This window comes from Gadus chalcogrammus, chromosome 21 (genome assembly GCF_026213295.1).
Source record: "Gadus chalcogrammus isolate NIFS_2021 chromosome 21, NIFS_Gcha_1.0, whole genome shotgun sequence".
Lineage (NCBI taxonomy): Eukaryota > Metazoa > Chordata > Actinopteri > Gadiformes > Gadidae > Gadus > Gadus chalcogrammus.
In genome coordinates this window covers 17,038,312-17,108,489 of record NC_079432.1, presented here as the reverse complement: position 1 = coordinate 17,108,489, position 70,178 = coordinate 17,038,312, and the positions used below count along the sequence as shown (strand labels likewise).

Below are 70,178 nucleotides of genomic sequence, written 5' to 3'. Positions count from 1 at the left end.
GAGATTGGCCGGAGAATCGGAGAAGCGGGGGAGGTATTGAGATCGCTTTACCGCACCGTTGTAACGAAAAGAGAGCTGAGCCGCAAGGCAAAGCTCTCGATCTACCGGTCGATCTTCGTTCCTATCCTCACCTATGGTCATGAGGGCTGGGTGATGACCGAAAGGACGAGATCGCGGGTACAAGCGGCCGAGATGAGTTTTCTCAGAAGGGTGGCTGGCGTCTCCCTTAGGGATAGGGTGAGAAGCTCAGCCATCCGTGAGGAACTCGGATTAGAGCCGCTGCTCCTTTACTTAGAAAGGAGTCAGCTGAGGTGGTTCAGGCATCTGGTAAGGATGCCCACTGGGCGCCTTCCTTGGGAGGTGTTTCAGGCACGTCCAGTGGGGAGGAGACCTCGGGGAAGACCCAGGACTAGGTAGAGAGATTATATCTCAACACTGGCCTGGGAACGCCTCGGGATCCCCCGGTCAGAGCTGGTCAATGTGGCCCGGGAAAGGGAAGTCTGGGGCCCCCTGCTTGAGCTGCTCCCCCCGCGACCCGACCCCGGATAAGCGGATGACGATGAGGATGAGGAACAATTTGGGCAGCAATCATACATTTATGTATCTGCTCAAGTGCGTCACTTGTGTACGGAATTAAAGGGAAATGGATTCAGAGATCGAGACGGTATGCTGTCGCTATTCCCCGCAGGAGGGTTGTCATAGGGCCTAAAAAACAAAAACAAAAACAAAAAAAATATTTTATGAGCTTTAAAAAAATAATAATAATAATAATGCAAACTATAATTACGTTTTTGTACAGCATCTCTTCATTCTGTACAAGGATGAGCGAATTTTCTCGTTTTTAAATGAAAACAATCTACCTATCATTCGCTGCCGCTGGAAAAAATCAAATAAAAAAATTAAATAAATTCACTACCTACCCATGACCTCAACTGACAACCAACAGGAACCAAACTTTTTTTTTTTTATAGGCCTAGGCAGATGCTGTGTCTGGAAGATTAGGGACACATTTAAGTTTACGTGTAAATGCCTGCAAATAAACATTGTAAATAAAGATAATTGTATATTCACAGAAGATGTTTGCACTACCTTTCTTTCATTTGTTCAATAATACACACTTAGGTTAGAAAAATATTTATTTTGGATATTAAAAGAAATGCAAGTGACAGTTCTTCGGCTATTGTGTAACATCATCTTGAGGGTTCTCCGGATTTCCTCGTGACGTTGGGGGGAGCTGTAGGGGGAGCTCATTGCGAGCGCAAACCAAGAAAACAGCGAAGAAGTTGTTACCGACGAATATGTGCTAACTAGCAGCTCTCGTGCAGGGTACTGCATTATATGGCCAGCCGGACATGTCACATGATATAGGCTACACACTCTTAGAAAAATCGGAGGCATTCGAATATCGGTCTAGTGATCTAAATAAACAAGAACCTGGATTCGGTGTTTTAGCCTGTATCTGCGGGACGAGACAGACGAACAGCAAAACAACCATGAAAACAAACTGTTTGGTAGCGAGTAGCCAACACCCCAGCAAGCAAGCAAGCTAGAAACATACAGGGCTCACAACAAAACGGTCAAGCAAACACATTTTTACAGAGACTATCAACATCAAGAAACCACAATACAAAGAGGACAAGGTTCACCCAAGGGTACTTACAATTTCAAGAGCAACACAGCCATGGCAAGTCGGCATAGGATTTGCCGTCTTCTTTTTCTTTCAGTTCACGCTATTCCTGAGAAACTCGCCCAACGTTTACTCGTGTCTGGCCTCACTGTCAGTCTCCCTTTTTTCTCTCCGACATTGGGCTTCACTGTCTCTTTTTAGTCGGCTGATCCATGATGAATGTAACAATCCTTTCGCTACTTGTGTTTGTGGGTCTGTAGTGCCGTAAAGCAATTCGAGACCCGAGACTCCCGCGAGAGTGGGCGGCGGGTCCCCGGCAGAAACTTGCATATTCCCTTTTTTCCGCCAAGATGCGCTAGGGGGAGTCGAAACAAACAGCGACCAATCGACCCATAAAGTGTTATAGAACCATCACAATGACTCTTAACCTGTTATGTTAAGGTAAATTCAGCCAAAAAAGTTGCATAGTTCCCCTTTAAAAGAAAAGGGATTAAAGGGCCCTTCTGGTAACGATAGACCATAGGGGGTCCTAGTAAAGATAATCCATAACTAGGAGCAGTGGGCCAAGTACTGGGTACATCCAAGCACACAAATAATCCAAAAATTATGTCATTCATATATTAATGACAACCAACACGAGGATTTGTGACTAACCATGAATTGTCTTCAAGTTGGATGGATGGATTGATTCTTTCTGTGATCGCCCAAATTCTCCGGTAGTTCTTCTCGTCAATTAATTAACAGGGGAACGTCAGGGGCCAATCAGATTTCAGCAGGGGCCAGGGCCCCTGTAGCCCCGCACCTAGAACCGCCAGTGGCTAGGAGGGCCCTCCTGGTAAGAATAGACAGTAGCTAGAACAGCCCCTTCAGGTAAGGATGAAACGTAGCTAGGACGGCCTTCTACTAAAGATAGACCAGACGGTAGGGCACTCATGGTAGAATTAAACCATAGATAATAGGGCCCTCCTGGTTAAGATAGACAGCAGCTAGGAGCGCCTTCCTGGTTAAGATAGACAGTAGTTAGAAGAGACCTCCGGGTTAAGTATACAGTAGCTAGGAAGGCCCTCATAGTAAGGATAGACAGTAGCTAGGAGGGACATCCTGGTTAAGATAGACGTAGCTATAGGGGTCTCCTGCTCAACACCTTGCCCTGGTAAACACTTGGCCCAGAAAACATACTCAATGTGATGAATTCAGACATGTGATGAAGACAGGTGTGTAGACTGGTGAGCAAGAGAACTGAACAGATGGTCCACAGTCCCTCCGATACATAATGTAGAAAGAATGATATCTACTGTCTGCAAACAAGCCCTTAAGCAATTTTTTCCTAAATCACCATAGTTTCAAATTTTCATTAACATTCATAATTTTGTGAATATTTTCTTTATTTCAAGTAATTCCTAAATAATACAACTGGAATAATTGTCAAGGTCTGGTGTTTGTTAGAAAGCCCCACACAAACTGAACCATAAGTCAAGTGACTACAAACATCACAATCAGTGGGAAGCAGAAAAATGCAGGGGTTTGATAGTCCACCCACTTATAGGGAATTTGAGCTGGGATTAGACCATCTAACTTTTAAGAATTGAAAGTGTTGTCCTCAGTCAGAAATGGTAAAACAAAATGCAAAAAATATATTAGGGCAAGAGAAATGGTGAAATCATTGTCCACAACGCAGTGAGGAACACGCATGTGTTAACCTTTTATTGAATATGATTACCTTTATTTCATGAACTGGTTGGGTAGGTTGTGATGGTATGGAGAACCGACTAGTAAACTGCTTCCACCCTCAACCACTAGAAAGTGTTCCTGTGACACTTGGGTCATTTTGACTGATGGTTCAGGTTGATGTGTGGAACACAGTTAGCTGAATTTGGCAAATTTCTTGCAGTATCTGCTTCTCCAGGATCAGGAAGATTCCACAATGGATGTACATAGAGCAAAAGGTAGATGGCACCACCTAGTGAAAGCATGCGTCATACAAGATGAATTTGGATAGTAAAATCCTTTAGGATATATAATCATTCAAGATCCACTGAGGTAAGAAGTTTAACGTTTTGTTTTTAGTGCCCGTATACTGTACTAATACTGCATAGTAAAATCCAATTAAACTATTTCGTTGTAAAGAACAGGAGTACCATGTATTCCAAGTGCATTTCAGTAGAATAACCTGCCCAAATCTTATTCTGGATCTCTTGCACATTTGACAATGGGGACATTGAAATTCCAAGTGATGAAGACTCACGGCGAGTACATACAATTTGCCTCTGCATCTTCAACCACATTGCTAGTCATCATGCATGAGATGATCATAATCCAGGAGGGCAATGGAGAGGTAGCAGTCTTCAAAGTAAAGACGCCCTGCACCGCTACTTCGAGCATTAAGGTGTACATTTATTATCTCAAGCTTAATAACCCACATAAGCTCAGCCAGCCTGAGAGATGAAAATCCATTCAGGGACAAGGTTGGTGAGGAAATAGTGTAGTTAGGCTGAAGTGCCCAGAAACGTCACAAATGTGACAACAATCACTCAGTACAGGGTTTACAGTTATTTTATTGAAAGTATTGCATTGTTTACAAATACCTCCACTATGACAAGCTCCATGAAGGTAAAAAAAAAAACAGAAATATAATGAAGACGCTTTTATTTTAGGAAGTTGATCCGCACCGGTCCAGAGGAGATTTGCCATTTGTGTGAAGTAGTACTTCTTTGCACTGCAACCAAAGGGAGGGAGTAAGAGGTATTTAAAATCATATAAAAAAGGGCTGCAATAAAGGATGCACGTTTACATCAAGGAGGTTGTTCATACCCCTTTGTCCTTTTGCAGCGACTGGTTGTCTGACACCCGTTGAACCGCGGCACTGGCTGCAGACTCCGTTGCCAGCATTCAAGTCACAGATTACAGCATCACAGTGGACATAAATCTGTTGACAATACTGGTGTTACACAAGTTACCTTTAGAGAGAATATGGTGTGATCTGCTAGCTCACATATAGCCTACCTCATCTTGCAAGACTTCCTTATCCTTCACAAAGGAGAAAACCTTGACGGAAAAGCGTTTGAAGAGCGACGGAACCACAACCCTCTGGTCACTCACAACCGGGTGGAAGACGGTGATGTAGCGGTCTTCCAGGTTCTCGCAGCTAAACAGGAAGCGTACACAACAGAGTCACCTTCGGGCTTACAGTGACACGTGCTGCTCTCACACTACAAATTAAACATTACCCGTCTACTATAATGTCCCAACGAGGCAGAGAGGTCCTCTCCTCCTGTAGTGTGGCCCAGCAGTTGTCCAAGATGAGCTCCAACTGGGGATTAGCCGAATGCAGCAGTGCCACCTCAAAATAAGCCGGTTGCCTCAAGTACTTCTGCACAGGATAATCTTGTGCTTGATAGAACAGCTCATATGATTCGTCTGGGTGAAGATAAAAAAGGGGTTAGCCAAAAGTTAACAGTAGTTACAATAGCTCTTAAATGTTGCTGCAATACGACTTACCCAGGGCTAGTCTCATCTCAACCATCAGCTGTCCTGTACCAATTTCTGCTGATGGAATATTGACTAATGGTTTATTATCAAACTCCAGTGTTGCCATGTCATTGACCAAGTAGTAACAAGATACAGTGTGCCTGCAGAAGAGCAAGGAAGCAATTATAAAGGTTAGGCATGCTTCCTATAACCTTGTGGTTAGGGAACTTTATGGCTTGTCGTAAACGACCCACCTGAAGTCTGGCTCAACTGGTGACGTGTAGGCCTTCGCTGAATAATCCAGGGAGATATCATTCTCATACAGCAAGTAGTTTCCAAAGAACTAGATCGAAAAAGCTTGTTACTCAATAGCATTACAACATTTAACATCAATGCTGTCAAGAGTTCAATCTACTTACCACCCTACTAGTCCCACAGGCATTTACATTAAAAGAGAAGTGTGCAAACCGGTCATCACTGAAATATGGTTTGCACGACTTGTCTCTGAGGGTGAGCTGATGTGGAACAAGATTGGGGACAGATTCCAACTTCACACTGAGGGCAGTCATGGTCCCATTTGAGTAACATTCTGAGAATACAAATAAAACCAAATATCACCTGGGTGTCAACCTGACAAACACTAAACAATGACACAATGTGGCAGACATATTACTTGTTGTGGTCAAAGGAAAGTTGCAGGCCAGGGATAATTCACTGAGGCTCCAGTTGTTGATAGGCTCCCACAGTAGCACGTCAAGCCTCGCTTTGACCGAAGCCGTATCGAACAACTGGAAGACAAATGAAAGCTTGATGCAGATGTATTTAGTGTATTGATAGTGAGCAATCTTGCTTCACAGCACTTGAACTTACCTCAAAAGCTACATCCAGGGAAGTGTACGGCAAGGAAAGGCTGAGGTGTGTTCCATTTTCAGTTTGACCATAGAATCTACCGAGCTCAGGAGTAAGCATCTGTGTACCTAGCATCGTCTCAAAGTTGCGTCCCTGACTCCCATATTTCACAGTTATGAAGAAGGTAGCGTCGTCGCATGTGCCAAATACACTGGGAAGAACTAGAGAGAAATCATTGTCACCCAAACAGCATTGCAATAACAAGGAGTGCTTCAAATTGAGAGCACAGGTCTAGTTTTTTATTTTATCAGCTTACCAACATCGTTCAGTGATGCATCCACCGCAAGAGTGTAGGAAAACGGTGTCTCTTCCGGCATGACCATAAACCCGTAGGTCAGTGGCAGGAAGTAGGCAGTAAGCAAGGGCTCTGGATTCTGAAGAAATAAGAGATTAGTTAAGACAGCAGCCTGGATGAATTTAGAATCTTTCAAAGTCTTCAAGCCACCTTACATGTTTTAAAACAACGTCGTCAGAGAAGGGCACTTGCAGCAAATAAACCTTTGAGCCATTGGAGTACTTTTGTTCTTGAAGGAACCCTTTGGCATTGCACTCCGCAGCAGACAGAACCCCAGTTGAGAAGGTGATGTTCACCAAGTTCACATCATGCAGCAGAGTGCCAAACTTAACCTTAAACACCCCTTCCTCTGGGATAGTTTCTAGATAGAAGGGATCAGGCGTGTGTAAGACATACAATTATGGTTCTAGTATTTAATTTTTAATCTTTTGTAGACTTACCATCAGCAATATCTGGATACCAGGGCATCAAAGGGGTTGTGATTGGGAAGAGAACCTTATATCTTGTATCAGACTGAGTATCCTTTGCAATCCACAGCAACTCAAGCATGGGTTCCACAGTGTAGGAGAGATGGTACTGGTAATCTGGGGCATGGCTCTGAAATAATTCATGCCGTTTTAATTAAAGCACCACTGACCCGCTATGATTCATTTCTTATTAGAGTCGAGTCAAACCTTGAAGTAACCATCAGGAGAGCCAATCGGAAGCTCAATGACTAGGTGATATTCTGTTGTAGACAGCGTGTAGCCCCTGGAAGCCATCTGAGCTTTATCCAACCTTTTTCCATTAATGCCCATGTGCATTTCCAGTATTTTCACTCTGCCAGTCAACAGGGGTATAATGTAGCGTGGAATGTTCCATGAGATAGTGCCATCATTAACCGTCACACCACCTGTTAGACAGAACAACGTGAACTCATTAGTGGGGCCTTTTAGTGCTTTCCACAATCCAGATGAGGGTAGTAACATGTTCCACCACTGACGGGAGACTCACCAGTAGGGCAAGCAACCATTAAATCCACAATTCTCAGACCCTGTGGCGTGGTGAAGTAAGTGCCCACTTTGACAACCTCCATCGGGACACCAGCCACCTGAAAGTTACAAGAGGAGGATTTAAGAAAAAAAGAATCTGGCTTCAGCAAAATCTTGTGACGAGTATCCAATCAAGGCCTACATCTTCTGAGTAGGTCTGTGCTGTGTTGTATGGGCTTCGCACAACCAGTCGATTAGGGCTAGTCATAGCGCCATAGCCAGCCTCGTGAACCTCGTCCAGCATCATCACAGTTGGCTCAGGGGTGTAAAAGGTCATCTTCCAGATACCATATGCCGTGTCATTGACCTGAGGACAAGACATTATTAGGTAGATCCTATGAAAGCATTGTCAAACTAAAATAATAATATTGAACTTTAACATACATTTAGCATTGCGTTGTTGGTCAAGTCATCCTTTATGTTCCCAGCATGTCCTTTGGTGTGAGGGCTTGAGTCTCTCTGCCCCAGGTCTTTTGAGATCTAATCAAGTCGATTAATATAAGGTTGCCAATTCAAAAACAGAAACAGTTGTTCACATAACAAGGGACCTACTTCCATGTAGTTTCTGTCACAAACGATCTCCTGGGAGGCCCAGGCAGAGTAGCTGCATGTTTTGGTCACGTCACGAGTAACCACATCCGATGTCCCGTCACTATACATTTTGAGTCTTAATCCAATATTAAAAAATTGATCATCCTAGGGATAAATAAAACACTTTTAGAGTTTGTCATTGTAACCCACAGTGTGGCATTTCAACTCAAGTTTATGCGGACATACTGTGTTGTCAACATAGCAGCCCATCAAGGATGTATAGATTCTGGTGTTGCCCCATGGGTCAGATTCCATGCTATATCCACATTTAGCAGCCAAGCCTGGCGTCAGTAAAATATGTTCAGAGCCATCTAGCAGAATAAGAATTCAGTAGAAATTAGTTCATTTAAATGAGACAACCAATAATAAATCAATAATTCTCTAGACATCTTACTCGTAGCTTCAATTTCAAGTTGGTTCCCCACAGCCAAAACTTCGTCCAAAGTCAGCGTCATGTGGCTGCCCGCACAGTCTGACTTTATATCAGCATCTAGTGAACCCAAGAGTAGTCTACATTAGCTCCAATCCATAGACTAACATGCCAAGAAAATATATGGAGCAAGAAATTGTTATACTTGGCTGATTGTTCGTTTTCCGATGTGGGTTTGCTTGACCTGCGACGACTACTGCCATCAAAATCCATAAAACGCTGAGGACACATCAAGTACTCAAAATGTATCCCAACATTAATACATTAACCACAAATAATAGTCTAAATAAATACTTACAAACTCAAGTGTATCGTCATAATGGCAAACAAAATGCAAGCCTACACAACCCCAAGTAGTTCAAGGCTGTTGACGCAAACACAGGTGATGAGAATCCGTCTCAGACAGCTGTTTTAACATGCAGTCATCAGCACGTGGCTACGCGCTGCGCATGCTTAACAACTGATCAATTAAGTCCAATCCGGCAGCAAGCTGGCACTAGTTTGTATAAAAACACCCTTCATTATTATCCCGCACAATAGCCAATCAAAATCCATAGCCGTAAAGGGCGGGCAAGCAATGCAAGCCTATTGTAATAGGCGTATGGCCAATTGTATTGCAAAGATAGGCTGTTTCCCAATGTCAAGGAAGCATGCTCAACGGCCGCCCTTTTATGGACGCTACGTCATAGAACGCCGACAAGCACTGTTCCAATGTTGAGGATAAAGCCCAGTTCAGACCAAAGATTAAGGCCGTTGGGGTATTTACTTTCAAAATAAAAGCCAACCAAAATCTCCAATATGAGACATATTACATATGATTTTGGATTCAATTTAAAAGAAAATGCCCTGTTATTTCAGGCTCATTTCACTTCAGAGCTATAGTTCACAACCCCATGGGGTCACACAAGAAGTTTCAGAACATTCTAATGTGGAGTTTCAAAATAAAAGCCAACCAAAGTTTCCAATATGAGACATATTACATATGATTTTGGATTCAATTTAAAAGAAAATGCCCTGTTATTTCAGGCTCATTTCACATCAGGGTTATAGTTCAAGACCCCATGGGGTCACACAAGAAGTCTCAAAACATTCTGATGTGGAGTTTCAAAATAAAAGCCAACCAAAGTTTCCAATATGAGACATATTACATATGATTTTGGATTCAATTTAAAAGAAAATGCCCTGTTATTTCAGGCTCATTTCACATCAGGGTTATAGTTCAAGACCCCATGGGGTCACACAAGAAGTCTCAAAACATTCTGATGTGGAGTTTCAAAATAAAAGCCAACCAAAGTTTCCAATATGAGACATATTACATATGATTTTGGATTCAATTTAAAAGCAAAAGGTTTTCAGAACATTCTTATGTATGTAATCATATGTAATATGTCTCATATTGGAAACTTTGGTTGGCTTTTATTTTGAAACTCCACATCACAGAATGTTCTGAAACTTCTTGTGTGACCCCATGGGGTCTTGAACTATAACCTTGAAGTGAAATGAGCCTGAAATAACAGGCCATTTTCTTTTAAATTGAATCCAAAATCATACGTAATATATCTCATATTGGAGATTTTGGTTGGCTTTTACTTTGAAACTCCACATCAGAATGTTCTATGTAATATGTCTCATCTTTGGTGGGCTTTTATTTTGAAACTACGCATCAGAATGTCCTGAAATTCTTGGGTGACCCTGTGGTGTCTTGAACTATCGCCCTGCAGTGAAATGAGCCTGGAATAACAGGGCATTTTCTTTTAAATTGAATCCAAAATCATATGTAATATGGCTCATATTGGAATGTTTGGTGGGCTTTTATTTTGAAAGTAAATACCACAACGGCCTTACACTTCCTTTGATAGTATTTGCTTTTATTGACTGTCTTTTTGTATGTACCCGACGAATGCTTTTATTTGAAACTAGTTCTGATACGCTATTACCGTAATGCAGGGGCGGATCTAGACAAATATTCATGGGGTGGCAAGAGGGGGACAGGAGATTTTGAGGGGTGGCACCCTCTGGCAGAAGGATATACAGTATTCCGATTTAATTAAAGCCATATCAATCAATATTTACTTGGAAAGCCCCCACATTTAGATATTTTGACTCAATAACATTATATTTAATTTATTGTGGGATGAGTAAAGCCTTACATTTAAACATAAAAGGTTTCAGACAAAATTTAATAAATTATTACAGAATAATTACAAAATCAACCTGCCCTACAACAAACACCTGCACTATAAAAATATATGCAAAGAGAGCTGCAATATGTACTTTAGTTAACAATAAGTTGGCATTGGTCCATGAGATATTCCTATCAGATGTCAATCATAAGTCCAACTTGAGTGCAAACATCACTTTATTCACCGATTCCAATAATTTACATACAATGCCACCCTCAAAGTGCGGTGACATAGAATAACTCCCAAAGTAGAGTGTATTACCTGCATGCTTGGAAGAGCCAAATGGGGATTCAGGGGAAGTGCTATCAAAGATTTCCCTCTCTTTCTTCTTTTATATCTTTAATTTCTAAGTATTTAAGACCTCTTGGGTTTACCTTATTATTTTTTTTGCTCTTGATGTGAAGCTTGTTTTATTATTGATTATTGATGACTTATATTGGTTTATAAAAGTTCAGACAGGTGTGCAACCAAGTAGATTAGAGATGGCCATTTGTAAATAATTTACAGAAGATGACTTGCATTTTGTTGTCCAAGTAATGGTTACTTGGTTCAATGACAATAAAGTTTAATATAATCAAATCGAATGACTGTTGATACAAAAGGAGGCACATGAAGTTAACAGTCAGGAAAACCAGCTGAGTGTAGAAGGGTTTGTGTTTGTTAGCGCGTCTTTAGCGCGGATTGCAATTCTTATTGCAGCCTGCAGGGTTATGCGAGAAACATACGGAGGGACGCGGTAGTTGAGCTCCGCCGCCCCACATTGCATGACACGTTAAACTCAACTAGAATTGCCACCATCAATTTGATATCAACAGAAGAAAAATAGTCGGAAAGCCTACAGAAACTGTAGATAGTTAATGTGACAATCACATTATTAAAAATAAACTTGGAGCAATGATTTACTGAGGAACTATTTTTTTGGGAGAATGCTTTTGCAGGGAGTTCTCCGCCCCACCTGCCCATACGGCACGCGCCTGCTATGCAGCTATAAGGCATTCCAATCTTAACTTAAGTCTTTAACTATGATGTTTCTGTAACACACAGCCCTGCTCAAGAATGTAGTCTCTCTGCCGCGCCGCTTGCTTCGTTCGTTTGGAGGACTCTCGCGCCTTCCTTGTATTAAAAATCAGTGCCGGCGGGAGTCTCGGGGAGGGGGGGGGGGGGGCAATATTTCCTGGTTGCATTCACTTGCATTCAGACTTTGAAACTCGCTTTTGTAAATGTCTTGTAAAAGCAAAAAAAAAAAGAATTTTGCGCTGCCAACTGGGGTGGCAGCTGGGGTGGCAAGGCTTTTTTTAGGGTGGCAGTTGCCACCCCATGCCACCCCAGTAGATCTGCCCCTGCCGTAATGGCTAGTATATACAGGTACGGCAAAAAACTGAGTCGGCTGGCTTGACCGCCGATCTTGATGAGTCGGCTGGCTTGACCGCAGTGTTCAACTATGGAAAGCCAAGAAGGCCACAATCCGGCCCTAGAATGGCGCGGCAAAAGTGCAAAACCGCATGGAATCCGTACGGAATCCGTACGGTTTCCTTACGGAATCCGTACGGAACCCGTACGGTATTCTTGCCAAACCGTACGGAATCCGTACGGAATCAGTACGGAATCCGTACGGAATCCGTACGGAATCTGTACGGTTTCCGTACGGAATCAGTACGGAATCCGTACGGAATCCGTACGGAATCTGTACGGTTTCCGTACGGATTCCGTACGGTTTGGCAAGAATACCGTACGGGTTCCGTACGGATTCCGTAAGGAAACCGTACGGATTCCGTACGGAATTCTTGCCAAACCGTACGGAATCCGTACGGAATCCGTATGGAATCCGTACGGAATCCGTACGGAATCCGTATGGAATCCGTACGGTTTCCGTACGGATTCCGTACGGATTCCATGCGGTTTTGCACTTTTGCCGCGCCATTCTACGGAATCTGTACGGTTTCCGTACGGTTTCCGTACGGATTCCGTACGGTTTTGAATGACTAATAGCCGCGGCTATTAGTCATTCACTCCGGCTATTAGTCATTCACTCCGGCTATTAGTCATTCACTCCGGCTATTAGTCATTCACTCCGGCTATTAGTTATTCACTCCGGCTATTAGGTATGCAGAACGAGCCCCTCCCTCTTCTTTGCTTGACCACTACGTTTGAAGGCTGTCTAACCAATCAGAGCTGCAGTGCCTCCATGTTTCGCTGTTACATAAAGCTGTGTTGTCTTTACTAGTTTCACTACAATGTAATGACCACTGTTACGTATTTTAAGAATCTAAGCTACCCACACATAGACCAAAATTAAGCAGGACCAAACATATAAGCCGTAAATACTATACATAGCCACAAGGGGAGCAAGACCTTATTAGAGGCTGCTCCAGACACAGATGGCAGCGCCTTTTAAATATATGAAGAAGCCGAAGCCATTACGGCACCCCGGCCACGCCCACTAGGCCACGCCCACTTGGCGGTCTCTACCTGAGGACACGACGTGGGGATCGCCAGAGATTTTCAGCGACACCCGCGAAGGGTCACGGGCCTCTGCCCGTGGCCCATAGTAGCCAGAGTTATTATCTCTCACACGTGTTCTACACGATTCCTAGAATTCCCTCCGTATAGCTTCACTTACCATGCCGAAACATGCCGACGACTTTATAATAAATCAAGTGAGTTCAAAGCAACCCGGGATTGGACAACTTTCTTCGAGAATATGCAATAGATGGTGACCCCGACGTTTGGAAGAAAGTCCCGAGAAATCCCGGCGGGCGCGACGCTAAAACAACTTCAACAGGCCACACACGTCTGAGTTAAGTAGAACTCATTGTCTTAAAGATTTAATCTGAAATAGGATTGGTTATAAGAACAATAAGGTGTAAGTTTGTTTTAGCCACCGTCCGATCGTACTGCTCCAGAGGCCTAGCATAACAACACGTGTAGATCAACGGTTGCAAGGAACACTGAAGGCCCAACATCCCCCTTTCTTCACACTTGAGTTGTTTTTAGTACTCGTCGTTAACGATCATTCTTGGTACTGGTTGAGAGGTGAAGCCCTCCACTATCGGTCTCTGTATAGATCGGGCCAAAATAGTATATTAACGAGAGTTATCTTTCACTTCTCCGCTGAGGCCGGCACGATCTGTGTTCCTAAGCAGTAGCACCATAGCGGACGTTCGGAGTGCATACTATCTTATCTGCCGATCCGCTAAATGCCACCCTAGACTGCATGCTTCATTTTACATTCAAGTCTGTTGGTATTTTGTTATTAAAGACGATGAATTATTAAGGTAAAAGACCCTCCAGTCCCCCTACACACGTGTACCCCTCCCCCCTCTCCCCCCTCTCCCCATCCCTTTGTTTACCTGGGCGCTCCTGGCTGTTTGATAAGGCAATGGTAGCCTGCACAAAGGGACCCCCGGTGTGTTATGTCTGTCTGTCTGTCTCTGTCTGTCTCTGTCTCTGTGTCTGTCTGTACCACGTGGTAGGTGGTTTTTGTGTTATATGATGAATGTCTCGAAGTTAAGCCGAGACCATCATAAGGTAATTGGTGAATGTCTCGAAGTTAAGCCGAGACCATCTTAAGGTAAATGTTGATAAGCTTCGAGTTCAGCCGGGCCAACATAGGGTAAGTGGTGATAAGCTCCGAAGTTCAGCCGGGCCACCATAAGGTATATTTATTACCGACCATAAACTTCCAAACTCTTTACGGTGGGGGGAGGAAAGGTCAGGTTTTTAACGTTAATCTAGCTTAGTTGCATATTAAAACGGAGGCTTGGCCAAGGAGTTCTCCCGGTTCAGTTAAGTCTAATGTGCAATTTTGATTAGTATAGAACGCAGCCATAGAGTGTAACCACGTGGTGTTAAAGAGACGGCGCGTCTTCGTGACGTGGGTTTCCTTTGTCCAGAAGTCCGCCATCTTGGGTCTTGCAGAGACCAAGAGCAGCGGGGAGCCCAACTACAGTGTTACATTCTCTCTCCCTCTTCCTCTCTCCCTCTTCCTCTCTCTCGCTCGTGAAACCCCCCCCACTCCCTTTGTCCCAGTCTTCACAGGTCCAGTAGTCAGACCCCCCCCCCCCCCCCCCATCCCCCTGTCCACAGGTCATGTCGTCAGATCCCCCCCTCCCCACCCTTTGTCCCTGCAAACATTCTCTTCCCCTACCCTTCCTTATTCATATTGCTTAAAGAAGATCGGGAACGGTGGGACGGGGGCTTCGATTTAACTAACAATAGAGAGGCAAGTGGCCTCGCTGTTGTTGGTTGGGTTGAGGTTCTTGTCTTATTGTTCTTTCTTCCCCTTGCCCCCTCCCACCCTCACACCTAGCCATGTGTTGGAGGCAGGATGTAAATTTAGTTAAGTGTTTGTATATTTGAGGGTCTGTGTGTCTGGATGCTGAAGTACAGAGAGCCACTCCCTAGTTGATATTCACCAACATTAATAGTTTAAACGATCTGTAAAAGTTCACATGTGCACTAAATTTGTTCTTCCTCTTCAGGCCTTTGCAACCCAAGCAGTGATGGATGCCCGGCATTCATGGTTTTAACCGGCGCCCAAGGCGGGAGTTAGCTCAACTGCTGTCGTTCAATTACAATAACATTAGTTTCATCCGATAACTTCTGAATTTTTCTTTTAGGTTCAGTTTTTGTTTTGTTTATAGAATATCACCATATATTTGATACCCAGATGTGCATAATTGTTGTAGGTTTGGATGACTCTTTGTTCTGCCTAGTTTAGAAGGTTTTGATTGACCTAGCTCAAGATTCACCGGGTGTCAGGATTGTGGCACTTCCTGGGAGCCTCCAAGCCACACGTTAATCGACTAATCGTTCCTGCAGTGTTCTGAGGTGGTAACGATGGGGCTCATGGGGAGGCCCCGGGAGAGTTGTCATTCGCGGGCTCACACGGGGAGAAATCGGGTAGGTCGAAACAAAAGTTCCAGAACCAGATGCAGACACACCCGGAGCCTACAAACTACCACTGCCGAGCAAGGACTAACAGTCACATGAGGAGATCAAATAACAGCAGGATTTGAATCGCTCCGGATGGGTTGGTGGCCAGGGCGCTGGTATGATTACAATCCCTCAGGTTAGAATTGGCAGAGAACTCCGGCATTAATGACCCTTTCACAGGATGGATGGAGAATATGTTTGGGAGGTGGAAAGGCAGAATCCAGTAAGTGCCCGTCGCGGGAATAAATGCAGAGACCGTGTTAATTGTCACCGGCTGCCGTTGTATTCCCTGTGCACGAGGGCTACTGCATCTGCTGATCACCACAGCAGTGGGCGCTACAGAAGTGCCAAGTGCCATTCAGGCTTACATTACCTGAGGGGCCCGACCCTATCCAGCTGTAATATCTAGAATAGTCACACCTATACTATTCTAGTAGAATCGACTGTATTTAAGATAATCAATATCCCGGATTTACTTGAATAACACATTTTAAAACAACCATACCATACTATGTTTGTTATTGTGTAGTGTTGCTTGGTTGCTAGTGCAACCCGTTATTTCTGAATCACTGCATTGATAATGATACTGTTGATCTTTGAGACGGTTGTTTACAGGCCACCTGTTGCTGACACGACAACGACGGAGAACCTGTTCGGAGATTCCCATGATGTAGGAGTAACCTCTCTGAGTTGAGCCCTTGACAAGGAGGGACGAGTCTTGGATTTATGAATTACAGGCCCGACGGCGACAGAAGAAACAATGGCTACGATAATAACATCGCCCAAAACCACCCACATGAACCTGCGCACCAATACACGAAGATCACCTAAACCCCCCAAATCCATGCTAGCCTATCAATCATTTTGAAATTTTAAAATTGTATTATGACTACCAATTTTTACTTTACTTTTGCACATGATGAAAATTGTATGACCTTGTAGCACATGACCAAAAGTATTAGCTCAGGATTTCTATGAATAGTTTTGTTTGTGTGCTGTTTGGCCATGTGATTGTATGATAACAAGATTTATGTTCATTGTTGTATTGTTAAATAATGACCTGTATTCCCAATGAGACCCACAAGGTGAATGCCGTCTCAGTATTATGAGCGCGTTGTGGTTTTTTCCTCTATTCAAGAGTTTTCCACACGGTTGATGGTGTTGATGATTGATCCTAATTTGACTATGTTTTCGGTGTGGTAAATGGTGTTTATGATTTAAAATATTATTGTATGGTCATCTAAGATGACCAAGGAGGGATTGTTACGTATTTTAAGAATCTAAGCTACCCACACATAGACCCAATGAGACAGGACCAAACATATAAGCCGTAAATACTATACATAGCCACAAGGGGAGCAAGACCTTATTGGAGGCTGCTCCAGCCACAGTTAGCAGCGCTTTTATATATACGAAGAAGCCGAAGCCAGTACGGCACCCCGGCCACGCCCACTAGGCCACGCCCACTTGACGGTCTACCTGAGGACACGAGGTGGGGATCGCCAGAGAAGAGAGAGAGAACAGAACAGAACAGAACAGAACAGAACAGAAGAGGAGAGATTTTCAGCGACACCCGCGAAGGGTCACGGGCCTCTGCCCGTGGCCCATAGTAGCCAGAGTTATTATCTCTCACACGTGTTCTACACGATTCCTACAATTCCCTCCGTATAGCTTCACTTACCATGCCGAAACATGCCGACGACTTTATAATAAATGAAGTGAGTTCAAAGCAACCCGGGATTGGACAACTTTCTTCGAGAATATGCAACACCACCATTAGCTAGTGGAAAATACATTTGTGTCTAGTAGGCTACAGTGATATATTTGTATATGTTAGGCCAGGGGTGCCCAACCTTTTTTGACCCAAGATCTACTTTTCAAGTAGCCAACCTCCCGAGATCTACCAGCAAACCTACCTTCAAGCGGGGGGGGGGGGGGGGGGGGGTAGAGAACAATTGTTGACGGGGGGGGGGGGGGGGGGGGGTAGAGAACAATTGTTGACGGGGGGGGGGGGGGGGGGGGGGTGGGGGATTGTATCGTGAACCAACGGACTTCAGTGGGGGTTTCATTCCGTCTGCGCACGGAACCTTCTCAACGATAATCAATAATCTTCCTCCCACTCAGGGTGAAAATGGTAGGTCTTAGCTTGTTTCCCCTCAGCCATACCAACGTATAGGAGTGTGTAACTACTGTTGACGGCTTTCAACTGCTGTTAACAGCACATGCGCTACCGCGCGTATATGTCCCGCGCAAATTTAATTTCATTAAAAAATTTTTTTTAAAAAAAACATTTTTTTTTTTTTTTTTCTTCACCCCTCGCGATCGACTTGGGATCTGTCGGCGATCTACTGGTAGACCGCGATCGACTGGTTGGGCACCCCTGTGTTAGGCTATATATTGAGATGGCATTGTGCAAAATACCCGACAATATTCGGGGATGTCCTCATCCCCAGATTGTTCTCGATATGCAGTAGCCAGCTAGGCCATAACATTACATAACATGAACATGAACTGAATAAATGCCAGGTATATAGCATATCGGAGACGGGCACACAATCAGTGCATTTGCAAAGGAGAGCCTGCAGTATGACCGATCTTGTGACATGTGGTCGGAGAGAGTCGTGTGTGTGTGTGTGTGTGTGTGTGTGTGTGTGTGTGTGTGTGTGTGTGTGTGTGTGTGTGTGTGTGTGTGTGTGTGTGTGTGTGTGTGTGTGTGTGTGTGTGTGTGTGTGTGTGTGTGTGTGTGTGTGTGTGTGTGTGTGTGTGTGTGGGTAGAGCAAGTTGTTGAAGGAAGTGTTTCTACTTGTCGTACAATATTTCATGGATGCAAGCAAGCCAAGACAATCAATCTATATCTGGTAAAGCAATCAAACACACTGGTAAAGCAATAGGAGCCTGCATTGGCTAAAGTTGTTGCGATGCACGTTATTTTATAACAGGGCGGGGCAAAGTTGTGCATTACAATGCAAACACGACAATAATTGGAACCGTTCTTGCGCACTCAGAAGAACATGAACTGAATAAATGCCAGGTAGCCGATATATGCATATATCGGAGACGGGCACACAATCAGTGCATTTGCAAATGAGAGCCTGCAGTATGACCGATCTTGTGACATTATTTAACCATCCATCTACAGCTAATACGATCAGACAGATACATCATTGATCACATATGAGCCCATTACAAGCCCAACATCACCACTGCAGGTGCGCTCTCTCTCGCACATTCACACAATCACTCCAACTTCTCCAACTCCAAGGCAAGACTGTTTCACTAAGACCACAAACAACTAAACAGCCTACATATCCACAACAATGCACAACAATCAGTTCATTGCGTCTATCTTCTGTTTGCCGCACATGGCTAAGTTGCATACTTGCACATGACTGTCGGCTCCGCTTGTCAAAAAAATAGAACGTATTTGTGAATAAATGCTTTAAATTCTGAATACTGGACTTGTTGAACTTAAATAGGATACATTTAAGTGACCTTTAGTGAGATGGCCTAAAACGGAATACAAACTAATTATTCTAGGACATAGGCTTTCAGGATCAATGTAATGCACAACTTTGCCCCTCCCTGTTATAAAATAAATCGCATCGCACCAACTTTAGCCAATGCAGGCTCCTATTGCTTTACCAGTGTGTTTAAAGTGTGTGTGTGTGTGTGTGTGTGTGTGTGTGTGTGTGTGTGTGTGTGTGTGTGTGTGTGTGTGTGTGTGTGTGTGTGTGTGTGTGTTGTCATGTAGGCTATAGATATAGATTGATTGTCTTGGCTTGCTTGCATCCATGAAATATTGTAACGTCAAGAAACACTTCCTTCAACAACTTGATCTACACACTACACACACACACACACACACACACACACACACACACACACACACACACACACACACACACACACACACACACACACACACACACACACACACACACACACACACACACACACACACACACACACACACACACACACACACACGACTCTCTCCGACCACATGTCACAAGATCGGTCATACTGCAGGCTCTCATTTGCAAATGCACTGATTGTGTGCCCGTCTCCGATATGCTATATACCTGGCATTTATCCAGTTCATGTTCATGTTATGTAATGTTATGGCCTAGCTGGCTACTGCATATCGAGAACAATCTGGGGATGAGGACATCCCCGAATATTGTCGGGTATTTCGCACAATGCCATCTCAATATATAGCCTAACATATAATAATAATAATAATAATACATTTAATTTAGAGGCGCCTTTCAAAACACCCAAGGTCACCTTACAGAGCATATAGTCATCATACATTTTTTAAAAAAAACAAGACATTGTGGAAAAAATAAATAAATAAATAAATAAATAAACATATACAAATATATCACTGTAGCCTACTAGACACAAATGTATTTTCCACTAGCTAATGGTGGTCATTACATTGTAGTGAAACTAGTAAAGACAACACAGCTTTATGTTACAGCGAAACATCGAGGCACTGCAGCTCTGATTGGTTAGACAGCCTTCAAACGTATTGGTCAAGCAAAGAAGAGGGAGGGGCTCGTTCTGCATACCTAATAGCCGGAGTGAATAACTAATAGCCGGAGTGAATGACTAATAGCCGCGACTATTAGTCATTCAAAACCGTACGGAATCCGTATGGTTTCCGTACGGATTCCGTGCGGTTTTGCACTTTTACCGCGCCATTCTAGGGCCAGATTGTGGCCTTCTTGGCTTTCCATATTCAACTGCCTGCAACGCGCTGCAACGGTCTGCGACGGTAGGTGGTTTCCCTAGCAACTGTGAACGCAAGTTCACAAGTTGATCTGGCTGCCTTTCGTGTTTTCACAAAGAATTTATATTTTTTTTGCGGAAGATTTCTATGTGGGTCTACGGTACATCAGAATGAAATCCGACCGTATTAATATCCCCCCCCACGATAGTATGAGTTCGAATCCCGTAATGTATCATATTTTAAGCATTTGTTTTTCATTTATTTCGGCTTTAAACGGTTATACGTGACAAGTTTCTTCCAATTACACTCCAAATACAAATGAGATGGGAATGTTTTTGACATTTTATCTAAAGACAAATCAAAGAGGCATTCGCAAGGACAGCTACGTGTCTGGCCCGATTTCCAACAGCTGGCGTAGCCACGACAACAAACGACGCATTCGGCTAATGGTCACCAGTTAACACAGTCACGAGTTGAACTTAATAATAATAATAATAATACGTTGTAAAGGACAGGTTGCTCCTCCAGCAAGCAAATTAAATTCTCCTCCCTCTCCTCGGACCAGAAGTCTGCCATCTTCGGATATTTGTATGCTGGAGTGGACAGTACGGTACCGGGACGGAGTAAGGCCGTGACGTACAAGTTGTTCTGTGCTGTGATTGGCTGAAGAGATATAGTTAAATCGCCGCGTTCTAAAACTGGACCTTGCGATTTGACATGTTCAATCTCTGGCGACTCCTTGCAACGCCTTGCAACTCCTTGCAACGGCTTGCAACGACCCGTTCACACCGCCCCTGCGACGTTCTAAAACCGCCTCGTTGCAAGCCGTTGCAAGGTGAATCTTTGGTCTGAACTGGGCTAAGATGTCTATGTTGAGGACACTCGAAAGCCGCGCGATTTTTGCGTCCTTTGTTTTTGAGAATTCCGAGATTTTCAAGGATGCATCGCTGCATCCTACTCCAAGTGCCCCTGACTGCAGCCCGCAGATCGAGGAGGAGCTAAATGTGGGCGGGTCTAAACGTTTAAGCCAGCCCACATTTAAGGAAAATTCCGCGCAGCATCATGGACTCAGACGGAAATACGTTCTCCCGCTTTCTGCAGAAAGCGGGAGAACGTATTTCCGTCTGAGTCCTGAGTCCATGATGCTGCGCGGAATTTTCCTTAAATGTGGGCGGGCTTAAACGTTTAAGCCCGCCCACATTTAGCTCCTCCTCGATCTGCGAGCTGCATTCAGGGTTACCAGAGCCCGTCTACATTCTCTGGGGTTACTCTCCTAGACGAGCCAAAACTACCCACAACCCTCTGCGTTCACTCGGCGGGTTCTTCAAAATGGCAGAGCAGTAGGCCTACACGTTCAAATGAAGTGAAGTTATATTAGTTTTCAGAAATATTTTGTGCCGTATTGCTTTTTATAGATTCATCATGTTAATGCAAATAATCAAGCCTAAAGACCTGTGCCACTTTTCAAACGTTTTTGCAACTTAATGACACGTTGCTATATTTTGCATGGACGTAGCTGGGCCCCGTTTCCCGAAAGCATCTTTAGCCTAAGGGGATCGCAGAGTGGGTCGTACGAGCATCGTACAGTTTTCACACCGTTTCCCGAAAGCATCTTTGGTAACGAACCTCTTAAAAACGCTCACGAGTCACGAGTAGCTAACGAGTGCTCCAGGGTACTCGTAGGACGCTAAGAGCCTCGTTAGCCTACTATAGCCTCAGTGGCGTAGCCAGCGGACGTATTGAATGCGTTTTATTATAACACATTGGTAATGGTGTATCACGTGCGTCTGAGCCTGATCTGGGCCATTATGTTCTTAGTTTGAGAGAGACAGTCAAGGAAATGTTTGAGCAGGCAGGGCACTTAAAATGTGTGAGAGAAAGTGGGGGGGGATTTGTGCAGACTGACATAGGCTACTCATACAACGTAGCATAAAATAATGTAAAAAAAATAAAAATATTAATTATAAAAATATTTTAAAAAAAAAATGCAAAGGAGCAGGCAAAAGGCTCGGATATGGTGGGGATTGGTCACGTTGACGGGAATGTTTAGTGACATGTGGGAGGGTGGAGGGGGTTAATAAAAAGTCTCAATCACTCTTCGACGTGCATGAAAACCAGCCGCGTAGTAATGAGGGAGGCCGTCCTCACACCGATCTTCCTCGTCGTCATCGTCCTCAATGTCCTCCGGTTCAACCCAAGCTACCCCAGCCTTAGCTGCAATTTTGTGCAACATAGCTGTCACACATATCACAGCGCATGACTTGGCCGGCGAAAACTGGAGCCCTCCGCTGGACTTGTGAAGGCATCTAAAGCGCAACGTCCACCTCCTGATCGTGCGCTCAGGATTAGGACTGATATATATGTCGGCCTAGGCTTAATCAATTGTGTTTTAATATCTTTAGCATTCATATTATTGCAATCTATTCTTTTCGTAGGCTACTCTGCGGTTGGCCTTGATGGGGAGATATTTTAACCCTTTTTAACCCCATTTTCCTCCGACATTCCTGCGTCTCCCCCTGCGTCATAGCCCGTTTCAGCACCATGTCAGTGGACAGGTACAATCCTACGTTCCTCTTGAGTGCAGCGAATGCGCGTTCACGTTAAAGGCCCACTATGCAACTTCGGGCATTTCTTCGCTGTTCTCTTGGTTTTGGCACGCACATTTCTCTACACAGCGCTCCCTACAGCTTCGTAGTAGATATTTCACAACACTGTCGTAACAACTCGTTGACGTCCCTTCCCCTTGCACTTCTACGCGAGCCATGTGCATTTGTTTTCAAAGAAGCCGGCGAATGCGTGGAGCCATGTCCGAAGTAGATGTTCATAAAGTGTAGGCAAGGTTATACATTTTTAAAATGGTGTATTTGCATTGCAATAAACATAAATCCATCCTTTTTTATAGTTGACGGGGAGAATTTATACCCTAGGTTATAATTGTTTTATCTTAGGTTGAACAGAACAATCAGTGTAAGAGGTTTGGCCAACATAATAATCGAAATAAACAAGAACCTGGATTCGGGGATTCAGTCTGTATCTGGGGGACGAGACAGACGAACAGCAAAACACCCATGGAAACAAAGGTGTTTATATGGTTGCAAGCAAGCTACATACAGGGCTCACAACAAAACGGTCGAGAAAACAATTTGTACAGGGCTCACAACAAAATGGTTGAGCAAACACATTTGTACAGAGACTATCAGAATCAAGAATACCACGAAGACAAAGTTCACCCAAGGGTACTTTCAATTTCAAAAGCAACACGGCCGAGTCGGCGTCTGATTTGCAGTCTTCTTTTTCTTTCAGTTCACGCTATTCCTGAAAAGCTTGCCCAACGTTTACTCGTGTCTGGCCTCTCTGTCGGTCAGTCTCCCTTTTCTCTTCTTCTGTTCCTCCGAAATTGGGTTTCTCTGTCTCTTTTTAGTCGGCTGATCTATGATGAATATAACAATCCCTTAGTTACTTGTGTTTATATCGAGCCGGTTCCGTGTTTGGGGGTCTGTGCCGTAAAGCAATTCGTTACTGTAGTGACCCTTGAACAGAAGCATACGGCCGACATCTTTCTTTATTCTGGGTGGAAATAGTAACATAGTTACGCCATTAAATGCGTTTATGGAAACATTTTTAGCGAGAAATGTGCATTTTACTTTCATAATGTTCGCTCGGTGAATGTGAAGGATGTTTGGTTTGATAGTTATGACGAAGAGTGAACGCTCCGTTCACTTGAATGGAAAGAGTCTCTGGTTGCTAAGCAACCTCAACGTCTTGGCGGACTATTTCTCTGCTGATCAACACTACGAATGCTGGAAACACACCAGGGCCCCGTTTCCCGATAACGATGGATCTTCGCTCGTACGATCATTCTCCCGATGGATCTTGGATCCATCGATAATTTCTTTGGAGCGTTTCCCGAAACTCCTCTTAACGTGAACGCGCATTCGCTGCACTCACGACGTCGTAGGATTGTAACTGTCTACTGACACGGTGCTGAAATGGGCTCCGTAGGAGTGGGAGACGCAGGAATGTCGCAGGAAAATTGTGTTAAAAAGGGTTAAAATATATCCCCATCAAGGACAACAGCAGAGTAGCCTACGAAAAAAATAGACTGCAATTATATGAATGCTAAAGACATTAAAACACAATTGATTAGGCTTAAACCGACATATATCAGTCCTAATCCTGAATGCACTGTGAGTCTGTGCGTTTCACGGCATTTTCCCCGCTGAAATAATTCCTCTTCACACCTGTGAATAACCCGGGAGACGTCCATGATGAGCCCACCGTCTGGCCCGGTGCATCGTTGAGCGCACGATCGGGAGGTGGAAGTTGCGCTTTAGATGCCTTCATAAGTCAGGCGGAGGGCTCCAGTTTTCGCCGGCCAAGTCATGCGCCGTGATATGTGTGACGGCTATGTTGCACAACATTGCAGCTAAGGCTGGGGTGGCATTGCTTGCACCGGAGGACGCTGAGGACGATGACGACGAGGAAGATCGGTGTGAGGACGGCCTCCCTCATAACTACGCGGCTGGTTTTCATGCTGCGCGTCGAAGAGTGATTGAGACTTTTTTTTAACCCCCTCCACCCTCCCACATGTCACTAAACATTCCCGTCAACGTGACCAATCCCCACCATATCCCAGCCTTTTGCCTGCTCCTTTGCTTGTTTTTTATAATTTATTTTATTTCTTTATTTTTTATTTTTGTTAATTGTTTTAATTTATTTATTTTTTTACATTATTTTATGCTACGTTTTATGAGTAGCCTATGTCAGTCTGCACAAATCCCCCCACTTTCTCTCACACATTTTGAGTGCCCTGCCTGCGCAAACATTTTCTGGACTGTCCCGTTTTATTTTGGCCATTTTAACATCTTTATTAATAAATTAATTAATAATCTTTATTAATTACCAAACTAAGAACATAAAGGCGCAATGCGTTTTAATAAAACGCATCCAATAGACGGAATGTCCGATGGTGTCGCCACTGAGGCTATAGCTGACGATGCTCTTAGCGTCCTACGAGTACCTACGAGCACCCCTGGAGTACTCGTTAGCTACGAGCGTTTTCAAGACGTTCGTTCCCCACGATGCTTTCGGGAAACGCGGTGAAAACTCTACGATGCCCTTTCGACGCACTTCACGATCCACTTAGGCTAACGACGCTTTCGGGAAACGGGGCCCAGACACACCATGTGAAGTTATTTAACCTGATTATCGTTATTTATGAGTCCTTTGCCCAAGTGAAGGAGTTCAAGTACCTCGGGGTCTTGTTCGCGAGTGAGGGTACTGTAACGACCTCGCCGGTGACATAATCATGTCGAGTCATTAGTTGAAGGTAGTTTTAATGGACCAAAAACCAGGTCACTGAAACCCGTAACATTGTAACAACATTGTAACCAACAGCTGAAAACCGGACCCAAACAAACCCCGGTTACCCCGGCAACACGGTCTCACTCGCGTGCAGGCCCCCACCCTCCTGTTCAGTGGCGATAGGTCCAGTTACGCCTCGTGCCCACTGCACCGTCAGTCAACGGACGTGGGAAGGCGTGGCTGACGGATGGGGGAGTAGTCTTTGCAGAGGCAACCGTCAGCCAATCAAATCGCTTCGCCGGGTTCTTCCCGCTTCTTCCTGCTTGTTGCGAGGCAAGAAGACCCGCTTTCCCGCTTTCCAGTATCGTCAGAGCCCGAGTCGCGTCACAGTGCTTAAATTTGCATACGCGATCTGATTGGATGACGGAACCGTCGCTGCCGAAAAAGTTAAACATTTTTCAACTTTTTGACGGTGGCGAACGCTCCAAGTCAACGGACGGATCCACAATGCATTGCGCGACCGTCCCCATTCAAAGTCAATGGGCAACGGACAACTGACGGAGGTAGTGGGCACGGGGCGTTACGCCCCGGGCAAGATTGTTGACGGAGGGGGGGGGGGGATTTGTATCGTGAACCTACGGACTTCAGTGGGGGTTTCATTCCGTCTATACACGGCACCTTCTCAACGAGCAGGTGTGCGCCTGCAGCAGGGGGCGCCAAAATACCTATTCCCCACACAATGTCGTACTTCATTGATAACCGCTACGCAGCGCATTTTTTTTTTATACTGCTCGTGGCGCCACCCATGTGATTTGCCGCCCCCCACAAATATGCCGCCCCGGGCGGCTGCCCGGTTCGCCCGTGCCTAAAACCGCCACTGCTCCTGTTCTTCCAAGGCCCTCCCCCAGCTGACTAATGATTCGCCCCCCACGCTGATTGACAAGAATAACATTACAATACATGCACATAGAACAACTGGCATAACGGACAACGAAATATAATGTAACACATAGCACACAAACTATTTAACTGTCCCAGGGTCGCTACAGTACTATGGAGCGTGAGATTGGCCGGAGAATCGGAGCAGCGGGGGCGGTATTGCGTTCGCATTATACCGCACCGTTGTTACGAAAAGAGTTGAGCCGCAAGGCAAAGCTCTCGATCTACCGGTCGATCTTCGTTCCTATCCTCACATATGGTCATGAGGGTTGGGTGATGACCGAAAGGACGAGATCGCGGGTAAAAGCGGCCGAGATTAGTTTTCTCAGAAGGGTGGCTGGCGTCTCGGGATAGGGTAAGAAGCTCAGTCATCCGTGAGGAACTCGGATTAGAGCCGCTGCTCCTTTACTTAGAAAGGAGTCAGCTGAGGTGGTTCGGGCATCTGGCAAGGATGCCCACTGGGCGCCTCCCTTAGGAGGTGTTTCAGGCACGTCCATTGGGGAGGAGACCTCGGGGAAAACCCAGGACTAGGTGGAGAGATTATATCTCAACACTGGCCTGGGAACGCCTCGGGATCCCCCCGTCAGAGCTGGTCAATGTGGCCCGGGAAAGGGAAGTCTGGAGCCCCCTGCTTGAGCTGCTCCCCCCGCGACCCGACCCCGGATAGACGGATGACGATGAGATGAGATGAGATCGTTATTTATATCCGAGATTATTTAATCTAACCCGATCTAAACTCTATCATGCACCCAAACACGGCGGCGTTTGGGTTACCTCGGACTCTAGCGCAGCCACAGGCGCGTTGAACCATTTTGTGACGCACAATGATCAAGCGTCAGGTTAGGCGCGTTACTCGCGTTATCCAATGCGAGTAACGTGGTTGGTGTGGCCGTACCATTAGTCGATTGATCCATGATGAATGCAACAATTGCCTCGCAACTGGCTGTTTATATCTAGACGGTGCCATGTTTGGGTGTGTGTCTGTGCCGTAAAGCATTTTCGAAACTACAATCTGACTACATTTTCGAGGATACTTCAGTTGCATATGCGCTTTTTCACTGGAGAGGCGACATGGGTAAATGACACACCCACCAATCGACCCGGAAATGGATGCAGAACCATCAGCATAACTCTCAACCTGCATACTTAATGTAATTTTGGCTAAAAAAGTTGCATAGTTGGCCTTTAAGAGGAGTTTCGGGAAACGCTCCAAAGAAATTATCGATGGTTCGATGGGTCCACCTTTCGCACCATCTTACGAGCGAAGATCCATCGATATCGGGAAACGGGGCCCTGGTGTTAAACACCACTGTCACCAATGTCAATTTACTCGCTCACAAGATTACATTGTTTAGGCTACCTATTTATGTTTGTGTTGAATCGTTTTTTTTAGGGTCAGCCCAGCAAACGGAGGCTTTTGTGCGCCGGGTGGCGCGCAAACATTTGTTTACCGGTGGAAGGGATAGTGCCACTATCCAATGTTGTAAAATTAATGCACAACCGATCATTTACAATGTTTGTAATTTTTAAGAATGTATATAATTGTATTTTATATTATATACTTATGTGTTCAAACCACTGGTAGATTGTAGGCTGAGGCCTATATGAATGAATGAATCAGATCAGTTAAATATATCCAAATAAATACATGTTTATCATCTCTTTCTTTGTCTTTTCCCCCCTGCATAATAGTAATCAACCGTACTGTAAATGTGATGCATGAATTAATTTCTCAGACAATTTCACTTAGTTTTAGAAAAATTTAATGGATTTTCCTTTTAATAAAGACGATTCTATCAACCGCAACAAAGCTTTTGTGACTTCCCCAAAGAGGCTCCATGCGAAGGAGACATGACCGCATTCATAACAGCCAAAAGTCAAATGAATATCGATCAGCTTGATTGCTGCCATGTTTTATTCATAAGCGCACATGTGTTTACAAGCGGACATGCAGTATTAAAAAGCGGAAGCGGAAGCGCTTCCACACTACCAAGTCGTTCCAAAGTCTGAACGTTACAAACGCTAGGAAGCACTCGAGCTAGCACTCTAGTCTCATCTCCATTGGACGCGACTAGCAAGGACGCGTCCTAACAAGGCTGCAGCCTTCACTTTGGGAAACAGCCATTGCCCCCCAACCCAAACGCCATCTTTGTATGTTGAGCAGAATTAACAATTTTGGGTCGATATGTTTTTGCCTATATATATTTTTTTTGCTTATAGATGCACTGAGCTATCGGTTCTACACCAAGTTAGGCCTTCATTTGGATAAATCAAATATCTACATTATACTCAAGCAAAAAAGAACATTAAAATAACATTTTTATTAACTTGACAATAATTTAATACAAATCAAATAATACATCGAAAAGAGAAAGCAAATCACAATCCCAAACAAGCCACTGGGTCTTTTTTGTGCCGCTGGTCCATCATGGTCAGTATCCCCGGGTCATTCTGTACTGCTGATCCATCATGGTCAGTGCTGCTGGTTCTGAAGCGTCTGGAGGAGACTGACTTTGGCCTCTTCAAAGTCTGGATTGATCTTCAGGACTTGTTGAAAGTCTCTCTTGGCTTCTTCGAAATAACCTGTAGAATAAGATGTACATTTCAGAGATGCTCAATGATGACCATGAATGAATAAATGGCGTACCGGTATTAATGTTAGCAGCAGTGTCCCATAAAGTTTCAGCAAATCATGTATAAAATTCATATGCATGATTTACATATGCGTGCAGCAACAGCCGCAGTCTTTAATTATTCTGCTGCTCATGTATGATTTCATTCTAAAGTACATGTCATGTCAATGTCTTTTCGTTGGCTCCAACTACTGTTGGACATGGAGTATTACAACCCCATCAGCAAAAACAACGATATGGTCCAACTTTTGAACTAACGATGTAATACATCTATAGTGGATCAGTCCTATAGGGAAGGCAAGAGTACATTAGCTCAAGTAAACAGAGCAACTTGCGAAGTCCATAGAGCAACAACCAAGTAAATTGCTTTACTTGGCTGTTTTCCCGATGTACCTGCGACGAATACTGCCACCATAAAATTCAATAATACGGTGTGAATATCTGATCCATGTTTGCAGGGAATGTGCGGCAGGTGACCTAGCCGCCGCATACAACAGCCGTGGACAGATCAGATACCGGAGGGTGGACTTCACTGAGGCAATAGAGGACTACACTGAGGCCATAGGGGTCGACCCTCGTTTCGAAATACCCTTCTACCCCACAGTGACTTTGGCTGTGGGGATCCAACTTCAAATTAAAGCTACGCGTTAGTATGTATATAGAGTTATTGGTGTAAGATTAATAGTCGTCACTTTATTTCAATGAAACAAATTTCTCCTGAAGTCATACATTGAACAAATATTTTAACAATGATTGCTTAAAATAGACACCCATGTTATTATCACAGGAAATTAACTCTCTCTTGGCCAGATACAAGCTTCTAACTACAGGACAGCCGAGTAGGCTTAAAACGATCACTAATAATACCTCTTAAGCAAACACGATGAAATGAACTTTGTATAAAGTTCCTCTGCCAATTCAAAATTACGTTTTCCAAACTCCGAATGAGCATTGGCAAGTATTTGCGGGTTATTTGACATAATAATATAAATGAATTATTAAATAAAATGAAGACGCTTTTATTTTAGGAAGTTGATCTGCACCGGTCCAGAGGAGATTTGCCATCTGTGTAAAGTAGTACTTCTTTGCACTGCAACCAAAGGGAGGGAGTAAGAGGTATTTAAAATCATATATAAAAAGGGCTGCAATAAAGGATGCACGTTTACATCAAGGAGGTTGTTCATACCCCTTTGTCCTTTTGCAGCGACTGGTTGTCTGACACCCGTTGAACCGCGGCACTGGCTGCAGACTCCGTTGCCAGCATTCAAGTCACAGATTACAGCATCACAGTGGACATAAATCTGTTGACAATACTGGCGTTACACAAGTTACCTTTATAGAGAATATGGTGTGATCTGCTAGCTCACATATAGTCCTACCTCATCTTGCAAGACTTCCTTATCCTTCACAAAGGAGAAAACCTTGACGGAAAAGCGTTTGAAGAGCGACGGAACCACAACCCTCTGGTCACTCACAACCGGGTGGAAGACGGTGATGTAGCGGTCTTCCAGGTTCTCGCAGCTAAACAGGAAGCGTACACAACAGAGTCACCTTCGGGCTTACAGTGACACGTGCTGCTCTCACACTACAAATGAAACAGTACCCGTCTACTATAATGTCCCAACGAGGCAGAGAGGTCCTCTCCTCCTGTAGTGTGGCCCAGCAGTTGTCCAAGATGAGCTCCAACTGGGGATTAGCCGAATGCAGCAGTGCCACCTCAAAATAAGCCGGTTGCCTCAAGTACTTCTGCACAGGATAATCTTGTGCTTGATAGAACAGCTCGTATGATTCGTCTGGGTGAAGATAAAAAAGGGGTTAGCCAAAAGTTAACAGTAGTTACAATAGCTCTTAAATGTTGCTGCAATACGACTTACCCAGGGCTAGTCTCATCTCAACCATCAGCCGTCCTGTACCAATTTCAGCTGATGGAATATTGACTAATGGTTTATTATCAAACTCCAGTGTTGCCATGTCATTGACCAAGTAGTAACAAGATACAGTGTGCCTGCAGAAGAGCAAGGAAGCAATTATAAAGGTTAGGCATGCTTCCTATAACCTTGTGGTTAGGGAACTTTATGGCTTGTCGTAAACGACCCACCTGAAGTCTGGCTCAACTGGTGACGTGTAGGCCTTCGCTGAATAATCCAGGGAGATATCATTCTCGTACAGCAAGTAGTTTCCAACGAACTAGATCGAAAAAGCTTGTTACTCAATAGCATTACAACATTTAACATCAATGCTGTCAAGAGTTCAATCTACTTACCACCCTACTAGTCCCACAGGCATTTACATTAAAAGAGAAGTGTGCAAACCGGTCATCACTGAAATATGGTTTGCACGACTTGTCTCTGAGGGTGAGCTGATGTGGAACAAGATTGGGGACAGATTCCAACTTCACACTGAGGGCAGTCATGGTCCCATTTGAGTAACATTCTGAGAATACAAATAAACCAAATATCACCTGGGTGTCAACCTGACAAACACTAAACAATGACACAATGTAGCAGACATATTACTTGTTGTGGTCAAAGGAAAGTTGCAGGCCAGGGATAATTCACTGAGGCTCCAGTTGTTGATAGGCTCCCACAGTAGCACGTCAAGCCTCGCTTTGACCGAAGACGTATCGAACAACTGGAAGACAAATTAAAGCTTGACGCAGATGTATTTAGTGTATTGATAGTGAGCGATCTTGCTTCACAGCACTTGAACTTACCTCAAAAGCTACATCCAGGGAAGTGTATGGCAAGGAAAGGCTGAGGTGTGTTCCATTTTCAGTTTGACCATAGACTCTACCGAGCTCAGGGGTAAGCATCTGTGTACCTAGCATCGTCTCAAAGTTGTGTCCCTGACTCCCATATTTCACAGTTAGGAAGAATGTAGCGTCGTCGCATGTGCCAAATACACTGGGAAGAACTAAAGAGAAATCATTGTCACCCTAACAGCATTGCAATAACAAGGAGTGCTTCAAATTGAGAGCACAGGTCTAGTTTTTTTATTTTATCAGCTTACCAACATCGTTCAGTGATGCATCCACCGCAAGAGTGTAGGAAAACGGTGTCTCTTCCGGCATGACCATAAACCCGTAGGTCAGTGGCAGGAAGTAGGCAGTAAGCAAGGGCTCTGGATTCTGAAGAAATAAGAGATTAGTTAAGACAGCAGCCTGGATGAATTTAGAATCTTTCAAAGTCTTCAAGCCACCTTACATGTTTTAAAACAACGTCGTCAGAGAAGGGCACTTGCAGCAAATAAACCTTTGAGCCATTGGAGTACTTTTGTTGTTGAAGGAACCCTTTGGCATTGCACTCCGCAGCAGACAGAACCCCAGTTGAGAAGGTGATGTTCACCAAGTTCACATCATGCAGCAGAGTGCCAAACTTAACCTTAAACACCCCTTCCTCTGGGATAGTTTCTAGATAGAAGGGATCAGAAGGGATCAAGACATACAATTATGGTTCTAGTATTTAATTTTTATGTTTTTGTAGACTTACCATCAGCAATATCTGGATACCAGGGCATCAAAGGGGTCGTGATTGGGAAGAGAACCTTATATCTTGTATCAGACTGAGTATCCTTTGCAATCCACAGCAACTCAAGCATGGGTTCCACAGTGTAGGAGAGATGGTACTGGTAATCTGGGGCATGGCTCTGAAATAATTTGTGCAGTTTTAATTAAAGCACCACTGACCCGCTATGATTCATTTCTTATTAGAGTCTAGTCAAACCTTGAAGTAACCATCAGGAGAGCCAATCGGAAGCTCAATGACTAGGTGATATTCTGTTGTAGACAGCGTGTAGCCCCTGGAAGCCATCTGAGCTTTATCCAACCTTTTTCCATTAATGCCCATGTGCATTTCCAGTATTTTCACTCTGCCAGTCAACAGGGGTGTAATGTAGCGTGGAATGTTCCATGAGATCGTGCCATCATTAACTGTCACACCACCTGTTATAGACAGAACATGGTGAACTCATTAGTGGGGCCTTTTAGTGCTTTCCACAATCAAGATGAGGGTCGTAACATGTTCCACCACTGACAGGAGACTCACCAGTAGGACAAGCAGCCATTAAATCCACAATTCTCAGACCCTGTGGCGTGGTGAAGTAAGTGCCCACTTTGACAACCTCCATCGGGACACCAGCCACCTGAAAGTTACAAGACGAGGATTTAAGAAAAAAAAAGAATCTGGCTTCAGCAAAATCTTGTGACGAATATCCAATCAACGCCTACATCTTCTGAGTAGGTCTGTGCTGTGTTGTATGGGCTTCGCACAACCAGTCGATTAGGGCTAGTCATAGCGCCATAGCCAGCCTCGTGAACCTCGTCCAGCATCATCACAGTTGGCTCAGGGGTGTAAAAGGTCATCTTCCAGATACCATATACCGTGTCATTGACCTGAGGACAAGACATTATTAGGTAGATCCTATGAAAGCATGGTCAAACTAAAATAATAATATTGAACTTTAACATACATTTAGCATTGCGTTGTTGGTCAAGTCATCCTTTATGTTCCCAGCATGTCCTTTAGTGTGAGGGCTTGCGTCTCTCTGCCCCAGGTCTTTTGAGATCTAATCAAGTCGATTAATATAAGGTTGCCAATTCAAAAACAGAAACAGTTGTTCACATAACAAGGGACCTACTTCCATGTAGTTTCTGTCACAAACGATCTCCTGGGAGGCCCAGGCAGAGTAGCTGCATGTTTTGGTCACGTCACGAGTAACCACATCCGATGTCCCGTCACTATACATTTTGAGTCTTAATCCAATATTAAAAAATGTATCATCCTAGGGATAAATAAAACACTTTTAGAGTTTGTCATTGTAACCCACAGTGTGGCATTTCAACACAAGTTTATGTGGACATACTGTGTTGTCAACATAGCAGCCCATCAAGGATGTATAGATTCTGGTGTTGCCCCATGGGTCAGATTCCATGCTATATCCACATTTAGCAGCCAAGCCTGGCGTCAGTAAAATATGTTCGGAGCCATCTAGCAGAATAAGAATTCAGTAGAAATTAGTTCATTTAAATGAGACAACCAATAATAAATCAATAATTCTCTAGACATCTTACTCGTAGCTTCAATTTCAAGTTGGTTCCCCACAGCCAAAACTTCGTCCAAAGTCAGCGTCATGTGGCTGCCCGCACAGTCTGACTTTATATCAGCATCTAGTGAACCCAAGAGTAGGCTACATTAGCTCCAATCCATAGACTAACATGCCAAGAAAATATATGGAGCAAGAAATTGTTATACTTGGCTGATTGTTCGTTTTCCGATGTGGGTTTGCTTGACCTGCGACGACTACTGCCATCAAAATCCATACAACGCTGAGGACACATCAAGTACTCAAAATGTATCCCAACATTAATACATTAACCACAAATAATAGTCTAAATAAATACTTACAAACTCAAGTGTATCGTCATAATGGCAAATAAAATGCAAGCCTACACAACCCCAAGTAGTTCAAGGCTGTTGACGAAAACACAGGTGATGAGAATGCGTCTCAAACAGCTGTTTTAACCTGCAGTCATCAGCACGTGGCTACGCGCTGCGCATGCTTAACAACTGATCAATTAAATCCAATCCGGCAGCAAGGTGGCACTAGTTTGTATAAAAACACCCTTCATTATTATCCCGCACAATAGCCAATCAAAACCCATAGCCGTAAAGGGCGGGCAAGCAATGCAAGCCTATTGTAATAGGCCCCCCTACCCAAACGCCATCTTCGTAGGTTATTGAGCAGAATTAACAATTTTGCGTAGATATGTTTTGGCCTATATATATATTTTTGCTTATAGATGCACTGAGCTATCGGTTCTACACCAAGTTAGGCCTTCATTTGGATAAATCAAATATCTACATTATACTCAAGCAAAAAAGAACATTAAAATAATAACACATTTTTATTAACTTGACAATTTAATACAAATCAAAAAATACATCGAAAAGAGAAAGCAAATCACAATGCCAAACAAGCCACTGGGTCTTTCTGTGCCGCTGGTCCATCATGGTCAGTATCCCCGGGTCATTCTGTGCTGCTGGTCCTGAAGCGTCTGGAGGAGACTGACTTTGGCCTCTTCAAAGTCTGGATTGATCTTCAGGACTTGTTGAAAGTCTCTCTTGGCTTCTTCGAAAAAACCTGTAGAATAAGATGTACATTTCAGCGATGCTCAATGATGACCATGAATGAATAAATGGCGTACCGGTATTAATGTTGGCAGCAGTGTCCCATAAAGTTTCAGCAAATCATGTATAAAATTAATATGCATGATTTGCATATGCGTGCAGCAACAGCCGCAGTCTTTAATTATTCTGCTGCTCATGTATGATTTCATTCTAAAGTACATGTCATGTCATTGTCTTTTCGTTGGCTCCATCTACTGTTGGACATGGAGTATTACAACCCCATCAGCAAAAACAACGATATGGTCCAACTTTTGAACTAACGATGTAATACCTAATCTATAGTGGATCAGCCCTCTGTTGTAGAAGGGTATTTCGAAACGAGGGTCGACCCCTATGGCCTCAGTGTAGTCCTCCATTGCCTCAGTGAAGTCCACCCTCAGGTATCTGATCTGTCCACGGCTGTTATATGCGGCGGCTAGGTCACCTGCCGCACATTCCCTGCAAACATGGATCAGATATTCACACCGTATTATTGAATTTTATGGTGGCAGTAGGCTATTCGTCGCAGGTACATCTGAAAACAGCCAAGTAAAGCAATTTAATTGGTTGTTGCTCTATGGACTTCGCAAGTTGCTCTATTTACTGGAGCTAATGTACTCTTGCCTTCCCTAGATGCTGGTTTAAAGTAAGACTGTGCGGCCCCACAGTGACTTTGGCTGTGGGGATCCAACTTCAAATTAAAGCTACGAGTTAGTATGTATATAGAGTTATTGGTGTAAGATTATTAATAGTTGTCACTTTATTTCAATGAAACAAATTTCTCCTGAAGTCATACATTGAACAAATATTTTAACAATGATTGCTTAAAATAGACACCAATGTTATTATCACAGGAAATTAACTGTTTCTCTTGGCCAGATACAAGCTTCTAACTACAGGACAGCCGAGTAGGCTTAAAACGATCACTAAGACTACCTCTTATGCAAACACGATGAAATGAACTTTGTATAAAGTTCCTCTGCCAATTCAAAATTACGTTTCCCAAACTCCGAATGAGCATTGGCAAGTATTTGCGGGTTATTTTCGACATAAACACCTTCGCTCTCCATGTCGCGTTGGTCGTGTTGTCACGTCGTTGCGGATGTGACGTAAGAGAGGTCGGCGTCATTATACATTTCTGAGAATCAAACGTCGCTATCATGGGCCTAAATACTAAATAAACCATGCATAAAGGTTATTGATTAGGTTCAATAATTGATGGACCAAACAATAAAATAAACAATCTGAACTATGATGATGGCTTGCCCTGTTACTATGTAGTTTCTAAAAACAACCAGATGGTGGCAGAATCTCTCTCTCTCTCTCTCTCTCTCTCTCTCTCTCTCTCTCTCTCTCTCTCTCTCTCTCTCTCTCTCTCTCTCTCTCTCTCTCTCTCTCTCTCTCTCTCTCTCTCTCTCTCTCTCTCTCTCTCTCTCTCTCTCTCTCTCTCTCTCTCTCTCTCTCTCTCTCTCTCTCTCTCTCGCTTTTCCAATCTTTGAGTGATGGCTCACTTATCACCATTGATATTTGTCTTTTTTTATTTTTACATAAAACTAGAATTAATCCCCAAAGCAAGCAAAACACACGTCTAAAGCCATAGCCTAGCTTGACATTTCCTTTGAAAAAAAACATTGAGCTTTACATTGGAAGGGAATCTTAACAGTGATGTGTTGGAAAACTGGGGCCCCAAAGCTTCCCTTTCAAGGAAATATTTCACATTTAACATGTAGATTCCTTCTGTCTATCTGTAAAATATTTGGCTGTTTGTCGCATTGTTCAGACCTACAGTGCACCTATTAGGTAATGGAAAGAATTCCAAGGCGCCAAATCCACCAGAAATCCACCCCCAAAATCTCAATGATACACAGCAGATAATAAAAAAGAAGGAAACCTTTCCATAAGCTTACAAGCAATTCTTGTCTGTTCTCAGGTATCTAATTTTTCCTGGTGGAAAATGCCCCCTGAGAGGAGCAATAGGTTAGATCTACTTCCTCCCGCCACATATCTTATCAGTTTGTGCGTGTGTACTGCCCTCTGGATCAAAGGAAGACCAGCCGACCCACGCAGCAGGCTGTTTACTGAGAGGGACAAACGGGAGAATAACATTGGAACCTTTATACTCACTGAGCCGCAGAGGGAATGTGGCTTGCATTCTCTGTAGTAGACGTTACATTGCTGAAATTATGTCTGAACGAAATTAAGGCTTTCCACCTGCATAAGGATGCAGGTTCTTGAAGACAAGTATTCCTTAATAGCAAATATAATAGGCCAGAATTGGAGATTCTAACATTTAGGTGTATGTTGTTGATGCTGCATCCCGAAGCATAACATATTCAGACAGATAAAAAGCTGCTGATAGAGATTTCTCCTTACATGCTCCATCAAACAGATCTATAGGTAACCGTATCTCTTGTAAAAAGCAAAAATAACCTTTATAATTTGGCAAATATGACTTGTTCGTCTGAATCTTGTTCTCATAGTCTTTGGCATCTCTTCTGTAAGTTCAAACATTGCGGATGGCTGAGAGACTTAACAAAGGGGATAGGTCCTCTGGTGTGACCAAACATTCATTATCACGTCCTGTACCCCCAGCATCTCATCTTATGGACCTAAAGCTGCATAGCAGCACCCTAGTAGCACTACTTGTGCACTCTACGCAATACCTTCCCAAAATGCGGTCTCCTTGCCACAATAAGTACTAATCTCCCGTTTCTAGTGTTCCATCTGTGTTTGACCAAACACTAAAGACACAGATTTAAAAAAAGATACATGGTTATTGTATCGAATGTTACGATATTTCCAATTATATCTCCATGAGGCCGATATATGGGAGTATATCAGTTGGATATGAACCGCTCACCTCTTTAAAAAAGCTTAATTATGGTAATTCAGTATCTGTATGGCTGAAAGATGTTCTCTCAAAGCTTAATACCTGCATCTGGAGAAAACACTTTAATTACAACTGGAAGCATGTTTTACATGTACCTTTGCATGAAAAGACCAACAAGACATTCTTTTACACTAGGGTTTGTGTAACCGTAAACCATGCAATGTCAACATTTTACTAGGCGTACTCACAATAAAACAGGGGACAATGCCAGTCAATAAAGTAAATGAGTTCACTTGTCACCATAGTGAAGGCGCGTCACTTCCATTGCTCTTCGATCCATTGGTTTGAGGTAACCTTTGTGTGTGGTAGTCAATAAAGCCACCAGCACACAAACAGAAAACCGCTGTCCGGATGGTAAGCGCGGTGGGGGGGGGCAGTTCAGTTATAGTTCTGTTGTCTGTGGTGTTTAAACGCACATATGAACATGCACATTCCTCTTTTGCATATTTTAGGAATATAAGAGTTAAGATTTCTCCGATCAGTGCGGCAGGGGCTCAGTGTCGGAAACTTAACAGGATTTGACTCTCATGTGTAAAGGCTCTTGACTCAGGAGCGGTTGTGTTATCATGGTATCGGAAGCAGACCCATGTGACACCTAGGTCCGAAGAGAAGGCCAGACTCTGGTCGTCCGCCAGCAACATTGATCTGTCTCCCTGACCCCTGGCCCTCTGAGAGGGTTTCACTGGAGGTCCAGGTCCGTTTTAACACGTTGTCAGAACAGACTTCTGCACTGGAGCTGGATATTTACTTTAAATATTGACATTCAGGCTATAGGAAGACATGGCAGGGACATAGGTATTCAGCTTTGTATGGGATAGAAACTCTCGGAAATTGAAGAGCATAACAGTTGCGGCTTTTTAAAGCATATAGTAATACTAGTTAAAAATAGGAGCTGCAGCTGTTTCATTATATCCATCACATAGGATCCCATGAACAACAGATACATCAATGTCTGGTAGACTACTGTATAATTGTTTTGTTCACTTGAATAGTACACAACAAACTCTTCTGCTGTTTAAGTTGAAGAACGAAACATGTTTAATGTCATAACATTTCAGAATATCAATAAAAAAGGAAAGACAGAAAACCAATCAGTGTTATGTCTTTAGAAGAGCTGATTAACAACATATTAAATTGCTTATTTTAAAACAAGATAACAGGGAACAGGAAAGAGAATAATATCTTGCAATTATCATAAAAATATAAATAAATGCAAAAAACATCGATAAAGTTGTAAATAAAGCAACAGTTAACCACATTTTCGTTAACCAAAATCATTCATATATATTTTACAATAGAAAAGGCTGTATATCAATTTTGTAGTAAAGGAACAAGAATTCTAACTGCAGAAATAATATATCTTTGTCAATTGTAACTATTCAAACTAGTTTATTTTTCAAACTAATATATATATACATATATATATATGTATTTCTAAGTATGCATATATACATATGTGTGTATTTAAGAGATTAGGTGAAACGCCATACAAATCGTTTTATTTATCTATATTTCCACATCAACATGACAAAATAATAATTATGAATAGCCAAAAATGAACAAAATGTATAAATTGCAAATAATGAAAAGCCTTTTGTTTCCAAACAATAGCTCTGTATAACATGCCATCCATAGACACAGGACGTGAGAGGGACTGCGTGCCAGTGTTGCAATGGTCCATGTCTGTGACTCCGACAGGATGCACACAGTCTGGTGGGTCTGTGGATGTCAAATAAACACCAGGTCAAACCGTGGGCCCTGTTTTGTTTTTGTTTGTTAGCCCACCAATCATCCGTAAGAGAAACAAGCCTTGCTCACCGTTCCCCCTAAGCACGACCCAATGCGCTCTCCAGCTGCTTCACCCTCCCTGTGACGTCACTGAGTGAGAGCAGTCAAGGCCATCATACAGTCTCTGTGGGATGTTACAAAAATGTTGATGGGAATGGATGCCGATGTTAACATGCTCTATGGTTACTCCTATTGCCTCACCTTGTTTTGAATTTAGAGGACTTTATTGGGGTTATCCCAACACAGTATTCATTCCCATAAAGTGCTATTTAGCCACAGACGCAAAGCGACTTCTAGTGATAGCTCAGATACACGTCCTTGAAGAACAGGTAGGGCGTTGAGCGACCATGCTTGTGTGTGATTGTGTTAAAATCATGTGATTGTGTTAAAATAAAACTCCTTGCTCAAGGATGCCTGCCAGACGGCTGAGGACCTTGGGGATTGAGCCCGAGGTGGGTGGGATAAGCCAGTGGACAGCGGGGTGAAGGATATGTTTAGCAGCGAGCTGCTGGATGGCGCTCTGCGTCTGCCTCTGGAACGCCAGCCTGGCTTCACATTTACAGGGGTCCTGTACCACCGCAGCCTTCACCTCTTCAGTAGGGGGAAGCACACATTTCACATCCATGCAAGAGAATGGTCACGTACGCAGGGCGAGAGCATGAAAACACACACACACACACACACACACACACACACACACACACACACACACACACACACACACACACACACACACACACACACACACACACACACACACACACACACACACACACAAGTCAGCAATACAACTAGTACTTTTGTTTCACAACACATGCCTGATCAAGCACAAAAATGCATACTTTAGATAAACATCTTATTATTTTCTTTCTCCAAAGAAGATGCGAAACAATATAACCCGTCATATATCCTGTACGGTAGTATAATCCAGAATGACTTTGTAACTACCAACTCACCATCAGTATTTTGCACTTTGTCCTGGATGAACAGACATGTTGTTAAAAGCTTGCTGTTTCTCATGCGTTCTCAACTAAGTTTAACACATATCGTGTGAGTGCCACATGGCTTATTGTCCAACAAATGGGAAACCACCACAGTCAATCAAAGGAGTCAAGCTGTGAGGCTCCAATCGGATGGGATGTTGGGACGCACTTCCATTTAGGCAAATAAATGAAATATTAATTTAAAGCATTGTTGTTGTTTATTTAAAGCTGTAATGGGCACGTCTCTAAATGGCATGAATATAACATCAGCAGTTCAGGACGTCTTTCAATGTTTTTATGATAATTTCTACAACATGGCGCCAATAAGCAGGGCCCCATTAGGTTCTTACGTTTCATGGAACATGTTTTCTTGTCCGTGTTCAAGATATAACCGTTCCGGCACTTGCAGTAATAGGAGGCGTTGCTGTTGACACATATGTGATCGCAGTGGTGTCCCATGGCGCAGGGGTCCACACCTGGAATAAGCCAGGATTAGGAGGCGCCACCAAGATGGGGGCGCCTTGGCGAGATTAAGGTGGATGATGAGACGTTTCTAATATAAAATTTGGGGATACATTTGTAACCATCAACAAATCCAATGTTCCACGGATGTCAATAAGGCATGCCCTGGTTACCTCGGTGCCATCCCTTGAAAGATTGATATTCGGTAGAAATCCATATTTTGATGTATTCCTACTGAGCTGCACTCGAATAACATATATCTTCATGCACATAGTTATGGGACTTTTTTCCCATGCCATCAAGCGTTATCTTTAGGAAGCAAGCCCCTTATCTACACAGCGGTCTAAGCGTGGCTGGCAGAAGGTGCATTTCTTGTCTCTGGATAGAAACCTTCACCACATTTCAGCCACATCTCATTTGCATACTGATTAGGCTCACCGTGTGTTGGACAACACAAGCTAAAACACAGAGAAAACATTATGGAACCGTGTACATACATTGATTAATCTGACCCATCAGTTGCTTTATTAAAGAAATAACTCAGTAGAACCTTGCCTAGCCACGTACAGCTGTTAAAGTATAGGTTGCAATATTATATCAACAGTGGGAATTTGGACTCTGTAAGTTTCCTTCAATGTATTTTGTCTATGTTTACGAGTATTTTGGTCTCTCCAATTGTCAGCTATTTCTAGTTTGGATATACAAAGTTCTATGGAGTTAGATCACTGTATGCTAAGAGAGAATATTCTTAAAGCATTCCTTGGTGAAGATGCTTTGATGGGCTCGGTCCTTTGAAGCTTTCTCTGTGTTTATAATGACAGAGTAGCATTCTTTCTTTTCTGCTGTTGTAAAAGAAGGTGAAAGTTGAGGACCGTTTAAGGCCGTGATACTTTCCGCTGGGCTTGAGTTAGCAACTACAAACCAGTGCAAGCTCACACATCTGCACTCCATGTGCATGTGACAACATGTGGTCTTCTCCTGCTCCACATCATGAGGTCACTGAGCATTTAGCTCCATTGTTAACATTCAGTTACAGAGTTAGTGTATAATCCCAGGTGCAATTATTATTAGTTCCCTCGATGATCCGTGACGAGGGATCACCGCCCTGTAAAGCCTGCCTCAGGAAGCACGGCGTTAAGGTTAACCGGAGAACGGTCTCCTCCGTACCCCATCCCCCCGCCCCCTACACAGTCCTACCGCACAGGGTCTCCCGGAACTTGGATGTCAGCTTCTCGATGACACCGTAGGTCTCCACGTAGAAGACGTGGTCCTCCAGGGGGATGCTGGCCATCAGCTGCAGGGAGCGCATGTCGGCGCGGTCCACCCCCACCGCGTAGATCTCGATGCCCGAGCCCCGGGCGGCGGCCGACACCTCCTCCACCTGGTCCTGGGGCCTCCCGTCCGTGACGATGATGGCCACCTTGGAGATCTTGCGGGAGCGGGGGCGGGCGCCAGACTGCTCAGTGAAGGCCTCGTTCATGGCCGTCTTGATGGCGAGGCCCGTCATGGTGCCGGCGGCCAGGGGCTCGATGCGGGTGATGGCGCGCTTCATGTCGGGTTTGTTCAGGTGGTCCTTGAGCAAGAACTCGATCTTGACCGTGCTGGCGTAGTTGACCACGGCCACCCGGGTGGCATCGGGTCCAACGTCCAGCGTGTCCACCATGTCGGCCAGGAAGATCTTGACCTTCTCAAATTCGCCGGGACGCACGCTGCGAGAGCTGTCGATGATGAACACCAGATCCAGGGGAAGGCTCCTGCACTGAGAATCGGTTTCTATGGCAACCAATCACAGGCATTGTCTTGAATTGCTTGAAATTATGAACTGTGTTTGCAAACATTGTGAAACATTCCCCTTATTCATTGCATCTTTCACAAAAAAGAACCATTATGTTAAAGACAATTAAAGAGTGGCAAACAGCCTACAGAAGATTAAAAAATAAAGTGTTAACAAGCATGTTTTGAAAAATTACTGGGCTCAATTGACAGGAACTTGTGGAGTTTCCATTAAAATTATACAGTATGTCTTAAAGGGCATACTGTAGCCAGCTTTTAATGGTTCACCAAGATGTTTGTCAGAAAGAGTTCTTTGCTCATTTATTTGAGCAGTGGTGGTACAGTGGTTAAGAGCGTGGAAGCCTGAAAACCCCAAACTATATTTGTGTGGTTTCATCATCCAATGTTTTATTTCTCCCCAAACAGAGATTTTTTACATTATGTTATAATCCAAATTTGTCGTTTGACGAAACTCAAATTGCAAATGTTTTGCCATCATTTGTCAAGACAAACAATAACTTACATTTCAAAGCATTGATGTGGGTTATGTCAAGCAAACCTGACTTGGAATATTCTACCTGTCTCCACAGGACTGACGCTGGTGCTGCTGCCGCTTGGGGTACTGACCGGTAGCATCACAGGAGCGGGGGTCCCCACCGGGGCCTCGGTGGTCTCAGTCACCAACATGGGGGTGGAAGTGGTCACAGGTGGAAGGGTGGTCACCGGTAGTGTGGGGGGCACAGTGGCCTCGCTTACTACTGTTGTAGAGGGCAACTCTTGCCGGGTGGTGGTGGTGGGGAGGTAAACCACTGGGGTGGGGCTAGAGGTGGCTGCTGCTACTGTGGGGTCTGGCTGCACTGTGGGTGGGGGTGACGGACACACAGCTCGGTGTCTGTAATAGCCAGCTGCGGGGAAGGGGTGGTGAGCCCTGTGATGGTGGACTACAGGGGGTGAGTGGGCTCTGTGGATGTTGTGCCACTGGGGGGCTACGGCACCATTGAAGTGGTGGTAGGGGGGTGGCATGGGGAACGAGTGTCTGTGGTGGTAAGTCACTGGGGGAGATAGAGGGATGGGATGATACACTACCGGCGGTGGGATCCTGGGTGGCTGGTGATGGTAGTGATAGCCTCTATACCTGTAATCACTTCCGTGAACTATGGGCCACCAGAAAGGAGAAGCGTTAGGGCACATTTACAGCTTGAAAGGAGAATTAAAAGTGTAGTGTAAGTTTTCTTTATACGAGTTGTATAGAGTGAAATTATTTGTTTGTTTTGTTCAAGCAGGAACAAATTATTAGTTAAAGCATGAGTAGTTACAGTCACTTAAACCGTTTAAAACATGTTTAGGGACTTTGCAGTAGGCATATTGAAGATATCATGCACATCATGTTTTGAAAAGTATCGTGAAATGTTAGGCTTCACTTATTGGTTAGCCGGAAATATTAAAAGATGAAATTACAATTTGCTGAATAACTCTTAACTCAACTTAACTAACTTTTTAAGATAATTATACAACAGTTAGGAACCAATCAGATCGCTGGATTTAGGCCCCCCGTATAAATATATATATATATATATATATATATATATATATATATATATATATATATATATATATATATATATATATATATATATATATATATATATAAAAGGACTTACAGGCTTACGTATAAGACAAACCTAGGCCTACTTAATACGAGACAATATTCATATCATACAAATAATTAACGTTTTTTAATTCTAACACTTGATTATAATAAAAAAGAAACAACGTATTAGAGAATGAATATGTAGACTTACTTGATGGATTCAGCGTTCTATGAGGTGGTCGGGCTATATTTCTAGTCTGTGCATAACTTTGAGCAGTTATGTGGTGGAGATCCAGTCCGCTCGGCGGGTATGTGCCCAAAACCCCAGATAGCAACAGCAAAACGCAGTAAACGCACGAAAAATAAGACATTATCGTGGCAATGGATTTTCCAACCCTTTCCTGTGCCAACTGGACGTTTGGGAGAGCTGTTCTGCTTTAGCCTTGGGTCTAAATTTAAGTAGTCGTGACCTCAGACCACCAGCACATGTGGTCCAATCCAGGTGCGCCTCGCTCCAGCGATGCGCAGGCACCACCCTAACGGCACACGCACGCACGCACGCACACACACACACACACACACACACACACACACACACACACACACACACACACACACACACACACACACACACACACACACACACACACACACACACACACACACACACACACACACACACACACACACAGTAGCGAGGACATGGGACTTTGGCTTATTTATTTTTTCCAAAGAATGTGAAAATAGGCCTTGAACATTCATCAAATAAGAAACGAAAACGCAACTTATACCATGCATTGCTTGGAGTCCTTTTGTAGTTGCAATGTCTCCCCCTGGTGTCTTTTATTTCTACTTAGTTTTTTCCCTGTCATGTCATGTCCTGTGAAGCGCTCCTCCAGAACATGCCTGTTAGCACGGTGCTAAGAATGAAGAACAAACATAGAAGGGACACCTCGGGGTAGGTGTAAAAAACCCAAATGTTTCTAATGAAAAAGTAAAACAATTGTATCTCCAATCAACATTTTTTTCTAGTTTAATTAATTATATAAACAAATATACAAACAATTCATAACTAATAATGGTTATTTATTTCAGAACAATTTGGATGTTGTGGCCGTAAATTGTAACAGTGTGACAATTGCCCACCAAATGAAGGGCTTGAAGCGAACAAATGATAAGGATGATCAAAAGTAGACAGATTTATTTCATATAAATTAAGGTTAAGACAATATCACGAAAATAATGTTACTAGAATAACTACTTTCATAATTGAAATGAGTGGAGTGGAAAAAAAGAAGTAGTAAATAGATGGATCATCACAGACCATGTGCATAATAATTTGTTGTCTGACTTTGATGGGTTCAATTTGAGAAAGGCATTCACTACATACGGACCAGCCATTTTAGTTGGATTGAGTATAATACTTCTAACCCTGGGTCGTTCCGCCATCCATGTTTGATACAGCCGTGATTGATGTAGATGTAAAATAATGGTTATTCGATTAATTGTAAAGATCGTGTGGATTTAAATAAATTATATGGCATGACATTTAGGTGACAATTGTTTGTCTTAAATCATATTTTAGAAGCAGAAACACATAGCCTCATATCATATTTTAGTAGTCCTCATCAACAGTTATAAGGTTCTTTTTATCGTGCAAGACTCGGACAGAGTTCAACGAGACAATAATTTTTCTTGAAACGTTTATTGAAGCCAATATGTTATACAACAGGATCAACATGTCATGAAAAGTAAAGAGCGGTGTTGAGGAATAAAGCAGCATGCGACTACAGAAGAGCAATCTGTTGCTCTGAATTTAGGCTGCACATTAAAAAAGGAGAGGTCACTCATCGTACCACAACAGGGCCATGGATAGAGATGTGCTTGGCACACAGGGTAATGGAAAGGCATAAAGCAATGCTTTAAACTAAACAGAACGCACATGGTGATGGACAGGCCTAAAGCAATGCTTGAAACTAAAACAGAACACTGAAAAGGTACTCATCCAAAAAACTGGAGAATGGAATAAAAACTAGATTTTTAATAAACTGGTGAAATTAAATAACAGCCAAATTCAACATTAAGATCATATTTATAATTTGTGGATTGTCCTAACATTGTTATTTTACATTTCACATATCACTCTTTAAAAGGGTGTAGGATGGTGGTGCTGAATCGATGAGAGCATTTCAAGCGAGTCGATTCGTTCACAAGAATCCTTTTTACTAAGACACTTAGAAACAAAAAGAAAAGGACAGAGGTCGGGGCCACGTTGCAAGCACTCACGTACAGACTCTTCAGACTGTTCCACTTGTACACTCAACATACCCACACACAGGCAAGGCCAAACAACTAAATGTGAATAGATGTACTAACACTGTCTTGGGAGGAGGTGTGGTCTGTGGGGGTAATCTAAGCTGGCATGTAGGGGGGAGGGGCTTCTTTGTCTGGCATCTTCATTGCCATCTCGTACGTGGGCAGGATGTACTGATGAGGAAATAAAAGAGAAAGTATTTTAGGTAGTGCTGGAAGAATTTTACAAGACATCTATAGGTAGTATTTGCACATGTTTCTCATGTACTTCAATCTTTCAAGTATGGTAATGGAATAAATATGGCTGGGCCTCACTGTCGGACCATTGAAGCCTCATATTTTGATGGTTTTAAGGTCAAAGCTTCTCACCGGAATGAGAGACAAGTAGAAGAACAGTTTCCAAGTTGAAGATATTTGAAAACAAGAACACTACGAATATGTGAAAGAGACGCCACCTCCTGGCCATCTTTAAAGGCGATCCATTGCAAAACCCAGCAGGAAATGCAGAGGCAGTGGATGGTAGCATTACGCAAATGTTTCTGTGTCTGTAATAAGTTTGTGAATAATCTGGGGATCTGGGGTTACCTGTGGCGGGGCCTCGAAGGCGGGGTAGACAGCGATCTCTGGCATGTTCCGGTTGTTGATGTACTTGTAGCAGTTCCACACACAGTTCATCAGGTAAGCCTGGAGACATTAGAAATATTAACGACCCAATGTCAGCTTGCCCAAGTCATGATCAACAAAAACATGTCCAGATCCCAGGATACTTAGCAGCACATCATTACATTAAATTGAATAGGTCAAATTAATCAATACCTCAGATAAGACTTTCTTTAAGTGGACCATTGAAAAGGAACAAGTTCTGCCACTTAACGTAGAGTCCCTCTGCGGTCTAACCTTTGGATGAAAGATTTTGAAATACAGGTGTGTAGCAAGTGTAGGCAGGGCTTAACCTTGAGAATGATGAGGAAGGCGAAGAAGAGCAGCACAAACAGCAGCAGGCAGCTGGAGTCCATGGACAGCAGGTTGTCTTTGTAGGGGAAGTCCGGCTGGAGAGGAGCATTTACATTTACACAGGGCACTTTATTCATTTCAGATATTTCATTGCATATTGGACAAAGATTTATTTGCATCGATGCCACAATTACATTTTAGAGTATGCAGCAGTATGAGCAGTACAAATATTCATGATGATCGCAGACGTTCTCAGTTTTTAGTCTTTATTGCAGTTAGACTTGAAAAGCCAAGCTCGCAGAAGTATGTTGTGGGGAAAGGGAGCAATGTTGAGATAGCCTTGTTTGCCACGATTGGGTATTCTTTGGCAGCAGTCAACCAAAAACTATCCAGCTGTAGGTGCATGGTGCATGGAGCAGTTTTAATGTGCGATCTTCTTTCAGTTCAATTAGTTGTTCTTGCTCCTGGAAAGTCAAATTTGTGTCTTTATGAACCACAGACCTATATGGGTCCCTGACCCAGTCAAATGAGTTGTGTTGGCTGAGGGAAAATAAAAGGATATTTTCTAGAGCTGTCAAGCAATTAAAATATTTAATCTTGATTAATCGCATTCATGTCATAGTTAACTCACGATTAATCGCGCTTAATCGCAAATTATTTTTCTATGCTAAATATCCCTTGATTTCTTTGTCCCATTAATTTTTCTCATTTTAATGCTCTTATCAACATGGAGAAGTGCATCGGCTTGCCTTGTGCAAATGTTTTTTTATTGATAACAACATTGGCATATACTGATCAAAACAGGACGGTACAAAAAAAAAGCCTATAATGCAATTAAACGATGAACATACAAAGATACGCCTTGAACATAGCAGTCAGGCTACTGCTTCTTTGTTTTGAGCCCAGAATTTTTATTTTTAATTTTTTTAAATAATAATTTGCGTTAATCGCGCGTTAAAAGAATGAACGCCGTTAAAATTGATTTGCGTTAACGCCGTTAATAACGCGTTTAACTGACAGCTCTAATATTTTCCCTTCAAGTGTTTTCAGGTGTTTTCTGATCAATTCGCGCAGGGCTGAAGTGTTGACCTGTTCTTGCCATTTTTGGGCGAGGGGGAACATTTCGAGAGTGTCACCCCTTTCCAAATGCTGTCGCCAGACGGAGATCCTTGAACGGAATCAGTTTATTTTGTCCGTGCTTTCATTTCGACCTTGCATTCGCGCATTGAGTTAATTCAGATATGTACGTATCTGCCATGTATGCAAGCCGCGCACACCATTCATCACTTGCAAGCAGCTTTGCGTCATCGAACCTCTTCTCTTCAGTCAAAAATAATTGTAATTCCTCCCGCAATTCGTATACGCGGGCCAGAACTTTACCCCGGGAAAACCAGTCAGCTTTTCAGGGGTCTAGTTTTAATGTAGTTCACTATGCTCACAACGTTATCCAACACGCTTGTTAAAGGTACTCTGATGTGACCCGAAAGATTTCCTCTCCTGTGGTTTTATCAGGCATTGCTTTGCAAAAAAGGAAATTCTCGCGGATAGTCTCTCCATCGACAAAGCGCATGTTGGCCATTAGTTGCGCATGGCCATTGATATCTGCGGATTCCTCCAGTTGCAAAGCATATTTCTCACTACAACGTATCTTCTCCAAAACCACACTCTATGGCCGCAGACTTTATCAATCGTCTCACTATGGCTTTATCCGAGAGGGGGACTTTAGCCACTTCTTTCTCTGCATCTGGGCCTAGAAGGGCATTGACAATGGCTTTGCAGGCTGGTAATATTAATGTTTCCCCGACAGTGTGTGGCTTTTTTGATATAGTTCAGCTACTAAATAGCTAGCATGGAGGGCTTTCTCGGACACCTTTGTGGCTTTCCTCATCAAAGTTGCCTGTTTCCCAGCGCTGTCACGCAAAGGAACAAAATAGTCCGAAGGCTTATTTTGGAGGGATGGGTATTTGGTTTGCAGGTGTCGCTTAAGCTTGCTAGAGCTCATGGCACTGTTTGATAGCTTCTCCCCACATACTACACACAACGGACCCGGTGCAACAGGATCCCCAGTAAAGGAAAAAACAAATGGCAGATACATGTCACTGTACAGCCTTGAGCTCACCGTTTTTGCTTTCTTTTGAACCCCACTTGTTGTGGGCTCATCAACTGGATTGGTTATGGGGGCACTTTGATCAGGAGTGGGTTCTTTTCTTTTCAAATATTTATCCATGTTTGCGTTGCGTTACACACGTGTACATCAATCACTTCATCTGTCATTTATTGTTTGCATATCTGTCAATAAATTGCGCTGCCTACCGCCACCAACAGGCATATGGGAGTATTTACGTTGCATACCACCAACAGCGCGACCACGCACACTCGGCTCAGACTGGCTTACACGGGGTAGACCAAAATAAATATTTTTAACCAATGAAGTGAATTTGCATCATTTTTCACGGCACACCTGTCCATCTCCCACGGCACAGTGCTTGAAAAACACTGGGTTAGATTAAACGATCACGTTCTTGGATACAATGGCCATTGCTGGCTCAAAACCACTTAGTCCCAAAAGCTATCAACACCAGCAGAAAGAAGATCAGAGCAAGCAGGAAAACACTATGCGAGCACGAGAATAAAGAGTATTTCTGCACACCGGGGTTATTGCGTGCTTTATGCCTCACTTTATGTTTGCGCTCAATTAATGATTTTCTCCTCACAGGCTTTATTACTGGTCTCTATTGCATGGAGTGCATTAAAAGTGCTCACAATATTATTTTGTGTGCACGGCTGTGTTATTTGTATGACCACACATCGAAGATAAAGCTACAGTGGTGTCATTGCGTTTCTCTACGCTGCAGTTAAATTGAATGCACGGTCCTTGTACTCTGTGATGGTATATGGAGAGAGATGAGAAGGATGGGAGTTTGCGTGCTCTATTTTTAAAACTCAAATACAATGTCAGCGTTCAGAAAACATTGGGCTTAAGAGCCCAACACAATTTCTCAGTTTACCAGGGTCAAAGCTAATAGTAACCCATACACCACCCTCAAAAGGCAAGTCGTTTTCTTAAAAAAATACTATAGAATAAGAGGCCGTGTATGGCTGCTTTCAAACTGTAGTATCAACATGGAATTAGTGTTTATTTATGAATGTTCATTCATAAATGAATGAACATTCATTCATTAAACCCATGGGCCCTCCATCAGAACATATTGGAGCGAGGGCTGTACTCACCAGCTGATCCAGATAGTCTTTAATCCTGGGCAGGTAGGTCAGAGGACTGATGGCCACCAAGCAACTCAGGGCAAAGTCAAACAGCTGGTAGCAGAAGAAGGGTATGAGCCAGCCGTCGCGGTGCTACAGAAAATAGAGGAAAAAAGGAGGCAAAGGAGATACATTTAACTACATCAACGTAAAATATCTATCCCTACCCCGGCTTTGGATTGGGACATAAACCGGATGATGCCAAATTTTACTCTCCCTACCAAGTCTTTCATTTAGGGATCTATTCCGATTAGGGGATTTCTAGTGCAGCCAATAAACAAATGTATTCTTTAACGCCATAAGGGAAGATACTACAGCTGTAACAACAGCTATGCTACAGCTGCGATACTAGGGGCAGCTGATCTAGAATCATTGTATGAAATGTGCCCTTGCAGAATTAAGAGAGAACCGTTCAAAACATTGCTGACGTGCTTGAACGACGTGAACTGGTAGGTCATCTCATGCCTCAACTGAGCAGATCTGTAAGCCAGTAGCTACGATGGATGCAGTTACACACCAAAGGGGCCGTCAAGCCTTTCATGTGGGATGGCATCAGACAGGCCTGGGAGCAAGACAAATGATCCATAGAAAATCTGAACGCATTGTGAATGTGTTCAGAAACAAAGCTTGAGGCAGCATTCTTCCTGCCGTAAAGCATTGATTCAACATGTTATAACACGGCGCACAGGGAAAACTGTTTTCCTCCAATGGAGAGGAGAGGTTATTCAGTAGGGTTACGCAAGTTCACATCTTGAAAGCCGGTGATCACGCACACATATCGTGACAAACATTAGCATGAGTTTTCAGGAGTTTGAAGAAGGTAGTCATCACAGCCAATAACGCACTGTTATAGTGCTATAGAAAAAGGTAGTGTGTTCTTACTGTTATGGCTCCATACACCATCATGGCGCTGATGGTGAGCATCAGCAGGGAGATGGCAAATCCAAAGCAGGCGTTCTCTGCACAAAGAAGTATTAGAATTTAATAGAAGTTGAGGCATTTGTACATTTGGCTTGAAAGCATGATTCAAGTATGGCTCGATGCTCTTTTTGTCTGCCATTACGATAACGAGTGATGGCAAACGGGTAAAATATCTGCATTTGATCCCTTATGGGAAGTCTATAGCGTTACTCTTTAATGCCGGTTGTGTTATGGAGAGCACTCGCTAACTCACGGTTAGCCACTCAACATCAGCAGAGACCCACTGAAACACAGACTAATTAAACGTCTTCTTGAAGCCTGCTCGTGTTACAGCTCAGTGCCATTGACCGATCGGAGACCGGATGGTGATCGGAGAGATGTGAGAGAGAGTGCATCAATGCAAAAACTAGTGTTGAGTGTCAACATTCTACACTTCTGTATATTTATACATTGCATTTCCCATTTTCTAAATACACCTTCACATAACCTCGAGGTGATAGGATTGCATGCACCACTGCAATAAGCCATACAAATAAAATAATTACAAAAAGGATGTTGGGCAAAACAAAAGCGATTAGTTCATTTTAAAACAGATGTAACATAGGTGCCCCCTACTGCACCCTCCTCTATTGTGACATTGTCATTGGAGACCGGAACTTGGTGTTCTGCTATAGATGGAATAAAAACCCCGATATAAATGTGGATACTGTAGATGGCATAAGCTCATGAATGGCTTTAGACTAAATGAGGGAAGCATAAAAGAGAAAAGCTAACACAACAAGTGGCTTTATAATAGAACAAAGCCTACATATTAGGGGTGAAACGGTACACAAAAGTCACGGTTCGGTAAATACCTCGGTTTTGAGGTCACGGTTCATAGTTAAAGGTTGGGTATGGGATTGTTGTAGGACGGACAATGTAGGACGGCAAACTTTTCTGCGACATTTTCTTCAAAATAATCTTCCACCGTTGTCCAGAATTACCTTGCGGATAATGTGTATGTTTGTTATTATCCCCCTGTCTCACGGAAGTACGATTCTGTCGACCAATCAAAGGACGACGTGTGTAGCTCCAACTTGCCGGCACCCTTTTCCGGCGTCTCAGTACCCCAACGGATCAGCGAGACGAGTACGGCTCACGCCCACTTTGGGCGGTAGAAACGCGAGCCGACCCGCCCTCTCCGGTGGAAACGCGCCATTAGTTGTCCCTGAAGAACTTGCGTATCTAACATTACTTCCGCATTACATTAATTAATTTGCACGCCTGTTTTATTTAATTTTATACCGTGTACTCACGCACCGTAAATCCATGCACCGAACCGTGACGTCAATACCGATTCGGTTCAATACGAATACATGTATCGTTACACCCCTAACACACACACACACACAAACATGCACGCCGCGCACATAAGCACCATCCTTATGCACAACAACATAGTGCACCCCACACCACTGCTGGAAAACATCTTAGGGAATCACTGAATAAAGCATTTCTGACATAGACTCAGAGACAGATTCAACTGTGGCTGAGGACAAAAATAGAGTCGGCATAGGCCTGCCACAGGGTTTAGTCTAGATGGGCCTCTTCCCTCTCATCTGCTGCTGCGTCATAAGCAGGGACAGAACCGCAAATCCAACAATAACACCACCACAAAGACTGTGGCTAGCTACCCGAAGCTGGAGGAGCATGCTGCTACTCAGTAGTCTGTACAGCTTCTAGTTCTGGGTTAAACCCAGCTGTGCCACGAGAGCAGCTACAGCCTAAACATACTACAATATTAGAGTCCGGCAGATTTAGGAAAATGGATGGATTGTGATCAATGACGTTTAATGTTTCTCTGGGGGAAGCTAGCATTAGCGACAAGTGTCAAAACATTAAATTGTGATTTGGTTGGTTTACAGGAAAAAAACATTTGAAACCTCCTTGACTATGCTACTTTAACACCATTACATTATTATTAAGGCTGAACATAATCCTAAAATACATTGCCCGTCTCTACACGCAACAGATATATAGCGAAACTGTAACTACGCCACCAGCACCACAAGCTTTCGTCTGCATAGTTCCTCATTCCGCTACACACCATTTTAAGTCTTCTCAAATTAAACCTCTCCCCTCACTGAAGCAACTTGTGAACACACATTACATCATCCTTCACCACCAGTGAGCATCCGTGCGTTTTAATAGAAGTTCTGGTAAATCTTTTTTTATCATCATCATATCAACCTCCTCATCTGCATTTTTCCTGCAATCTATGCCCTTATAGGCTTGCACGCATGTATAAATACAGTGTTTGGTTACCAGACATCCGGTCTGAAGCCAAGTAGTGGTCGATGACCTCATACTGGAGGTCGATAGTGGGCACGTTCTCGGGATGGGTCACAGCCACGGTCAGCAGGATGCCCATCAGGAGGTTGACAACCTGTGGGAAGGAAACAGTGTGTTGAGATTTTAGATAATAACCAACACATTCAGTCACAATTAACATATTTCCCCTATAAAAGCTTGGTAGTGTTAACAAGTAAAAACATTTGCATCATTTTTGGATGTACTATGAAAAGGCCATTACTTTGGACGCATGGGTACTCCAACGCAGAGGCGTCGTCAGCCCCTTTTTACTGGGGCACGTGCCCCAGTAAAAGTCTCCAGTGCCCCAGTAAAATTCCATTGATCATTATTAAATTCATCTGCAGAAGCGCCGCTCTTGCTATGGAATCGGCAGGATTCATCAAGTGCATCTCCTGCTGCCTCGGGAGTCTTCAGTCGAGCCTGCCTCTTACCAGCCAATCAAAAAACGAAAGGGGCTACATAAAAGCCAATCAGAAAATAGCCCTATTGTATCTGGGTAAGATTTAACGCAACAACCAATGAAAAAAATCAGTTATTTACGGATTCGTCCACGTGACTCTTCTGAAAGTGTGTAAAGTATGACCAAGTGTTTCTTTCTGTTCAATAGTCTAGATAGAACTTTAGGCCTAAAAAAAAAAAAAGTTTGGTTCCTGTTGGTTGTCAGTTGAGGTCATGGGTAGGTAGGGAATTTATTTTATTTTTTTATTTTATTTTTTCCAGCGGCAGCGAATGATAAGTAGGTTGTTTTCATTAAAAAACGAGAGAATGCGCTCATCCTTGTACAGAATGAAGAGATGCTGTACAAAAACGTAATTATAGTTTGCATAAAAAAAAAAAAAAAATTTTTTTTTTTTTTTTTTTTAAAGCTCATAAAATAATTTGGGTCGCACAGAAATGGACAGGGTCGGTCGGAAACCGGAACCAAACAAAAAATTTTTTTAGGCCTTATCAATCCCCTGTAGGAGAAATTTGTTAATAAAACAATAATGGTAAAAAAAATAAGGAATCTCCCACTTCCGGCTTCCATGAAAGAGAACCATACTAATTCACACAATAGCGTTGATGCAAATCTAGCATTAAAGGTTAATTTAAGGAAGTTCTCTCCAGTCACGCTGAAACTAGTTTGCTAGTAGTAGCGCTTTAATTTGCAGTGTAAGAGAATTCTGGGAAATCTGAATGCTGACAAAATTCTCAGAATTCTGACACTGCAATTTATTTGCACGCTACGACTAGTGAACTACTTAAAAAAAAAACTCGACACTGCGACCAGGCGACAAATGACTGGTGAGAACCTTCTTAAATGAACCTTTAATGCTGGATTTAATTATCAGAATTCAGATTTTATCCAAGTATTCTGACTTTATTATCAGAATGCCGAATTTTATCTCACAATTCAGAGTTTATTAGCCTATTCGATTTCTGAATTAAAATTCTTGTGATGAATAATCTACATTTGTACAGTCGATGTGCAGCACTTTAATTCCCGTCAACTATGTTTTCTAACACCAGCATTTCCACAACTATGCTCATGTTCGTGACTGCTATACAAAACCATTTATAGTGCATCTATTTTTCTGCTGGGTAGTGATAGTCGCCCTAAATGCAGGCTCTGATTCTGAATAAATGCCGCTGCTGAACTGTGTGAATAAATAAAGGGAACTGAAATCTAAAGAAGACACGTGGTTTTGATGTACCGTGAATTCCAGCTGAAAGTGGAACATTGCTGCCATCAGGGGAAATTAATGTAACCTAGGCATATTGTAAGTAGCTTTCAATTCCTTGTTTTTTTGTTGATCATGTTTCGTTGGAAACCACGGGAGCTGGAAAAAGCCCAGAGTAAGTCATCTCCTTTTTTAACGTTACAACAAATTCACAACTTGTTTGACACAAACAATGACAACTTGATTGCTGTTAAAGAATGTTGCCCACATAATTAGCACCAGTTTTTCAATACTGAGCGTCTGTAGCTTTATAGCACACACACACACACACACACACACACACACACACACACACACACACACACACACACACACACACACACACACACACACACACACACACACACACACACACACACACACACACACACACACACACACACACACACACAGAAAATGAATAATGAATGAAAAATTGTCTGTCTTCAAAACTTGAGGAAGTTTTAGACAAAAACTTCCTTAACACAAAAAAGGAAATTATGGATATACAGGGTGTTTTTAACATACTGGATCCAACAATGATCCCAACATTGACACAGATAATTCAGATCATTGCACTCACAATTCCTGTAAACAGTTGTAGTTGTGAGCGATCTTTCAGTGTGTCGAGAAGGCTCCACACCTGGCATAGGTCAACCATGGGGCAAGGAAGGCTTCACCAACTTTCTCTTTTGTCCATTGAAAAGGAGCAACTATGCAAAGTGAGTCAAAGCCACGTTATTGACCGCTTTGCCACCATGAAGGCGCGGCGATACAGCTTAATAGTGAAAAAATAATCATTTAAAAAGGCTCTATGCAGTAGTGTATGGCCTTATTTAGTTTAATTTAAGAGCTTTGATGGTTCTATAACATTTTCCAGGTTGATTGGTGGCAATGAGCCACCTCACCTTAAGTCAGAAATTCTATTAGTTTTAAACCTTGTTTCTTGCCTTTTTAGTACATGTCGTTCTGGCAAAATTATGCTGTTTCCACACAGCTTCTAAATAAATATAGATGTGTAGACTTCTCCTGATAAAGAGGTGAAGGTCATAAAGAGACTTTTTGTTTATTTGTCAGTTACCTTATTTGTAAATCTTTGAGATGTGTATGTGTTGAAATAAATATAATTGTACGGTACTCATGAATCCATCTTTGCGTCTTTACCTTTACCAGTGCTTTAATATAGCCTACAGTATGACAGTGACAACAATTTTGAAGCTCGTACACACCCTTCTGTATCCATATATTTCATATTGTGCACACGTAAAAAAGAAAAATTTTGGCAGTTGGGGGCCTGTGCCCCAGTAAAACTCTAGGTCTAGCAACGCCCCTGCTCCAACGTAATTAACATTACAGCAGCATCCATGTTACGTAACACTGAAAGTAGGGATTAGTGCGGAGCGCTAAGGGTGATGAGGGCCAGAGGGCGCATCAGGGATGACTGATGCTCGGCGTGTCTGAGCGAACATGTGAAAACACTAACCAACGTTACAAATCAACTATTGAGTTATTCCACCCCTACAACGAGACGTTTGCCGATTCTCTTTTTGATTAACTCTTCAGTAGTTAGTTAGCACAACTTTATTTGAAACAGGAACAACCGTAAAAAAAAGAAATCGGTGTGCGAAAAACAACGAAGCAGCTGCTCGCGACCAACGTTCGAACGATCGCGAGGGGAGAACACCGTTCAACAGAAAGACGGTAGATAGCCCGAGAGCAAACCAAGCCCTGTTTAAAACGGTTAACGCCGTTAACCGTTCACATTTTCAACCGCCGAACAGGCGAACTTGCATCAACAAAGTTCGCCTGCTTGGCGGTTTGAAATTTTATAGGCAAATGGCGATGTACAAGCTAGAGGAAGCGAAGGAGCAGCGACAGCAGCGCTTGACCGTCGCTACCGCCACGAAGTCAAACGGTCACAACTCAACGTTTGTGGTCGAAGGTGAGCTAGCTGCCGTCACGGACACAAACACGTCGAGGCCAAAGCCACGGCCAACCGTTGGTTTGGTTTGGTTGGGGGGGGGGGGGGGGTGTTGGTAAATAACAATGCTAGCTGATGTTAGCCTGCTCCACGGGACAACCATTTTATGTAGCTTACCATGTACCACGTCCCGAGGATAATGGTCCCCGTCCTCACATGGCAACATCCGCAGCATCTTGTGGTGTAGAGTCTATCTCGGCTCGGCTTGAAGTGCTGCATGCCGTCCTCTACCGTCGGGAGATACATCTGGGGACAGTCGTGGTTGTGGAGATAATAACTTCCTCACCATCAGCCTCCAACACCGCGGATATGAGGAGGACGCCCCCTTATTTCCAAGCGGAGCGTCACACGTTGCTCAGGCCTCCGGTAAAACAAAAGGCCTTTACAGCTTTTGATTTGAATGCACTATTCTGTTTAGTAAAGTTGAGGTGTAATAATATGACAAAATACATGTTTTTTTCTACATTTGCTTACTTGATATTAAAATTAATTTAATGCACACTGACGCTCCGTATTATTATTTGTATAGCGTTGTATACATATGTAGTTGAGTTGTTGTTTATACTTGAAACATTAAGAATTGCATATACATTTTTATGATTATATACTTTTCAACATAATTTACTTATATCATTTGGATTATTTATTTTGAAAAGGAGGCGTGTCCAGTAAGACAGATAGGACCGGAAGCCATTAGCTGTACTCGAATGGCATCATTCCTTGTCGATCAAGTTTTATTGCTAGATTCGGCTACAACGTGAAAACAGTATATGCATCATACAATGAAAAATGTGATAAATTAAACAAGACACACAATGTACGAAATAGCCCTCATTTGCTTATTGAGTTGTGCAAATGGAAGTTAAGCAGAAAGAATGGAAAAAGCTACATCAAATGTGTTGCTCTGTACATATTCAAATGATTGTGTAACCTTTGAGATCACAACACTGTGAACCTTTTGCCAAAGTGCAATAAACAAATGTACACATTTGTTGAGAACAGACCCCATACTTGACGCTTGATTAGAAGGCCCTTATACATTGCATTTGAACCTATAGGCTACTATAATCATATTTCTAAATAACACAAAAAAATAATAGCAGGCATGTATGTTTTCTTCATGAGTGATGATGGTCAACACTGATCCATGCAGTAATAAATAATAAGAGACTTAAGAGTATAAGAACTGTTAAACCGGGAGGGGTTTTGACAGGGTCAGCAGTTAAGCAATGTATGCCATACGGCTCATGTACTATAGTGTTCCTTTTCGAACATCTTCCATCCTCCTCTTATAGAGCATCACAGCGGCCACACCCAGGGCAAGTATCAAACCCATTGCTGCTCCTGCAATGGCACCTAAACAAAATACACATTAATAACTTATTTAACCACATGATCAAGGTAAGTATTGCAGTCCCATTGGTGATATACTGTGCTGTACCTGCAACCACCTCTTTGCTCCTCAGAAGGGTCTTCAACTTTTCCTCACTAAAAAAAACGGTAGGCCCATGCCCTGACGCATAGTCAATGATCAGGTCTGAATCACCCTGGCATAAAGAGCAGAAGAAACACAGACACAATCACAACATATGCATTCTCACATGCTCGATAAGCTGAAGATAACACACGATTTTAAAGTCCGCTGTCATACAGGAATTATAAACCTGGCGTCCCCTCCATTTTGAGGTACGATTCCAACTTTGGCTTTGCTGTCATCGCTCATAGTTATAGTTGTCATCTTCTTTGGATTGTCGTCATCACACACTGTTTTAAAGAAGGAAATATATAATTATGTAATAAACAAATAGTTTCGATAAATATAAACAAATATGGGCATACTGGCCCACTTCGCTCAAGAGACCATATTACCCTCTGAGAGATCCAATGAATCTAAACCAGATCCTCCCTGGTAATCACCAGACCCTCCAGAGTCGTCCTGTGTGTGTGTGTGTGTGTGTGTGTGTGTGTGTGTGTGTGTGTGTGTGTGTGTGTGTGTGTGTGTGTGTGTGTGTGTGTGTGTGTGTGTGTGTGTGTGTGTGTGTGTGTGTGGAGGAACGGACGACAATATTAGGATCTGTGTGCACTTTCCAAATTAACTGTCAAATCGAAATAGTCCTGTCGGAAAACAAGGTAGATATAAAGAGTGGTCACAGTATATTTTCACAATGGTTTATGGGTATAGCCCCAAAAACACAATACGTTTTACTAAACATTGAAGATTGTCTTTGAATTGCCCGATAAGTAATCAAACAAATGTGTAGATAATCTGTAGACCACTAATGACGTGCTCCGTTAAGACAAGGGAACTGTATCGCATAATAATGTACAGGTCCTCTCAAGCAACTTACTCCCGGACTTGATAAGCAAATTGTCTTTGGTCAGCAGATTTTCTACGAATTCTTACCAATATGGCATCTAAGGCGCACACACATGGAAGTGCTAGGAGGTTTTGTTTACTTTGTGGTAATAACTTCCAAGACGTTTGATGAATTATGTCATAGAACTCTACTGTGCCAAATGGAGGAATCCCACATAAGGTATGTTGCCTAGACACCTGAAATGACAGCCTGCTACTAGATTGCAATGAATAATGTATTCCATTGCCTTCGTCACGATCATGACGTCAAATCAGATTCCCTGTGGCAGATCTAATCTATAGCAGAATGCGGAGTGCAATACAACTTACTATCAGACTTGTTTGGCAAGATCAAGTACAAAATGTCCGCTGACTTGGACTTCATACATATGAGAGAATGGTCGTATTGTTTTTTCGGATATCAGTGCATGCATATCAGGATACAAGGCACTGTGTTTCTTTAAAAAGAAAAACATGGAAGCTTAACCTGTCTTCAATTAATTAAGCTATTTGTGTGACATAAGATTGAGAACCCTAAGCAGGTATTGAAATTCACTCAGCCATTCAAAAACCAATGGTTAACATGGACAAGAACAAAAGCTCAACAGGGATAGATCCTGTTTTTCCTTGAAATAAATCCAAAAGGAGGTACTTACAGACAAACTTGGAGGTATTCGACATATAGCCATAAACAACCATATATTCCAGAGGAGCAACATTACCCAGAGTTGCAGGAAGTCTTCCTGTTTATTTCCCCACTTCGATGGAACTCGAGTTCGATTGGCATGGCGCACCTGAGACACGCCCAGGTTGCGCACGACACTCATGATCGTGTTTGTCAACCCATCTCCAGGAGCAGGTGGATAACATTCCCCGATTACGGAAGAGTACATACACACCCGTTGTTATGGTCACAGGCCTACGCGATCCCATTGCTCCTTCTAGACTTACAGAACTAGTTAGATAACATGAGCTAAGCAAATGTTAATTTTGTACCCATTCAATGTAATCTAAAGGCTTCATTCAAATAATTAAAAAAAACCACATATGTTAGAACAGTTTAATCATAGTCACAATTTTGCTTCCAAAAATGAGTTTTTTTTCTTCATCCAACATCAGGAAATGTACATAAGGCCACCTGAAAATGTACATGACTTTGACAGTGTGACAAAACTCATATGTTCATATTTATATAATTGACAATATTTTACATTGGTTTTTTGCTTACAAGGTAGCGGCTGTTTCAAAATACAGCACTTTTCTGTACAAAAATAATTGTTATCTCCTGTGAAGTTTCCATGTTAGCAGAGGACTAAATGCAGCCTCATGTTTAAAGTACAGAGCATTGGTGGCGTTTTGTATTTCTCTCCTAAACTGTCATTACGTCAAAAAGACTAACAGTGGACTTTACAGCTCCAGTACAAAGAGGCTGGATTATCCCATAGTAGAATACACCAAAAAAAAAAGTTTGAGAAGCCGTAAAAAGTATTTTGTTTAAAATAACGCTTGATCAAATAAAACTGTATACATTATATTCAAAAGGGGAAAGGAGTGATGAATATACACAAATCAAAATGCATTTTTTTTTTTGCTTTCCCCTAGAAGTGTAAAAGACATCCCATTTACAGCATCAACGTTTACAAATGTACAACTGTACAGACAAAGTAAAAGCATCACTACAAATTCAGCAAGGCCCATCAAGACACCACAACTAGACATTTCAATTAAACTAATAAACTTACACTTATTACCTGCACATATACTACATGTCATCTACAATTATTCATATGAAGAAGCGGAAGAAACAAAACAGGAAAAAGCCATCACGACTAGCGTTGCAGTTGAGTTATATAGCAGCTTCTGATGCCGCCGCCGCCCCCCCCCCCCCCCCCCCCACACACACTAGCCTCCATTAGCACAACTTGCGCTCCCAACGTAAAAAACTGACAAAAGATAAATAAAGAAAATAAATCTGCACAAGAGGTTCCAGAAATGTTCCTTTGCCCAAACGTATCCTATTCCTTTCAAAAAAGGTACACGGTTGGGATATGCGCCCCTTCCTATAGACACAACAGACCAACTTCTCCCAACATCAGGCTTCGTGGGTACCATCTTTGCTTCAAGCCCGCAACCCTTCAACCTTAAGCAACAAGTTACTTGAATATATAAAAGATGCTATACGTCGCTAAACTACTTCTATGACAAGGTGATATTAAGTACACGAAAGAAGAAAAAAAAGTTTCCTAGGGCAGTGTTTATCTTAAACTACAAGATCAGTACGATGTCGCACAAAACCAAAATAAGAGGATCTCCTACCAGGTTCTGTGTGACATCTTACCGTAGGAAGAGAAAATATATATTCTAAGCATTAAAAAAAAAAAAACCTGGTCACAGGTCACTGCATGCTAATGCATAACCCCCCCCCCCCCCCTGCCCCCCACTCCCGCTTATTTAATGTTAAGATTACACCAGTACAACCACAGCTCATGCGCCACCATTTTAATTATGTTATGGGCAGCTTAAAAAAAAAAAAGAACGACAATGGCCTTTCTCTCGTCATGGAAGGATCCCTTAAAAGTACCAGCTGAAGAGGAGCGAGAAGGCTCAGCTACAGAGAATACTGGCTTAAATCAATGGATCTCGTACCAAAACTCACAATAGTTGAAGTCATGTAGTCAGCCAACTAATATCCCCCACCCCCCAACCAGTTAAAACAACAAAAAAATAACAGCATGTCGAGACACTGCCCCAAATGTTAGGATTAGAGCTCTCCAAACACAAGCAGTTTCACACACACACACACACGAAGGGGGTCTTCAAAAAGGCCTTGGGTGACCCAACATGATGCGAGGTACATGGTGTAATCTGTTGACTTTAAGAGTTCCTCCTCCTTACTATTCTTATTTCAATGCTAATTTCAAATGAAATCAAAAACAGTCAACATGGTCGACTTCGGACACCTTGGGTCCATTTAGCCTGGGTGAGCTGTTTAAATATATTTTGAAATCGGAATGGCTGACGTCATTAGTCTTGGTATTAAAAAGAAAAACCCATACGATTTAAAGGAACCATCAGATGGGCCATTCAAAGTCACGTGCTGGTGTAATTGTAAGAATTGTAAATGTCAGTAAATGTATACAACTTATTTCTACAGAGAATTTACAAGGTAAAAATTAAAACCTAAATTTACAAGATTATATGAAAACCAGTCAGATACAGCAATTTCATCAACAGGCTTGTTGTGCTTTGACCCCAGTTGTCAGCCTGGCTGTGCGTCCACTTGTGGCCACAAGGGTGTGCTGTGGCAAGAAAATCAGAGTGTGTGCGTGTGGGGAAGGGGGGCTGGGTTAACATCACAGTATTCTTGGGCGAAGCGTAATCATAGATTTTTTCCAATTCCAATAATAACATTAAAATGAATCAAGGGAGTGGGTCATAGGTTAGGAGGGCTCTTTCTCTGGCCTCTATGGGCTTCAGGGTTATTCAACAGGCATCTACATGAGGCCGTTTGTGGGGCCCCCGATGGGCCCTAGGTCGGCGCCACTCTTCATGTAGTACTTCTCCAGCTTGGCCAGGATGTGCTTGCCGTAGGTGTACTTGCGCAAGGTGGCGATGTGAGGCCGGATCTAGTGGGAGGGAGAACAATTTGATGCAAAACCACACAAAGCCTTTAAGTGTTTGCATAGACAATTACCTTTTTATTTTCATTGGGGCAAGTACAACACAAGCAAGCTCGGTAGACATTGGAAGCACGTCCTTTTCTCATCTTTAAGACAAGCCCTGTTCCAAGTCTTTCAGTGACATGCAATTTTTAACAAATACTGAAAATCAACATTGGGTGTCATGTTGCTCTTTATAGTAGCCATCTTGTCTACAATTGGAATCAACTTGCCCCTGGCCGGCCAGAAGGGGGCGATCTTTAACCAGTTACTGTTCTGCAGAAACTTTGACACAAAGCTTTTTTTTATTTTATCCCCTAACTCCAAGCAAGGTTGGATGTGCTTTAGCTTTGAGCCAGATCTAATAAAGGGGCCATCCCGAGTCATGACAGACTAGTCCATTGGTTCCCAAAACCTGCCAACCTCATTTTTTTTCCCCCTAACTATAACTTAGATTCACCCATCCATCTGGTCTGCCTGCTCCCCCTTTGCAGTACCCCTGTGCCTCCCATTTTGGTAAACACTTTTAGTCCAGTCACAAGTCTACCATCCAACACTGTGCAGGCAATTTAACTGTTATACTTTTTGGTAACAAGTGAAAGCCACCACACCCCATGAGTGAACCAACCTTGTGCATGATGATCTTGCGTTGGGCAGGCTCTGCCATGTCGATCATCCTCTGGACAACGTAGTTGGCGTACTGGTCCTTCATCATGGTGTACAAGGCGCTGTGGGGGCCGTCCTTCTGGCAGCACACCTCGTCGATGAGCAGGGCCCTCTCGGCACGAGACGAGTGGATCACACACTTCTCCACCACGTTGCTAAGGACCGGGGAACAAGGCAGGGGCCTCGATTGAACACGGCCTCTGGCATCATGGCTAAACTGTTTCACTCACCATTTCTAAACTGTGTGTTAATAATCCGCTTGAAAACATAAAACGTGCTATAGGTATTGTTTGTCACCGTTTTCCTAATTATACCAAACCAAAGTTGGCTCTTGGTCAAGCTCAGCATGCATTGGATTTGACATCACTTATGTATTGTCGTGCTTACCTTGCAAATTTATGCTGACTCAGGACAAGGACCTTCCCGCGCACCTCGGCCACGATTTTGCTCTTGTCCTCAGGTCTGCCGTGCTCCAGGACGTGCTGAATCACATAGTTACCGTACTGGTCCTGAGGGGGGTATTCAAGAGGCACACAATTGGTCATTCATACAAGAAAAAATAAAATGGACTTGCAGAAAGAAAAGAGAAAAAAAAAAAAAAGAATCTTCATGCACTACTTTTCTTACTGATCTCGTATTGGAACGTGATAGAATCATGCATTTCTGCAAGGGAAGTTAACTAAGAGGGATGGATAAATGGGCAACACCCCCCACCCTCCCCATGTTGCAGTATACAACAAAGACCATAATGTCATCACTACAGGGGGTCAGACCCAACAGGTGCTGCTGGCAGCCCAGGGAGCTGCCAGAAGCACCGTTGGCTCTTCAGATATCAAGTGGCAGGTAGTGTGGTTTTGGCTGTGGAGCCTACACCTGGAAGCAGATGGGCAGCGACATGGGCGCCGCAACTCACCTGGACCGGTGAAGAACACAGCGCTCAAATTGCCTTCCCTTAAGTGTGCCCTTTCAGTTGGCCATAATGCTATGAGTAGCCTAGAAAAGGCAATTTCCATACAAAATAAGACCGTGCTCAAGAGTGAATATTGTAGCATGTTTGTGTTGCCCTGACTTTATGAGTCAATCTGCCCCCAGGGCACTTCTACAAAGCAACTGAAATGAAAGAAGGATAATTGCAAGTAGGGGGAGAGAAAAAAAAAAGGGGTAGTCAGCAGACACCTTTGGCCTAAGAGAAAGGAGAGAATTGAGCCCCCCCTCCCCAACCCTTTCAAAAAGCCATAGCAAGAGAGCGGGACAGCGAAGCAGGGTGGGTAAGGACGGCGACGGGAGCAGAGGGGGACGTAGAGTTAAATTAGGAGGAGGAAAAGGAACAGGCAGCAGCTGGAGAGGCTGGTGTGGGTTAGAGGGTGAGCTCTGTCCAGAGAGGGAAAGGGCTTTGGGGGGGGTTAAAGGTCTCTCGACCGTGTTAGGTCAGACTCTGGGAAGGGAAAGCAGAGAAAAGGAGGAGACAGACGGAAGGTGGTAGTTTAGAAGGAAGGGGCATCCGCAAGAGGGAGGCAAAGTGCTCTGACCTTGAACAGTGCATCGCTGGACACTGTATAATATGTTTTGGGCGTCATCTCCAATGATACGCCTTGATACTTCTAGATGGAGGGGAATAGGTGGAGGGAAGGGTGGGGGCAAGATGGATGGTTTAAAAATCAGCATAATTACAGATCAAATTTTAAGACAAAAAAAAAAAGGTGCAACTGGCAGAAAGTCATTGCCCGTTGGAAATTAATCAACAACAGACCATAGACTATACACAAAATAGATGAGAAAATAAAATGGTAATGTGAACAACGCAGCAACAAAAATCAGGCGGGGCAAACGCATACACAGAGGATACCAAACTAGCGTGGCGTTTGTCCAGGAGGGCTCACCTGGCCCAGCTGCTCGGAGTGTTGGTGCAGCTCCTCCAGGATGGGCAGGGTCTGCTCCTGGGTGCAGTGCTCCAGAATCCTCTGGATCACCCTGCAGCCGTATGGGTGGGTGGACAGCACGAATACCTGCCGACCAATCACAGTGGAGAGTTTGAGTACTTAGTACTTCCCCGAGACCGACTGACTGTAATGATTTTTCTGTTTAGTTTTACACATTCGTGTTCACATTTTTTGGATTAACTTCTTAAAATCGGGGCCATCTACTTAGTATTCTTGAGAAACCCAAGGTGTATAAGCTCAACCATGACAGTATAGTAGAGCACATACTGAACCCACTATACCCAGTAGGTGTACGGGGTGGCATGTGGCTCAGGAGTCAGAGGAGGTTTACTGTTAACTGGACGGTTGCTTGCTCGATTCCCGGCGCCTCCTAGCGAGTGTCGATGTTTCACTGATCAGGACACCTAACCCTGACTGCTCCTGACAAACTGGCTGTTGCCTTGCACAGTGGACACCACGGCCGGTGTGTCAATACGTGCATGAATGGTTGAATGCAGCGCAATATCGGAAAGCGCTTTGAGTGGCCAGTGTTTTCTTTATATCATTTAACCAGATCAGGATGGCACGGGTGTCAAGTCCTACAAGCCCATGAGGCCTCACCTGGCCCTGGAAGGCGTCGATGATGAATTGCAGGGCCTGCGGCTGGACACACTCGATGCACTTCTGCACCACGTGGTTGCCGTTCTGGTCCTTCACACACTTGAGCACGTGACCGTCCAGCTCACGCACGATGTCGCTCTGTGGGGTCAAGCGGAAAGAGCGAGGGGTAATGTACACTGACATTAGTGAACAAGCCCTAAAGAATATACTTCATTATCTGTACATTTAGAATGAATACTTCGTTAATTATTTCCTATTTGGAGAGAAAAAAAAAACAAGGCCACTTACAATTACCTGCTGGTCGGAGGAGATGGACTCCAGGGCCTTCTGGATGACCCTGCAGCCGTACATCTGCAGAGCCAGGGGCAGCACGTGGCCACGGATCCTGGTGGCGAGGGCCAGCTTCTGGTCCGCGCTCCCAAACTGCCCGGGGACAAAGAGGACATCCATTGTTATGCTACACCCACATGACAACTTGTCTGCAGGAGGGACAGAATCAACTACTCTTGGCGCCGAACGGGGTCTTTCCGTCTCTCACCTCAAAGAACTTCTGGATTACATAGTTCCCAAACACGTCCGTCATCAGCTGGTACGCCGCCTGCAGGATTTCGCCAAACACCATCTGTCTCTCGGCGGGCGTGGCCCTCTCCAGCTTCTGTTGGATGAACCTGGTCGGGCAGAGGGTGGATGGAGGCTTATAATTGCAATAAATCATGGTGGTCTTTCTTTTGGAAAAATTCAAAGCTATAGTGATGCATCTATACTTAAATAAAAACACAAATAGGATGTTATCTTCCTGTACTATTCATATTCACACAAGCCCCATGACACCACGACTCCCTCATGTCCGACAGCGGGTTTTGCCCGTCGTACCTGGAGCCGTGCTGGTCCTGGGAGAACTCCACCATGTGGCCGGGCAGGTCGCGCAGCTGCAGGTTGGGGAAGCGGTTGTTGCGGAAGTCCTCCAGCAGCCGGCTGCGTCCGGAGGGCATGACGTCTGAGCGGCTGTAGCGGGGCCGGGCCGGCGGGAACAGCTGGCTGCTGGAGTTGAACAGGCTGGAGGCGCTGCCGCTGCTGCGGTACTTGGCCTCCGCGCCCGGGGCCGCCGAGATGTAGCGCCCGCTACCGTTGGTCAGACCTCCTTCAGGGAGAGAGAGCGTTGAGGAAACGGGAATGGCTCATTAGTGTGGGACAAACAGGAGCAGCTGATTTTTTTTTACCGAATATGACGGGGTCATTCAAATGTTGCTCATCGTGAACCTACCGCTTCAGTCAACGTGGCCACCGGCCAATGAGGCACACACTCTTACTCTAGCCTGCCCACAACCGTCACTAGGATGAGGCATCAAAAGATAAGCCACCACGGTCCCATATTTGCGTCTTAACTGTGATCGTCATGAATAAGTCCACCATGTCTGGCCATAAATGTAAAATATGTTCAAGCAGCTAGAAAGTTAAGAGCACGATGGCAGTGTATAATATACCATACGCTCCCTTGAATGCATCTTATGCATCCAGTATGCATGTCATCATTAGTTTACAGTGGTGGGTTGACAAGTGGAACAAACGGCAGCATTGCAATACTGCATTTTCTTTTTAAAAATCACTTTCCATCTCACCCTGGGGTTATGTTACTTATTCCAGTTAACCAAATAGTAATACAGCAAGCTTGATGTAGCGATGATTAAAAACAACAACATTGGCTTGGCCTTATATTAGCATTGCTATATCGTATTTGAGGACGAGAAATGCAAGGACGGTATGTCTTAAAAATATAATGCCGGGAGATTTATATGAAGGAAAATTCACTCCGACTCACCGAGGTGAAGGCTGGAGGATGAGCCGTGGGAGGAGGGCAGGGAGGGCGGGGGGGTGAGCGGGGAGTGTCCAGGGGTCAGGCCGATGGGGCTGGGCGAGGACGAGTAGCCCAGGCTGTTGTAGAAGGGCTGGCCGATGGGGGTGAGGCTGCTGCCGCCGCGCTTGTAGAGGTCGGAGTTGGCCAGCAAGGAATCTCTGCGGGAGACACTGCTACTGCTGGAGCTGGACACTGGAGACGGGGGGGAGGAGGGCGTCAGGGAGGAGGGCCGCGGATGATGTGTCTAGGTGTGATATGCAACCGTTGCATGCTCCAAAAGCTGAATGTAGACACTCAGTTACATGCTACAGGGATCTAGGTTAATTGCAGCAGCGTAGTGAAATATAATTCCATGTTTTTCTAAAGTGAGCCTCGCTGTGAAGAAACAGCCAGCTCAAGCTGGCATGAAACAATGCCACCCTTAACAAATAAATAATAACTAATATTAACCACAAAAAAAATCCTTTAGCCTACAAAAATAAATATATAACCATTTGCGTGTGGAGACTGACCCGAGGAGCCAAAGCCCCCGAGTGCCGAGGCCAAGCCCACGCCGAGGGAGCCCTGTGCGCCGCCAAAGCCCAGCGAGGAGCTGGGGGGGGGCTGGCCGGCCGAGGCGTGGGAGAACAGGGAGCTGCTCTGGGAGGTGGGGGGCAGCGAGGCCGAGGCGTAGGGCAGGCCCTGCTGCTGCTGTTGCTGCTGCTGTTGCTGCTGTTGCTGCTGCTGTTGCTGCTGTTGCTGCTGGGCCTGTTGCTGCTGCTGGGCCTGTTGTTGCTGCTGGGCCTGGGACTGCTGCTGCTGGGTTAGGGAGCGGTACATCGCGTTCCCCTGAGGGCCCGACATGTTGCCCGAGCCAGATGCAGACGCTGCTGTAGTAAGGGGAGAAAAA

General features: G+C 43.6%; 6 protein-coding genes across 14 annotated transcripts in view; all 6 read right to left on the bottom strand.

The window, feature by feature from the left end:
• Positions 1–4,146: 4,146 nt before the first annotated feature.
• LOC130374812 (uncharacterized) lies at positions 4,147–8,760 on the bottom strand. The gene is made up of 21 exons (XM_056581772.1): positions 8,650–8,760; positions 8,497–8,570; positions 8,316–8,411; positions 8,108–8,232; positions 7,883–8,026; positions 7,715–7,810; positions 7,473–7,637; positions 7,293–7,389; positions 6,974–7,191; positions 6,740–6,896; positions 6,455–6,660; positions 6,261–6,378; positions 5,966–6,165; positions 5,769–5,883; positions 5,515–5,684; positions 5,350–5,438; positions 5,126–5,256; positions 4,855–5,044; positions 4,631–4,772; positions 4,439–4,553; positions 4,147–4,343 (listed from the first exon to the last, which is right to left on the bottom strand). Exons 1-21 carry the CDS (start codon positions 8,667–8,669, stop codon positions 4,273–4,275), a joined length of 2,739 nt encoding a protein of 912 aa, XP_056437747.1. The 5' UTR covers positions 8,670–8,760; the 3' UTR covers positions 4,147–4,272.
• A 19,955-nt stretch (positions 8,761–28,715) lies between these two features.
• Positions 28,716–34,606, bottom strand: LOC130374716 (uncharacterized). 2 transcript variants are annotated; one of them, XM_056581644.1, is made up of 22 exons: positions 34,483–34,593; positions 34,330–34,403; positions 34,149–34,244; positions 33,941–34,065; positions 33,716–33,859; positions 33,548–33,643; positions 33,306–33,470; positions 33,124–33,220; positions 32,803–33,020; positions 32,569–32,725; positions 32,284–32,489; positions 32,090–32,207; positions 31,794–31,993; positions 31,597–31,711; positions 31,344–31,513; positions 31,179–31,267; positions 30,955–31,085; positions 30,684–30,873; positions 30,460–30,601; positions 30,267–30,381; positions 30,124–30,170; positions 28,757–29,030 (listed from the first exon to the last, which is right to left on the bottom strand). In XM_056581644.1, exons 1-22 carry the CDS (start codon positions 34,500–34,502, stop codon positions 28,989–28,991), a joined length of 2,757 nt encoding a protein of 918 aa, XP_056437619.1. In that variant the 5' UTR covers positions 34,503–34,593; the 3' UTR covers positions 28,757–28,988. The 2 variants fall into 2 exon arrangements, with proteins under 2 accessions (XP_056437618.1, XP_056437619.1); XM_056581643.1 differs by lacking the exon at positions 30,124–30,170 and having other exon boundaries at positions 28,716–29,030; positions 34,483–34,606.
• Positions 34,607–34,916: 310 nt separating this feature from the next.
• ttc32 (tetratricopeptide repeat domain 32) lies at positions 34,917–36,344 on the bottom strand. Its single transcript, XM_056581450.1, has 3 exons — positions 36,181–36,344; positions 35,537–35,703; positions 34,917–35,218 (listed from the first exon to the last, which is right to left on the bottom strand). The coding sequence occupies exons 1-3, from the start codon at positions 36,312–36,314 to the stop codon at positions 35,091–35,093; spliced, it is 429 nt and encodes a 142-aa protein (XP_056437425.1). The 5' UTR covers positions 36,315–36,344; the 3' UTR covers positions 34,917–35,090.
• A 3,198-nt stretch (positions 36,345–39,542) lies between these two features.
• On the bottom strand, positions 39,543–45,129 carry matn3a (matrilin 3a). The gene is made up of 6 exons (XM_056581573.1): positions 44,943–45,129; positions 42,565–43,140; positions 41,256–41,381; positions 40,417–40,513; positions 39,953–40,018; positions 39,543–39,853 (listed from the first exon to the last, which is right to left on the bottom strand). Exons 1-5 carry the CDS (start codon positions 45,100–45,102, stop codon positions 39,961–39,963), a joined length of 1,017 nt encoding a protein of 338 aa, XP_056437548.1. The 5' UTR covers positions 45,103–45,129; the 3' UTR covers positions 39,543–39,853; positions 39,953–39,960.
• Positions 45,130–46,409: 1,280 nt separating this feature from the next.
• laptm4a (lysosomal protein transmembrane 4 alpha) lies at positions 46,410–58,548 on the bottom strand. The gene is made up of 7 exons (XM_056581254.1): positions 58,331–58,548; positions 54,485–54,605; positions 52,142–52,218; positions 51,230–51,352; positions 47,998–48,093; positions 47,630–47,728; positions 46,410–47,218 (listed from the first exon to the last, which is right to left on the bottom strand). The coding sequence occupies exons 1-7, from the start codon at positions 58,457–58,459 to the stop codon at positions 47,144–47,146; spliced, it is 720 nt and encodes a 239-aa protein (XP_056437229.1). The 5' UTR covers positions 58,460–58,548; the 3' UTR covers positions 46,410–47,143.
• Positions 58,549–62,464: 3,916 nt separating this feature from the next.
• The window catches only part of pum2 (pumilio RNA-binding family member 2), a 19,396-nt gene continuing 11,682 nt past the window's right edge, over positions 62,465–70,178 (bottom strand). For 2 of the 8 annotated variants that reach the window (XM_056581245.1, XM_056581249.1), the window contains exons 13-23: positions 69,781–70,158; positions 69,254–69,481; positions 68,308–68,575; positions 67,973–68,102; positions 67,723–67,857; positions 67,435–67,572; positions 66,775–66,900; positions 66,424–66,495; positions 65,282–65,403; positions 64,857–65,049; positions 62,465–64,195 (exon numbers count right to left, since the gene is read on the bottom strand). In XM_056581245.1, the coding sequence (XP_056437220.1) occupies positions 64,064–64,195; positions 64,857–65,049; positions 65,282–65,403; positions 66,424–66,495; positions 66,775–66,900; positions 67,435–67,572; positions 67,723–67,857; positions 67,973–68,102; positions 68,308–68,575; positions 69,254–69,481; positions 69,781–70,158 (1,922 nt within the window). In that variant the 3' untranslated portion in view covers positions 62,465–64,063. The remainder of the gene's footprint in view (positions 64,196–64,856; positions 65,050–65,281; positions 65,404–66,423; positions 66,496–66,774; positions 66,901–67,434; positions 67,573–67,722; positions 67,858–67,972; positions 68,103–68,307; positions 68,576–69,253; positions 69,482–69,780; positions 70,159–70,178) is intronic. The other 6 variants (XM_056581247.1, XM_056581248.1, XM_056581251.1 and 3 more) reach the window with 6 other exon arrangements.

Bases quoted from the DNA above. Each gene is read 5' to 3' on its own strand.
- ttc32 (XM_056581450.1), bottom strand. From the start codon at position 36,314: ATGGAGAGCGAAGGTGTTTATGTCGAAAATAACCCGCAAATACTTGCC. The intron at 35,704-36,180 runs GTAGTCTTAGTG...CCATGTTTGCAG, and splicing joins TCATCGTGTTTGCATAAGAG to GGAATGTGCGGCAGGTGACC. The intron at 35,219-35,536 runs GTATTACATCGT...CTTATTCTACAG, and splicing joins GCTGATCCACTATAGATTAG to GTTTTTTCGAAGAAGCCAAG.
- LOC130374812 (XM_056581772.1), bottom strand. From the start codon at position 8,669: ATGACGATACACTTGAGTTT. The intron at 8,027-8,107 runs GTATGTCCGCAT...ATTTATCCCTAG, and splicing joins GCTGCTATGTTGACAACACA to GATGATCAATTTTTTAATAT. The intron at 6,661-6,739 runs GTAAGTCTACAA...CCTTCTATCTAG, and splicing joins GTATCCAGATATTGCTGATG to AAACTATCCCAGAGGAAGGG.
- LOC130374716 (XM_056581643.1), bottom strand. From the start codon at position 34,502: ATGACGATACACTTGAGTTT. The intron at 33,471-33,547 runs GTATGTTAAAGT...TCTTGTCCTCAG, and splicing joins CCAACAACGCAATGCTAAAT to GTCAATGACACGGTATATGG. The intron at 31,514-31,596 runs GTAATATGTCTG...TTGTATTCTCAG, and splicing joins CTTTCCTTTGACCACAACAA to AATGTTACTCAAATGGGACC.
- matn3a (XM_056581573.1), bottom strand. From the start codon at position 45,102: ATGTCTTATTTTTCGTGCGTTTACTGCGTTTTGCTGTTGCTATCTGGG. The intron at 43,141-44,942 runs GTAAGTCTACAT...TGGTTGCCATAG, and splicing joins TAGAACGCTGAATCCATCAA to AAACCGATTCTCAGTGCAGG. The intron at 41,382-42,564 runs GTAGGACTGTGT...GGCTTATTCCAG, and splicing joins GTTCCGGGAGACCCTGTGCG to GTGTGGACCCCTGCGCCATG.
- laptm4a (XM_056581254.1), bottom strand. From the start codon at position 58,459: ATGTATCTCCCGACGGTAGAGGACGGCATGCAGCACTTCAAGCCGAGC. The intron at 54,606-58,330 runs GTAAGCTACATA...TCCTTCCCACAG, and splicing joins TCCTCGGGACGTGGTACATG to GTTGTCAACCTCCTGATGGG. The intron at 52,219-54,484 runs GTAACCAAACAC...TTCTTTGTGCAG, and splicing joins GGCTTCAGACCGGATGTCTG to AGAACGCCTGCTTTGGATTT.